Genomic DNA, 72,089 nt, shown 5'->3' on the forward strand with positions numbered 1-72,089 from the left:
CTTATTATGTACGCTTATATGATCGTTTGCACCATTATATTATTCCTTTAGGATCGAGAATACATAACTTCTTTAATATTTTGTGCAATTATTTAAAATGCCCTATTTTCTGTACTTTGATATGACCTCTTTCAATCCATGCTATTATATTACCAAGATCTTTTAATTAGAAAATCCATACATATGCTAGAGTCTCATGATTTTCATATATCCCTTTATCATCATAATTGTCCATTTTCTTGCATGATCTCTTCTTATATGATTTTTCTCTCGTGTATGTTTAAACAAACCTAATTGTAAATTAAACTGAGGAATGATCCTTCGGTAAGGGAAGGTGACCCCCAAAGACAAGATATCGAGATGATCCCTCGGTAAGGGAGGGTGATCGATTGAAATGATCTTTCGATAAAGGAAGGTGATCGCCAAGACATTCGAGATAAGAACCTTCGTTAAGGGAAGGGGACTCTCATTTTATACCGGTTTGAGCTCAATACCTTCCATAAAAATTATAAGTTAAGAAAGGATAAAGCATGAATGAGTTTGATTTTTTATGTTTTTTTAAGATTTATTTATGAATATGTTGATGTTACTTAAGATGTTATCCTTCTATTCTTTCTATGTTCTTTCCTTTTTACCTATATGTTTTACGCTTTACAAGAGGTACATATTACATGTCATATCGTACGACTTTCTTTTAAAATTCCGCACGTGGGATGGAGATAGATATGGAGGTGTTGCATAGCACTCCTACTGAGACGTTAGGTTCTCATCCCTTTTTCTTTTACCATACTGTCTCCAGAGGAACATGGCACAGCAGATAGAGACGACGCAATGCCCCCGAAGGTAACTTCTGAGTATGACCCCCTCAAAGCAGCGCGTGGGTAGTTACGACCACGACTACCGTTATCCAAACTATCTACTTAGGTCGAGAGTTCGTGTAAGGAGAACCCCAGCTGCCGTCAAGTCCTAGTTCATCCCACACAACGGAACCAGATCTTCACTGCGCGAAAAGATGTTGGAGGAAAACCACTGATACCTCGATTCGTGAATAACTGAAGGGTCCTGATCAAGGATAGGATATGACACAAGTATGGGAGCTTCTTCGACGAAATTAGTTAGGACATATTAGTTTCTTTTCTTTGTTTAATTACCTCTAAGCATTTTATTTTGAACCGTACTCATGGATAAGTTTATTATTTCATATTTATTATCGTTTTAGTACTACTTGTTTTCCTCTTCACGCGCACTTCCTCCCTTCCTTACATAACGATAAAGTTCAGTCTCTTTCTCTATCGAGTGTGGCACCTTATTTAAAGACCCTCAAAGATAGGATATAACTTAGGGTGTTACAATGATAACACCTAAGTAAGGGTAAATAACCCATAAAATTACCATAAATTTTAAAAAAATCATCTTTTATTTATTGTCTATAATACTACCTAGTATTATTTTGGCCAATAATATTCCTAATATGTCCAATAATCTCTAATTTATTAGATGATTTGTGTTTTTAAAAATATTTTTTTTTATTAATGTAATATTATGTAATTAAATACATATAAAATTGGGTAAAAAACAAAAATAAGTCAAGGGAGAAAATAATTTACATGAATAAGCCAAAACGAAAATTGCTTCATGAATCCACCAATGTACGTTTATATGTAGTTCAAACCAGCTTGGTTCGAACTCTATTTCTACATAATTCGAACCAGCTTGGTTCGAATTATACACAAACACATGCACACACATAATTCGAACTAGCTTGGTTCGAATTACACACACAATAATTCATGGTATAATTTGAATTATGCTGTTAAAAAATTAATAATTTATTAAAAAAAATTTATTAAAAAATTTATTAAAAAAATTAATAATTTAAAAATTAAAAAAATATATTTTATTTCATACGTTAAAAAAAAGCTAACAAAATATTTAATTACGAGACTTCTTTAAAATATTAATGAGCTATCAATTCGAATTCCATACAATACTTTTCTGTCCATTTTTAATAGTTCATGAATATTTTTTAATTAATTTTTTTAATAAATTTTTTTAAATTATACTACAAAAAATATTTTATCCTATGAAAAACAATTTAAAAAAAATGGCTTAAAAAATATTAGGAGTACTATAAAAATTTGTAATGTTATAATAACTTAGGTAAATACATGCATGTACTCAAATTTTAAATAAAATATTCTACATAGTCAATAATAATTTAGAAATGAAAGAAAATATTTTATTCCATACAAAATAATTAAAAAATATATTTTATTCTATACAAAATAATTTTAAAAAATGGCTTAAAAGATGTTATGAGTACTATAAAAGTTTGTAATATTCTAGTGATTTAGGTAAATACATGATAAAAATATTTTTTCTTTAATTTCTAAATTATTAGTGACTATGTGGAGTATTTCTTTAATGTCCTAAGTCATTAGGACATTACAAATTTTTATAGTACTTCTAACATCTTTTAAGCCAATTTTTAAATTATTTTGCATAGAATAAAATATTTTTTGTGGTATAATTTAAATAAATTTATTAAAAAATATTCATGAGCTATCAAGAATGGGCAGAAGAGTATTGTATAGAATTCGAATTGTTCATCATATAATTTGAATCAGAGTAATTCGAACTTCCCTATGCGTAATTCGAATCATGTAATATCTCACCATATAATTTAAATAATTTTATTAAAAAATTATTTTATTAAATAATTTAGTCCCTATCGTCATAAAACCGTTTGAAATAACAGAATATTCCATCAAAAAATCGAATATTCTCATAATTTGGTTAAAAAACCTAATTAAAAACATCTCTATTTTTTTGAAATACCAAAAATACCCTTTCAATTTTGTCCCCCCAGAATATGAGAACTCTAACTACCCCTAAGTTATTCTCCTAAGTTCCCGATTGGATTTCTCCTCCATCGCACTCTGCTGCCGTCTTCCATGGCGTCGTCGTCGTTCGTCGCTAGGTGGTCGTCGTCCCTCTGCGTCGCCCACGGGTGCTCTGTTCTGCTCCGCTCGTCCGCCTTGCCTATTGCATTCCCTCGTCCTGCCTTGTCTCACCGCGCCTCGGGTGCCTTGTCTCGAATTGCCACTCCTCGACTCCGTTTTACTGTCTGGACTGGTTCTGCAACAACAGGTGATAATTGAATTTTGTTTTAGTTTTTCAACTGTTGGATCGGAGGAGATGAAGGGACCAGGTGGCATGTGGGAAGGAAATCAGTCAGATGGTTTTCATTTGTTTGAATTGCAAAGATCGGGAGTAAAATGAACATGTGGGTTTCTGTCTGTGTTGGGTAATAATTCTTCTCAATAATGTCTTCCTCCCACTACACTAAGAACGGGAGAAATGTTATGCTTAAAACAACTAGTAGTCAAACGGCATCCTCTCCTGATTCTAATGCTTCTGGTACAATGTTGAGAAATATTGATTGTTAAATACCTCTAATTTTACTTATGCTTATTTTTGGTTGCTGGTTGTATGTAATTTGACTTTATTTGATTAGGTAACCAGCATCCTGAATGACAAGGAGAACCAATTGATCTAGTTGTGAAGCTTAGTTTGCTAAAATTAGTTTTGATTGGGTTAAAAAATTTTGATAATGAATTCTGATTATGTATTTTATCTGTAATTAATTGATTATGTTAGAAATAAGAAAAGAGGTGAGATTGGAGATAAGGTGTTTGATTAAATGCCTTTGAGAGAGTTGAATTGATTATGAGTTCTGATTATGTATTTTATCTATTATTAATTGATTATGAGTTTAATTGATCATTGTCATAGAGGCATACAGAACTCTCAGAGATCGTGGTCCCTATCCTGCTGCCCAGGTCGTGAGAGATTTTCAAGACAAATTTACGGTTTATTCCGTTTGACAGTGGTTCTAAAATCGCGTTTATTGCTGCAGTGAGTAATCCTTGGTCTATCTATTTCCAAGGCAAACTTGTGGCTGCAGTTGCTTGTTCCAATTGACTTGTTGGAGTTGAAGGGAATTTTAGATTCGGATTTAGAGCCATTAAAGTTGAGGTATATACTGTTGAACCATGCTTATGTTTATCTATTTAATTGCCCTCCATTGTGTTATGTGGATTGATGTCCTTATCTTTAGTTATATTTTTATCATCATATAATAGAATGGTAAAGTAATGAAAAATAGGTGGAACTTGTGGATTTGATATATAGACAGAGAGTTTCATGTGCCTTTGTGAGAATGAAAATTTCACTACTCATTGCAAATGTATCTTACAACCTCAATAATATAATTCTGCCCTTTTAGTAAAGTAATGATCATGAATTGGATTTTGTATGTTATTTTACAGATTATAATGTTGTACAGTACAATACGAGGCACGTGTAATTACAGGTTGTTACTGCCAATTGAAGTGGTGTATTGATTATTGTTCATAGCAAACTTTTTCAAGTTGAAAATGAGGGTAATGTGTTGTATCTGCAAGAACAATAACTGGCATTTCGATTGCTGGGACATTTGGAATTGGAGCAGGTATCTGGTACTTGAAGAAAGTGAGAACTAAAGCATCAATAACATGTGGAGTCCAAAGCAATGAGAACATACTCTTCTGTCTGATATATAATTCTTTCTTTAGAAAAAGTTACGTTAATAAATTCTTTATCTTGTTGTATTGTATAAAATTTAATTTGTTATATTTTTGGGGATAATTTTGACAATTCATTTTATATATTTATTACTATTATTTCTGTTTTATTTTATCCAATTTCTTTTTTTTAGTATGTTCTTAAGATAAGATATTTTGAAAGTTAAAAAAAAAGAGAAAGTATTTTTGGTATAATTTATATATAAATAAACAAAAGAATGATAGTGACAAAATAAAAAGGATTATAGGAATGTCTTTTTTGTTGTAGAATCATTGAATAGGGATTATAGGAATATCTTTTATTGAATATTTATAATTTTATCGAATTTTCAATTAGGTCTCTATACTTTTTTTCTTTTTAATTGGGTCCCTAAGGGCATACAAATAATTTCACAATTCACTAACATTTTTTTGACGTTTAACGTTAATAAGGACTAAATTAAAAAAAAAATTAATGTATAAGAACCCAATTGAAATGAAAAAAATATAGGGACCTAATTAAAAATTTCGCAAAATTATAAGGACAACAGAGTAATTAAACCTAATATAAACTCCATAATGGAAGCAAAAAACTAAAAATCTTTTCATATTTGCTTTGTTTTTTGGCAGAATGGATAGATTTTTATTCATAACAAATATGATGATTTATTATTTGTTACAAATTGCATTATTTTGCAAAATGTTACAAACCATTTAATACAATTATTTATTGCATCATTTTAATTATTTAATATCTTTTTTTATTTCATTGGCCATGCTATCATTTTTTATTCGAGGTTTGTTTTTCCCAATTAACTCCAATAGCCCATGTGACAATAATTATTTTCTGGAAGTAAGTTTTCATATTTGCCATTACATTTAAATTTTTCCATTTATCATATAAAAAAAAGACTAAAAAACCAACACTTTTATTAAAATTTTATCAGCACTTAAACAAAAAAAAAAATTTATATCATTAAAAACACTAATAATAACTAATTATTAACTACAAATTATAAACTATAAAATCTGCTGTGCCTTAGCACCTTCTTATCACATTTTCATTTAGTATCCTTGATCTGAACTCTGAAGTATTCTATTAAGCTCTTGCTCAAACCTTTTGATGGCTTCTTCTGGGAGGCAAATTAAAAGCACCCTACCATGTTCTCCTTTAGAGTTAGTATGTGGAACAAAGTAGCTGACACCGGGAATGTCCTCTGGACCACCAGTGTCGGCTAGCCCGGAATACAAAGCCTTACCCCATCCGAAATCCACTTCTCTAAATCCACATTTTGTGATATCTGACACTAACAAAGACCCTTCTACAATAACGTCAGGTCTTCCTTTAATGGCCATTAGATCCGCAACAGAGTGCACATATTCCTCTGTTGCTTTTTTCTTTGACTCCTTCACCAACTCCAACGCATAGCTCAAGGGCTGCTGGCATAGCATCCCAACACTGCAAACTGCTGCAGGAAACACAAAAGCGTTCCCATAATAACCTTGAGGAAGTGGAGGATTAAACCTATCATACAAATTGCATTAGCAAAATACAACAGAGTCAATTAAAAAAGTAACCTTCATTTAATAAAAAGGAGTGTGCAGAGACTTAGTTATTTTAACCTGCAAGATTCAAAACGGGCGTTGATAGCGTACATCAATCGAACCTTCTTATTAGGGTTCCATTGTAGTGCAGCTGTACGACAACGCCACAAGCATGCAGTGAGGATATCGAATGTAGTCGACGATTGAGCAAGGTGACGAGGGAGGAGGCACCGCAATGCATCAATCTCTTTGGGACCAAAGAAGAAGGAAACTTGGGAGGGTTTTAAGAAGACAGTTTTATCATCATTGTCAATTGGTACTTGTTTGTATTCATGGTGGATGAATGTGACTCTTGGTGGGTCTCTGGCACAAAGAAGCTCCCTACACCACACTGGGAGAATTGAAGGGTTTGATGCACCTTGGGAGATTTCTGCTATGGCCTTTATGAATTGACCAATTCCACATCCATCACACAGTGTGTGGTTCACACGTATAGCAAAGATGAAACCACCGCATTTGAGACGTGTTACCTGAATAAGCAGCAGCGGAGAGTTTATCATTCCATCATCAGAAAATGGAACATCCAAGAGGAGCTCATCAAAGCAAGGAAATGGAGGCAGAGGGTCAACACCAAAATGGTCAAGTGTAACATCGGCATCAGCTTGGATGAACAGTACACCTTCGGAAGTGCAATCCACCACAAGTTTTCCCCTAGGGCCTTCCCTAAGCCTTCCGGCAAGTGGATAATAGAACACAAGTGCTTTGGACAACGCTTCCCTGATGACATGGACAGGGTCTTTCCCTGCCATTGAAGGTTGATAAGGAAAGAACTGAACCACTGAATAGTGGGCGCGTAGATTTTGTTGGTCATCAATGTCGGAGAGAAGCTTAAGCTCATTGGGGGTGGGTCCAGCAGGTGCCACTAGTTCCGCTGGGTTCCTCCTCACTTTAAACACCATTGATGATGACGATGATGAGGATGATTTTTGGAGAACCATTATGTGTTCTTATTGGAATTATAGTAAGAATTCAAATATTCGTGTTTGATGAACAAACTGAGATGTTGATATTAAGACAATTAACAAGGTAGAGAAAGAAAAATGAAAAAAATATGTAGAAGGAGAAAAACTATTTATACCTAAAAATAATCAAAGTTATTCTTTTATATATATATATTAATTTTAATTTTGATGTATTTATAATATAAAAAATTTTATATAATTTTATTCTTTTTGAATAATTATTTATGTATAATTAATATAAAAAATAGTGACGTCTATTAAAATTAAATTTATATATAAGACAAAATAATCTTGAGACACAATTATTATATTTGTGATAAAGTCAATGGCTGAGTTGGTGGCGGCTGGCGCTTAGATTTTTTTAAAAGAAAGTTGAAGCTAATCCTATGGTATTATTATAATACTAAAATTAAAAATTAATTTGGATTGGTTGAGCCATTACCTTATTCGTTTATTTAAGTGAGTGTTGAGAGTTTGAATATGTAGTAATTTATTGGCTAACGTCAAATTTTTAAATAGAATTTTGATCCACGACGGATTAATCTTTAAGACCATCTCCAGTAGGGAACTCATTTCAGTCCCTATTTATGGCTCATCTGTCATAAAAAGTGACTCCACATCAGATTTTGCGTCATAACCAATAAATATGAATTCAATGAATCTCTCTTCTCCATTAAAAAGAACTAACTTTAATCCCTATTGTGGTCCTACCTAATTAATTAATTAAGTAATTAAAATTAATATAATTATTATTTTTTTTATAATAATATTATTTAAATTTATAAATTCAAAATAATTCAATATTATAAAATATTAAAATAAATAATTTAAATTTGATTAGTATTTTAAATTTTATAAATAAAAATAAATAATCCAACTAAAAGTTATTTTATAATATATAAAAATTAAATTTATTTTTTATGTAAAATAAATTTAATTAATTATAATTTAATATAACAATATAAATAATATTTGATATTTGATGTTGATTTAACATAATTATTTATATTAATTATAATTTAATATAATTAATTATTAAATAATTAATATAAATAATTAATTAAATAGATATATAAGTATTTAATATATATATTTAATATATTTTTTATTTTTTTATTAACTTACCACATGGCATGATTTTATTGGTTGTTGCAAGTTTTTATTTAGAGGGACTCTTAATTTTGATTCCCGTGAAGAATTTTCTTTCTCTTTTCATTTCAATGGTAATTGAGTCCCTATATATCAGAAGAAGAACTCTATTTTTTAGTATTGAAGTTGTTCTAACCTGTTGAACTGAGAAATAGCGTGGACAACTAAAAAAAATAATAATAATATTAAAAATAATTCATGCCTTGAGATGCGTTCTTATCTTTAGTTTTCTCTTCCACTTGACATGTGTGTCATGCCCTTTGACTAATTATTTTATGAAAAATTTTAAGATATGGAGGATGAAAGAAAATATCCATGTGTGTATGGATCCAACGTGTCATGATTTTTGTATGCGACATGTGTGCAGAATGTAAAATGTGCAGAATTCAGTTGCGTAAAGAAGATGTTAGCAATAGCTGAGGAGTGGATCCTCTCCAGTGAAAAAAATTAGATGGTATCTAGTGTTTAATCTAATTATTTATTATTTTTTTTTATTTATTTTTGGTTCCACTCATAGAATCAAAGGTGATAAATCACACTTTATTCTATCAATTATTAAAAATATTGGAAAGAATCCTTTTCCCAATAGCTGATATCAAAAGATGTTCAGTGATAGCAGTGAGTTAATGCAAGTAATAAAAGTTGTTTAGGAGTTGATGTTGATTAAGATTTTTAGGGTTACGGGCTGAAAAGGGATAATGGGTTATTTTGTAAAGGAATGGATATTTATTTTATTAGGTGGGTTAGATACTAGTCAGGGCTGGAAGTGAGCTAAGCTGAGTCGAGTTAGACTAAGCTCAAGCTCAGCTCACAAAAATTGAGTTTGGCTCACGGCTCCGCTCATTAATAATCAAGCTTATTTCTTAAGCTCAAGCTCGACTCACTAAAAGCTCACGAGCTGGCTCAAATAAGAGCTATAATTTTATATCAATGAATTATAACTTATATATTTTTAAAAATATTTGAAAAGATCAATTTTATATATTATTTATCTATCAATAAATTATAAATTTTTTATTTATGTCCTATATTAAAATTATATAGAAAAAATAAATATAAATATTAAATAATTAAGATATATATATATATATATATATATATATATATATATATATATATATATATATATATATATATATGATCGAGCCAGCTCACGAGTTAATGAGCTGAGCTTATCCAAGCTCAAGCTCGACTCATTTAATTTATGAACTCAATTTCAGACTCAAGTTTGGCTCACCAGCTCACGAGCTTAACGAGTCGAACTCGAACTGGCTCATGAATTAGCTTGACTCACTTCCAGCCCTAATACTAGCTAAGGATGAATTTGGAAGCCTATTAACGCATGAGGCATGAGGATGCAAGGCAATTTTGTACGAAATATTGTATTTCGGCAAAACATAATATAGTAATGTCATTAATCATTCTCTTATTCTAATTATTTTTATGATTATTTTTAATTAAAAAAATTGATTCATTTTACTCTTTCCAACATGAGTTCATTCATCTTTTTAGTTTCTAGTACAAGTTTAACTTTTTATTTTCTATTTTTCACAGAAAGACATTACATATGATATATATATATATATATATATATATATATATATATATATATATATATATATATATATATATATATATATATGAGTAACAATTACCATAAAAAATACAAATAATAACCATAATCTTAATGTAACTAATGGCAATTAGGCAACACCACCAAGCACTAAGGTAAAATAAATTTGTTCAAGAAAAAACTATTGCTAAACTCTCCAAACTAGGCCATTATAGCATAAGTTCAATTTGATGACTAGTGATCTTTCTTTCTATTTTTCAATTAAATTCCTTCGATTTTCTATGTTCAACTATTGATGGCTAAGCTATACAATTAAAAATTATCGAAATATGTCTCCTTAAAGAAAAAAAATAAATAAATGTATGTAGATCGATATTATCAATAATGGTGTTAGAGGGGTAATACTCAAGATATATATTACCATTTGATAAAGCAATATTAAGAAATTTAGGGTTATTGAGTTTAGGGATTTAGAATTTAAAATTTTTTGGATTATGGTTCTTATTTATTTATTTATTTTAACATTTTTATTGTCAAAGACGATTCATCAAAGATATTATTGTCTATTTAAAATCTCTTTGGACTTTTTTCTTAAATTTTATTTAAATATGTCTTTTATAATAATTTTAATATAATTAGCTCTTGTTAGTAGTCCTTAAGATTAATTTTTTCAATAGTTTATTTGAATCATCTTAATAATAAAATTGTTTGGGATGTTCAATAGATTGATAGTGTGATGTTTTTGTAACTAATAATTCTGTGATGTTCAATAGAGGAAGAAACACATAATGCTGTAAAATTACTTGAAAGATGATAAACTTATATTCATTTAACTAAAAGAAAGAAAGGAACAAGAAAAAAAAGAAGAAAAAAAAATACAGCATTAGAGGAAATACTTTTTTTATATTTGCAGCAATTTTGGGTGTCGTAACACGAAAATATTTAGGTGTAACACGAAAATATTTGGGTGTATTTTTATTCTAATAAGTTCTGCATAATTCAAAACTCTTCATCTTCCTCCTTCTCATCTTCTGCTGCTTTTTCTTCATTATCTTCTTATTTTATATTCTCATAATTCTTTTTGGGAGGAAAAAAAAAAAAAATACATAATGTTGTAAAATCAATAGAAAGAAAATGAGGAAAAAATGCAACAACAACAATAGTAAACAAACGACGACGAAAATAAAACACGTAAAAAAAAAAGGAAAAACACAAAGAAGAAGGAGAAGAAGAAGGAAGAGTAGGAGGAGAAATGCGAAGCGCACTATAGAAACCATTAAACAGCGCACGTGTTGACACGCTCTTATGGGTAAGCATTTTTTTGTTGGATTTAATCCAACTTGTATAACTTGTAAACTAAAATGACTTTTATATATAATACTTCTCATATTTTTTATATTAATCACATAAATACTCATCTAAAAACGAATATAATTACACAATTGTTTAAAATGGTGTAAATAGTTTTTTTTCTTTGTACATAATGCTGTATTGAATTCAATTAAGTTTAATTTATTTTTTTCATTTCTGTTTCTCCACCTTATCATTCTCTTAATATCAACAATTCAACATCTCAGGTTGTTCATCAAACACGAATATTTGAATTCTTACTATAATTCCAATAAAAACACATAATGGTTCTCCAAAAATCATCATCATCATCATCATCATCAATGGTGTTTAAAGTGAGGAGGAACCCAGCGGAACTAGTGGCACCTGCTGGACCCACCCCCAATGAGCTTAAGCTTCTCTCCGATATTGATGACCAACAAGGTCTACGCATCCACTATACAGTGGTTCAGTTCTTTCCTTATCAACCTTCAATGGCAGGGAAAGACCCTGTCCATGAAAAGGTTTGAGAAAGAGCTTCATAGAATACTTCAGATCAAGGATGAAATATCATCTGTATTGGATGCTTGATATCTGAATATTAATGCATGTCAAGGTGGATTCAGTTATTCCTATTTCCCGAGAATCTAGTTTGTTCATGCAAGAGTGAAAAAGAACACGCCTTTATACATATACCTGTCTTTGTTGAGAGACATAATGAACTAACAGTAACAGAAGGTGGTTAGGATAGTTCTAAGGGTAATCAAGATTAGTTGCAAGGTTTCTTTATACCACATCTATTTGATAATATCAACTCACACTAGTTTCAAATCTCTCAGCTCACATCTTCTTCTGTTTCTTGTATCACAAGCTTTGTTACTCTGCTGGTCTTCTTCAGAACTAAGAAAGAAAAGAAAGAGATTGATCAGAAAGTTGGCTTAATAATGCATATGTTGCGAAAATAAAGTTGGTTCACTAAGCTCATTTCTATTGGGCTTGGAATCTTGGATCATTTACATGCTTCCATATTTATGTATATATATGTTCTTCTAACTAGGCCCTACTTGACTCACCAAACATATCGTATATTTGTGTAGCAAATGTAACTGCTCATAAATTCTATCTACTCCAACCGCGTTGTTTATTATATCAGCACGTAAAAGAAAGAGCTACCTTTGTACGAAAAGAAACAACCATTAACACACCGTACGCTATATATATATATATATATATATATATATATATATATATGCTTATAATACAGTTATACATATGGGAGCATTTACTTCTTCAGTGTCCACTATAATGAATAAGTCCATTTATTTTAATTTTCTCCTGCTTTTCTAAAGGCTAACACAGTAACACTAAAGATACTCTCTTCCCTTTCTACTTTTGGTTATGGCTCATTAATTATCATTTGCTATATTTTATAGTTATTATAAGGAAAAATGTTTGAGGTGAAGAGATGTCAGAGGAGCACGGTCATGGTCTCATGGATATTAACTTCTAGCAACAGGCACTTAGGTAGCATTCTTAACTCTCCCTTTAATTATCACAGCCGTGAAAGTTGAACTACCACCACCTACTTTTATTGCCAAGGACAATAAAACATCATCACTAGTCAGATCATTTGCCTTCTTAATTCTGTTTTCATTAATCTAGTGCTTACTTATTAGTATTAAGTGAAACAAAATATAGCTAGCTAGTAGTTAATGATAAATTCTTGTAAATGTTGCAATTATCATGGACTGATAGATAATAACAATGTTAACCAAATAAAACCAACAATATTTAATATTTCAAACTTATGAACCAGACTACTAAATAAGCCATTTACACCTCTATTAAATTCTCTTACACCCTTCTTCTCCCTTTTAACCCAGCATCATTCTTCAAAAATATTGCAGCAACTCCTCCTCCTTCCTAGCATGTAAACATGGCTAAGACTCCAATGAAAAACATGAGCTGCATTATTCCAATAATAACCTATCTTCTCTTTATTACACTCTTCTCAGCAAATGCTCAATTTGTTAAGAAGACTTACCTAGTTCAAATGGATAAGGCAGCAATGCCAAAAGCCTTCTCCAATCACCTTGATTGGTACTCATCAACAGTGAAATCAGCACTTCTCACCACTTCTCTGGAATCTTCTGATATGAAAAATGAAGAAGAGAGAATAATCTACAGTTACCAAAATGCTTTTCATGGAGTTGCAGCAAAGCTGAGCAAGGAAGAAGCTGAGAGGCTAGAGGATCAAGAAGGTGTTGTGGCCATTTTCCCTGAAAGAAAGTACCAACTACACACCACAAGAAGCCCTGAGTTCCTTGGTCTTGAACCATTATCAAAGGGAACTGATAGCATCTTTTCAGAAAATCTTGATAATGATGTTATAGTTGGAGTGTTAGACACTGGAATTTGGCCAGAAAGTGAAAGCTTCAATGACACAGGAATGAAACCAGTACCTTCTTATTGGAAAGGTGCCTGTGAAATTGGTCGTGGCTTCACCAAACAACACTGCAACAAGAAGATTATTGGTGCCAGAGTGTTCTATCACGGATATGAGGCAGCAATTGGAAAGATCAATGAGTCAAGAGAGCACAAATCACCAAGGGATCAAGATGGCCATGGAACTCACACTGCAGCAACTGTTGCAGGCTCTGTAGTCCATGGTGCTAACCTTCTAGGCTATGCTTACGGCACTGCAAGAGGAATGGCACCAGGAGCAAGAATTGCAGCTTACAAAGTTTGCTGGATTGGAGGGTGCTTCAGCTCAGATATTCTCTCTGCCATTGATAAAGCTGTATCTGATGGAGTGCATGTCTTGTCCATTTCATTAGGTGGAGGAGTCTCATCTTATTCCCATGATAGTATTTCAACTGCTGCATTCGGAGCAATGGAGCGCGGTGTGTTCATTTCGTGTTCTGCCGGAAATGCTGGTCCTAGCCCTGCAAGTCTTGCCAATGTGTCACCATGGATCACCACTGTGGGAGCTAGCACAATGGATAGAGATTTCCCTGCACAAGTTAAGCTTGGAAATGGCAAGAATTTGAGTGGTGCTTCACTCTATAAAGGGCCAAACACAGTATCAACTGAAAAACAATACTCTTTGGTTTACTTGGGTGGTAACTCATCAGGTACTCTTAATCCAAAAGCAATGTGCTTGGAAGGGACTTTGGATCCTCAAGTGGTTAAAGGGAAGATAGTGATTTGTGAGAGAGGGATTAGTCCAAGAGTGCAAAAGGGTCATGTGGTGAAAAATGCAGGTGGGGTTGGAATGATTCTCACCAACACTGAAACAAACGGAGAAGAGCTTGTTGCAGATTGCCACCTCCTTCCAGCAGTTGCAATAGGAGAGAAAGATGGTAAAGATCTCAAAAACTATGTCTTAACAAACAAAAATGCCACTGCAACTCTTTCATTTCTTGGAACAAGGTTAGGAATTAGGCCTTCACCTGTGGTAGCAGCATTTTCGTCAAGAGGGCCTAATTTCCTCTCACTTGAAGTTCTGAAGCCAGATTTGGTTGCTCCTGGTGTGAACATTCTTGCTGCTTGGAGTGAAGATGTTGGTCCATCAGGGTTGGCAATAGATCAAAGGAGGGTGAAGTTCAGCATAGTTTCTGGAACCTCAATGTCATGCCCTCATGTGAGTGGTGTAGCTGCATTGATCAAGGCTAAGCATCCTCAATGGAGTCCAGCAGCTATAAAATCTGCACTGATGACAACAGCTTATGTTGTTGACAACACCATGAAGCCTCTGAAAGATGCATCAAATGCTGAAAAGCCTTCAAATCCTTATGATCATGGTGCCGGTCACATTAACCCCACAAAAGCACTAGACCCAGGTTTAGTCTATGATATCAAGCCACAAGATTACTTTGATTTTCTGTGCACTCAGAATCTAACTCCAAACCAGTTAGGTGTCTTTGGCAAATATGCAAACAGGTCATGTGCACATTCTCTGGCTAGCCCTGGTGACTTGAACTACCCTGCTATTTCATTGGTGTTTGCTGAGAATAAATCTATTTCAGTTATGACAGTTCATAGAACTGTGACCAATGTCGGACCTGATGTTTCCAAATACCATGTTTTGGTCTCAGTGTTCAAAGGTGCTTCTGTGAAAGTTGAGCCAGAAACCTTGAATTTCACAAGGAAGTATCAAAAGCTGTCATATAAAGTTACCTTCACAACAAAAACAAGGCAAACACAACCTGAATTTGGAGACCTTGTTTGGAAGGATGGTGTTCACAGTGTTAGAAGCCCAGTTGTGATAACTTGGTTGACACCAATAGTATGAATTTTCAAGCACTGTTTTCTTTTTTGCAATGAGCAAATTTTCTTTACTATGCAGTATTAGTATTAGTATTAGTAATGCTCTTTCTTTCATGCCTATTTCTCTACCTTAGAAGAATTTTCAACAAAATAGATTATGTTCTTGACTATGAAATGAAATGAAATGAAATGAAATATTATTGTTATGGTAATATGGTTACATATTAATCGTTTTCCAATTTCTCTCCACTATTATATTTATGAGATCATGCAATCATAATATATATACTCAGGACACTATTCAGTTATTACCATACTGTGACACAATAAATAATATGGAGTAAGAATTTCATATGAGAGAAAAAGGTGTAATTAAAACAGCTATAAATTTCTTTGTTTCTTCTCTTGAATCTGTTCCTTGTATAGCAGCATGATGCATATGAGTTGCAGAATAGCTGGCCTCATCAAAGAGATTGGGGAGCCAGCGTACTATACTGAAGAACCAGAGTCCCCACAAGCCATTAATATATGGTGAGTTCTATGCTGCCTTTGTTATGGTGTCTAAATTGCTTAACTTTCATTTTAAAGTAAAAAATAAAATGTTTAAAATAAAAAATAAATCATAGAAAATTTATTAAATATTATTTATTTACCTTTTTTAGTAATTTAGGTAGAAAGTGATAGGCACCATAGCTTTCACCTTAATATATTGGATATGTTATTTATTTGAGGAGTGCAAATATTTGTAGCCATCAATTAATTATTATAGGTGTTTTTAATGGTGTAAGATTTCATTCAATGGTCACTTTTCTTTTGTTAGTTAAATGCTGGCTAAAGTTTAATAAAAATGCTGCCCCTAGATTTTTTCTATTTATTTTTATTTAGGTGTTGCTAAATGCTAATAATTAAAGTATATTTTAAAATATTATAAAAAATATTTAATTTAAAAATTTTAAAAATTTATTTTTTCATATTTTTAATATATTAAATATATAATTTTTTTATTATTATACTCTTAATATGTATCTTTAGACACATTTTAACAAAATTTTATGTATATTCATTTTTTAATGTCAAAATTATATATGTATATATAGAAATTATCTTATATGAATTTTAAATTTTATTTAATAATTAAAAATACTTATTAATTTAAAATGTTAAATAAAATGATTAATGTGTCATAGGGGAGCTCGCGGTACAGTTTGGACTGATTTTGAGTTAAAAATTCATCCAATTCAAACATTAATTTTATTTGCGATGCGGTTTGGATTGGATAACTTTTTTAAAAAAATCCGATCCGATCTGATCTAATTTCAAGCGGTTTGGATTGAATTAAATTTGTGGTTTTGTAAATTAAAAAAATTAAATACATATAATAAGTCTCAACATTAAATTTTAAATAATAAAAAATGATATAACAAATCTCAACAATATCTTAAAAAGTCAACGATAACATAACAATAGAAATAAAAGTATAGGTTAGTTAAAATAAATAAATAATATTTTGAACATAAAATATTTATTAAATAATAATAATACATGAATAATATAAAAATGTATAACAAATTAAATATATTATAAGTATAATTGTAAATTAATAATAAAATAATATTATTATAGCACGTTGTGTGATTTGGATTGAATTGAATCGATTATGAAAAATAAATCTAAAATTCGATCCGATTTAACGGTTTACAAAAAAATAAAATCCAATCAAATTTAAATTAGTGCAATTTTAATTAATTTTCGATTTAAATGAGATTGAATGAACAGTATTTAAATTAAACACCCTAGTGTGTCATGCTAGTTGTGAATTGTGATATGATGCATTAAAGAGTTCATCTAATCATCTGCAAGAACAGCTCTTGTAATAAAACCATTCTAAATTTTTGTTCCTTTTTCTTGAACGTATGAGCATGGTTTAGGGCACGGACAATATTTGACAACTATGAGTTGCAATTTAATGCCAATCCCATGGGGCAATATTTAAGGGTAAATTAAAAAGAAAAAGAAAAAGAAAAAGAGATAGAAACTTGGATTCTTACAAAAAATTATCTCAAAATGTCTCTGTTTGTAGTAATACTTATTGAAGATTTAATGAGGTGAATTGTTTCCTCCACCAGTTGTTTTTGGAAAAATATGTTTTGAGTTTGTTCTCATTTTAAAATTCAGTTTAATTTTAATGTATTAAAAAGTATAAAATATTTTATATAATTATATCTGTTTTTTTTTTAAATGAAAAAGCTCAATATAAAAGTGGAATTCAACATCAAAGTAGAGCACAAACAATAAACCAACACTAAAATTGTAACCACCTAGCAACTTAACAATGTAATAGCCTATCTCATTGTCATATCTCAATGTTAACATCAATAATAAAAGGGATTTTTACATCTCTATTCTTTATAAATTATAACAAAAAACTGAAAAAGAGACATGTTGATAATTTTTTTTTACACATTTTTTTATTTTGTCTTTTTTTATCATTACGTTCTAAACTATTGGAAAAAATAATATATCAACTATTTTTTGCGATCATCCTTTTTAATTGTTGTACCTGTCTAATTTTAAAAATGTCTTTTTTTAAATATCAAAAAAGGACTATTGTCTGCTAAAATTAGATAACCGTGCGCTCCATATTTGCTAAGTAAATTCATAGCCAAAAAATAAATGATAAATAATTGAATATATTTAACATTTTTATTACATAATACACCCATTATCTTTTTGGTTAACATATCAATTTTTTTTTTATAATTATTTACGCGATTAGGGTAAAAATAATTATTTTTACTAATATAGCATTACGTAATTAAATACACGTATAAAATTAATTTATTAATATATTAAAATTAAATTCTTTTAAAATTCACCGTGTTCTTTCATCCAAATAATTGAAAAGGAAGAGAAATCACAAAATTTAACCAGAGTTTCAAAAGGTTACTACAATAATTATCATATATTTATTTTAGATTAAGGTAGAAAATTTATTTTTAATTAGTAAATATTAACCAATTTTTTAATATAAAATTATTTTTTAATCTTTATGTTTTTGAGAATTTAGAATTAAAATTTAAAACAATAGAAAGTTTCAAAAGAATATCTATTATTGACGATAAAATTTTTACCGAAAAACGTTAACTCTTTAATTTAACTCTTCGCTAGGGGTGGCAATGGGGCGGGCTTTTGCTCTACCCGACTCCGCCCCGCCCTACAAAAAATCTGCATGAAACCCGCCCCGTCCTATCCGCGAATAGTAGAATGTTAAACCCTAACTCGTCCTGCGGGTACCCGCCACTATAATTATTAAATCCAACAAATAAAATAAAATTTTAAAAATTATATAACCACCATTTACATACATAACATAAATTAAAATAAAAATTTATATATAATATATTATTAATTATTTTATTAATTATTTTATATATGTTACATATATTATATATTAAAAATATATATATATATATATTATATGGATTTGGATCCTTTAAAGTTTGAATTTCACTTTAGAGAGTAAAGTGTAATCTCTCATCATTGATTTCATAGGTGGGACCAATAATAAATATGAAAGAGAAACTATTCAATGGGAAAAGATCACACTTTACTCTCTAAAGTGAAATTCAAACTTTAGAGGATCTAAATCCATATTATATATACCGGGACGAGTAGGATGGATTTAGCCTAAACCCGACCCCGTCCCGCCCTCGCCCAAGAACCCGCCCCGTTAAAACCCACGCCGGTGCGGGGGCAAGTAATTACCTACCCCGAACAGATAGAGGCGAAGTGGATAACCGCAGGTTCAGATAGTGTTGTCACCCCTACTCTTTGCATTAAAGCAGATAACATCTTTTCTTAATACTCATTTTTACCCATTACTTTAAAATAAAAGAAATTATAAAAATAAAATGTTATGAGTATATGACCATACTCAAAAGTCAAAACATAACCCGAAAATAGCAAAACGTATGTCGTTTTGAAGTTCGACGAGGTAATAAACGGTGTCGTTTTGAATCAGGGACCGTTTTCCGCAGTAACAAACACTTGGAAGTTGAAACCGCAGAGCACGGCGATGCGAATCACCATGACGCAATCCCTTTGGACCTTCTTCCCCTGAATCTGAATGTGCTCTAAGCCATGTCCTCCGTCCACGTCGACATTGCCGGCGATGCTGCCGCCGCAGCCACCGACGGTTTTTATTCTCCGGCCAAGCAGAAGGCCGCGAACCGCCGCCCCACCGTCCTCACCATCCAGCGAGCGAGGCAGACCCTCTGCGCCGCCAAGGTGAAGCTCATCCTTGCGGTTCTCACCTTCTCCTTCATCATTTACGTCTCCTCCAAGCTCAGCTCCTTCATGGGTTGGAACCCTCACTATCCTTCATTCGTTTCTTCTCCCTCAAGGTTTACAAAAATGGATCTTTTTTTTTTCTTTCTCGATTTTCAGTTTACGGTTGTTTTGCTTTGCAATTGATTGTTGATTGTTTCTTTTTTTTAATGTATAATTCAATGGAAGATCATCTTATTTACTATTTTAGTTTTTGGAAGCATTGGTTTTTTTTCCCCTTTGCGTATTTATTTATTATGTTTATATGGGAAAAATTCTAAGTGACATGAAATTTCATTGGATCTCATGTTCTAGGAGTTAGATTATGGTGATGAATCAGGACTTTACAAAGTGTAGTGCCAACCTCAACATTTTCATCATTTAGAAAAATTATCAGAATGAAAAATGCATCATGATTGCTAAGAACTAGAAAATTATTATATTTTATGATAATTATCATGGATTTATGATGATGAAGATTACCTTGAAAAAAAATTTGTTGTGTAAACCGGATCTAATGGTAGTAGTATGAATGATTTAATCCATGGTTCAGGGGTGGCTATACTGTGCTGATAAACAGTTGGAAGCAGAGCTCTGTCCTTAAACAATCTGTTGCTCATTATGCATCATGTCGTAGTGTTGAGAGAATACATGTGTCATGGAGTGGAAGTGAACCACCATCGGAGAAGCTGATAGCCCGTCTAAATGAGATTGTGGTTCTGAAGTCCGAGGGAGCTCAGAAAACAGACTTTATATTTGAGGTCATTTCGGGAGATCAATTAGCCAGCAGGTTTAGGCCAAAAAGCTACCCCAACACTGATGCGATTTTCTCAGTTGATGACAATGTGATTGTTCCGTGCCCTTCTCTGGATTTTGCTTTCTCTGTCTGGCAAACTGCTCCATTGTCAATGGTGGGATTCGTTCCTCGAACACACTCAGTAAATAAGGAGGTTTGTACTAAGATTTTATCATAAGCTGTGCTTGCATTTTACTCTCTTTGATTTCTTATAAGCAGAATAATACATTCTTGCAATACACACACAAAGGTAAACAAAGATAATGCTTTCAAATTTCAAAGGCATGTTTTAGGAGAAGTTATATGGTTGTATTGGTAGTGTCTCCTTAAATTCAAAGGTTGGCATTGAAAAAGAAGAAAAAGGGAGAGGAGGGAGGTGAAAATATAGAGGGCAACATGTGGGAAAAACATGGTGTTACAAGCAAAAATAACAAAAAGATGCCCTAACCTAATAGTAAGATAACTGAAATGTGATTGACACTTTTTGCATACCTCTATGTTATTAGTTTTGCATACTGTATCTGACAAATTTGTCTTTTTATATCACAGCAAAATAATGTTGCATATTATATATATGAAGGATGGTGGTCAGTTTGGTGGACGGGAACTTATACCATGGTTCTCTCAAAGGCTGCATTCTTTCACAGGAAATACTTGGACTTTTATGCTCATATGTCTCCGTCGATTCAGAACTATGTTGCTAACGAGAGGTTTGATATATCATTAATTTCCTTTTAGTGGTTTTCACCCTCTCTTATATAATCTTCATGTATGCTTATTAATATTTTCTTTTCTTTTTTTGGTTTTGGTGGGTGTTCAATTTCGTGTCCTTGATTGATGTATGGACTTGTGTAACTGTTATCTTCAACAGGAGTTGTGAAGACATCGCAATGTCCCTCCTCGTCGCTAATGTTACAGGTGCTCCTCCGGTATGGGTCAAAGGTAGCTTTTCTCTCTTTCTCCTTTAAGCAACTTCAAATCTTCAATCACAGGTAGAGAAACATGAATATAGCAATTAGGTCTGTTTGACACACTTGATAGTATAAGGCCTGTGAAGAGATTCTACGAGCAATTATATATTGCTCTAGTAAGTTGTAGTGTTTCTTTTGGCATGGAGCTCTTTTTTCCCAATCACTTATTTGTTTTATTGCTTTAATATCTATCAACCGGCTAGTACTTCATCTATCACTCAGCTTGAAGCTAATAAAAGGTCAACATCTTCAATGAAATTTGCAGGCAAAATCTATGAGATTGGGGCATCTTCCATTGGCAGTCTGAGAGGGAGAAGCCGACTGAGAAACAAATGTCTCAACGATTTAATATCACATTTCGGTAGTATGCCTCTTGTTCCGACTAATTTCAAAGCGGTTAGCGCTAAGAATGAATGGCTATGGTAGTCATTTTGTTTTATTAATCAAGGCAAAGCCATTTCACCTAGAAGGAAAGATTTTGTGTGATTTATGAAGGAATTTGTCAATAATGTGAGGTGTATATAGATGTATGTTCTAGGGTCTCAATAGTTTTTTTATTCATTAATGTTTGGTACAAAACAAGCCTGGTCTACTGCCAAGAGTGGTGATCTTGTGAAGGCCCTTTACTCTATGTAACTATGTATGACTCTAAAATTAAATTACCACAAACTAGAATGGACTCATTGAAAATCTCTACTGATTAATCAACTATCTTTACAGTGAATGTTTGTTCTGTGTCTGTACCTACCTAATGGAGGATGACTCTGGCCTTTGGTCATGTAGATAAAGTGATAAACAGAAAAAGTTAAAGATGAAACTTGATGAACTAAGGATGGTAAGTGCATGATTTAAATTGCTGTGGTTTGTTGATTCGTGTTAAAATAAAGGAAAGTTGAGTTGAATTTTATTAAACTTTAGGAGAAGTGTGTTAACTTGTTCTTAAAAGAAAAAGGTATAAAAATGATGTAACTTTGTTTTGCCCCCCAAAATGAAAAAAACAAAGAAAAGTTGGATTTAATTTAATCAAATTCAAGAGAAATGACAAATGAGTATAATTTATCTTAAAAGATGGTTGTAAAAATGATATATCTTTGATTCTTTGTTCTATTCTCCAAGATGGAAAAATATATGAAGGTTTGTACAAATGGAGTTGTGTATCCAATGAAAAGAAATTCAGTGTTTATTTGATGAATAAATAAATAAATATGAATAAAAATGGTTCGATGTTCAGAAAATATATGTATAAATGTTAGCAGGTGTCTAATGAAGAGAAATAGAAATGGATGCTTGCAAATTTGAATCTTAGAAACTTGGTGTATGCAACATGAAATCATGTATGCATCTTCATCATATTAAAACAAGAGCATCACTCTAGAAATCAAGAATATTATAAGTGGTTGAGCCAGCTCTTCTCTCTCATCCATTTAGTAAAAAAGGTTAAAGAAAAAAAATTAAAAAAAAAAGGAAAAAGAAAAAGAATGGTTGTTCAATCTTGAAAATCAGCTCATTATTAACTCGCTTTGCCAAATTAATCAAATCTCCAATGCTATAAGGGTAAGCACACATGGTTCTTCAAATGATTCATTCAAGTTCTACGTCTTTGACCAAAGGAATTGATTCCTTTATACTTATTTCCTTTTTATTTTTTATGCAACTTTCTTAAGCACAATTTGCACCAAGTATATATATTTAAGAAAAAGAAAAGAATTTACTCATGTTGAATTGTTTTCCCACCAAATAAAAAAGGCTGAATTGTTTTTTCTTTCATCAAAGGTTCCTTTCATATTTTACCGACGAGTTGTATTAGTCATGATAAAGCGTATTGTTGAATATTTCAAATCATGATGTAAACTTGTTTGTGTTGAAAATCTTCAATTATAAGATTACAAATTTCCATCACTAAGTTAAGCATGGAACAATTCCACGTTTGGACGCATTATATTAATGACCTTAATTCTAACTAAAATTCGTGTAGTTTACTATATTTTGTTATTGAGAATTGATTTGAAAAGGGTTGGACGACTCATCAATTTGTGTGGCACAAATTTCGGAAAAGTTTTTGCACTATTGGCTTGGTAGGTGTCTCCAATTGAATCAAATTAAAGTAGCACTTTCCAAATAAACAGAGTGCTAGCTAGATTAATCAAGGTTGGATAATGTCTCCTAAACTGCGTTTGATTTAGAGAGTAATATACTGAGATATAGACATAAAGATATAAAATTATATTTGATAAATAAAATATAAATAAAAATATTATATTTTATATATTTTTTTAAAAAATATAAAATATTGAATAAAAATATAATATATTTAATTATTATTAAATTTTATAATTATATTTTTTAATATTTTATTTTTTTAAATTTTATATAAAAAAATAAATTTAATTATTTAATTTTGTTCTATTTTATATTCAATTCACTATAAAAATATTATACCTTATATCATTATCCTTTATATCTTATTCTTAACGTATTGTTTTGTTCTGTATCCAAAATTAAAAATAGTCCTATGGACCACAAATTAAAGTCCTACACTCCTACTTCCTTAATTTTCTCATGAATTCATGATACATGAGATATGTATGTTCATGAACTAGGGTGCCCTACATCTACAACCACCATCCTCCTAATCCTATGTATCAATCGCTTTCTACTCTCTTTTTTTTTCATCCGTAAATTATTAGGATATAAAGTTTTATTTGATTCTACATAGAAATAGTATAGATAATTAATTTTTAATTAAATTTTATTATAAAATTAACTTTTCAATTCTTATTTCTTAGAGGATTATTCAGAGTTTAAAAAATTAAAATTTAGAATTTAAGAATAATACGCTTTGAAATATGTTAATTTGTATTTATTGTCATTGTCTAAATCGGACAATGAACTTTTTTACTTATAAGTGATAACTAATTTAAATAGTTTGTTATTTAAGAGAAGATGAGTGTTAGGGGTTAGTAATTTTTGTGTTTTGTAGTCATCAAATAGTTATCAATGATATTTTTAATGATGTGAAATTTCATCTAATGAAGTGGGATTACTCACTTTTTTTTGCTAGTTACATGCTGACTAGAATTTAATAAAAGTACTGGTCCCTACACTTTTTCATAAAAAAAAATTATTAATGATGAGTCTTTCTTTGAATTTCGAGTAAAACGTACAACTAAATAAGAAAAAAAAAAGCTCTAGAAGAATAAATGTAAGAATTTATAGGAGAAAATTGTACGCAAACAAAAAAATAAACAAATATTTTTTGAGTTGCTTTATATACAACGAAATTAAAATGGATAAGCTTAAGAGTCTAAAATAATTGAAGCTGACTTAGCTTAAGGGAAAACGAGTTTCCTTTATTCAGAAAATAAATACTATATATAATAATATAATAAAGAATCTATAGATAGATATTTTTTAAATAAATAACGTGTATTATTAAAATAAAATTCTATATATACATTATATTATTTCATATTAGAAGAGATAATGTATGTTTAATAATTGATATATATGATGATGACTTTCTAGCTATTGAGCAACATCACTCTCCTACGAAACAAATTAAATAGAAAAATGCAAACTACCTATAATCTACGAAAAAAGCTTTGCTCTAAAAGCTGCAAATTCGTATAATAGATTGGGTGGAAAATTAAATAGTTGTGACTAACTCACTTAATTAGCTTCAATAATTTCAAATTTTATGAGAAAGATCGATAAGGATATAATGAATTACCATGAAAGAAAATCAAACAATAATACATTTAACTTTTGTATGTGATTATATATGAGTAAATATCCATAGTCGTCCTTGAGATTCACGCAAATACCTATAGTAATCCCTAAGATCTCGATTTTTTTATTGTAGTCCTCCAGATAGAGTTCCGAGCACTCAAAGTGGTCCCTGGGTATATTTCTGGTGATGAGTCATTACCGGAGCGCTGATGTGGACTTGGTTTGCCACGTTGGAGGGCTCCCAACGGTTAGCTGAGCTGGCGAATTTCCAATTTGTATCCAAATTGGTCCTTCATATTATATGTAACCCTAAATCCCCAAATTCTCACACACTTCATCTCTTCTTCTTTCATACTCTTCTTCCTGTTCATACACTTCCATCTTGGGCTGTAACAGAGGAGGATGTAACAGAGGAGCATGTGGCCTGTAAAATGGGAAGATTGACTTCTAACAATAATAATATCGAAGTAGGAAAACATAGTGATGGGAGCATTACTTGTACAGAGGCAGCAAATGCAACATATAATTCTTTTGTTCAACAGAATTGCAGTTCCCCAAATTTTGAAAGAGAATCGGATGCATCACATTATGAGATTGACAGTTGTTTTGATTTTCTTCCTTTACCTGTCACTAATCTGTTTGAAAAGAGTGGTAAAGATGAATGGTCAGGCATTAAGCATGGGGACAAATTTTCTGCACAACATAAATTAAGTTTTGAAGGTGGAGAATGCATAGTTTTCAAATAAGCAACAATGAAGACTTAGTTATTGAATCAAATGGTCAACAACCACTTTCTACCTTGCACGCTGTGGACTCTGAAATTAAGATTGTTTCACTTGATGATGATGAACCAGAATTTCTGTCCTCCAATCCAGTTTATGAATCGGGAATCATTAATCAACTAAAAATATCAGATGTACTACAGCCAGCAATTATAAACACCTCAATTGCTCAGGGATGGTCTGCCAATAAAGACAAGGTATCAGAGTGGCTTTGGACCTTGCACAGAATAGGTATCTATCTTTTATTCTTGCTGTTTATGCCTGGGTTGATCCTGCAACAGGTATTGTCAAGGTTGTGTTTTTTTCTTGGGAATTTTTTCATGATTATGAATCTATTCTCACTAAGTTACACTGACCTTGGAAACCAAAACTTACATTATTTTTACTGACACAAGATTTTAGGTATGAGTGATTTGCTGTCGCCTTTTGTCGTTATCTTTGAGGATAATGCAGATGCATTTTGGTGTTTTGAGATACTTTTAAGGAGAATGGTATTATCAATTTTAGCTTAGATTCAACAAAGTTATCATCGTTTTATTTTCAGTGGCTAACTTGCTTTCTTTCACATAAATCCAGAGAGAAAATTTTCAAATGGAAGGGCCAACTAGGGTGATGAAGCAGTTACGTGCAATATGGCATATCCTTGAAATGACAGACAAGGAAATGTTTGCACACCTGGGGCTATAACAAAGGAGGATGTAACAGAGGGGCATGTAGCCTGTTACAGTCCTAGATGGAAGTGTATGAACAGGAAGAAGTGTATGAAAGAAGAAGAAGAAATGAAGAAGAAGAAGAGATGAAGTGTCTGAGAATTTGGGAATTTAGGGTTACATATAATAGGAGAGACCAATTTGGGTACAACTTGGAAATTCGCCAGCTCAGCTAACCGTTGGGAGCCTTCCAGCGTGGCAAACCAAGTCCACATACATCAGCGCTCCAGTGATGACTCATCACCAGAAATATACCCAGGGACCACTTTGAGTGCTCGGAGCTCTATATGGAGGACTACAATAGAAAAATCGGGATTTCAGGAATTACTATGAGTATTTGCGTGAATATCAGGACAACTATGGGTATTTATTCGATTATATATATATAGAACTTCTTAAACAATAATAAACGGAATATTAAATATCGACATTATTCAAAGGAAGTGAATATTTGGGTTGAGGCTTCCATTTGACTAAAACATTCTCATTTAGTTTACTAACCTTTTCTTTTTTAAAAAATAATATTAAATTTCGAACATTTAAATTATCTTAATTTAAAAAATAATATTATGCTGACTGAGCCCGAGTTAGTAGTAAAAGTCAAATTTGTTGGCCATAAATTAAAGTCATTAGCAAGATAGCTACTTATTATATAAAAAAATGTTTTTCAACCGAAGGCTCAACAAATCAATTTAACAGTGACAGAGACTCATTAATTTAAATTATTACTGTATTAAAAAAACCAAAAAAAAAATTCTCGTCTGATAGATACTGATGATTATTAAATTTTTTCATGTTTTCTTAGGCATAATGTGGTAGCACACAATGCAAGTGGCAAAAATGAAAACAACTCTAGAACTGCATATCGTTGTATATAGTATATTTATTTTATTATAAATAAAAAATCCAGTTAAATTAATATTTGACTATGTTCAAAATAATTTAATGTTTTCTTTTCTGAAAGTTTAACTAAGATATGTATTCTAAAGACATATTAGCTAAGAGTATAAAAGTAACAAAACTTTCTGTTGTCAATGCATTTATTATGTAGAAAACTTTAAATGTTTAAATTTGATTTATATATTTTATATAAACTTTCTAATTTGTAGTATCCTTAAAGCGTGTCCTAACGAAAATTTCTTTTTTTCCGAGTAATAAGGGACAATATATATTATATATGTGTGTGTGTGAAATAAAAAAAAGACTTATATATTTATTTTAATAATACATTTTCTTATCATATCTGTCCAAACAAGAATTTTAAACTACATAATCAAAACAGTGAAAGATATTATTGCTTTGAAGAAGAAAAAAAAACTCAACGACATGATGATACCGAAATCATAAAATATTAATTAGATTTGATTTGGCATTTCATCACTATGCCCTTATCTATCCATCTCATACATAAAATAATGAAGTAGTGCAACTGTGTGTAAATTGACCTAAATTAAGAAAGACAATTTATTTAAGCATAAATTAAACGTGATACAGATAAAAATATTGAGATAGAGGAATAGCTACACATATATAGACAAAATAAAAAATAAAGATATAAAAAAAATTGAATAATATTTATTAAAAAATGATAAAATTTTATTTTAAATGGTTTGGACATAGAAAACGAATATTAATAAGACATCCAATTAAAATAGTAGATAAGATAAAAAGTAAATAGATGACAATAATAAAAAAAAAACTTAAAAAGAGTAAAAAATCAAATCATACATAAAATGATAAAAAAAAAAATTTACATGTTAACAATTTTATTATAGATATAATATATAATAGAACACAATAATATCGTTTGATTCATATAGTTGACTCCACCTAATAAGATAAGACTTTGTCTTTATTGGATATTATTATAACCGTCATTATCATAATACGGCATATTAGCAATTAGAGGATCACAAAGTCAAATGAAGCAAAAGAAACCAGCTAATGCGTGTTGATCTTCTTCAACGTAACCCTTGAAACACCAAGGTCAAGTGGGGTTTCATGGCCTCAAGAGTCGTATGATAGGTGAAACAAAGCACTAGTAGTAGTAGTAGTAGTTGGTGCCAATTAAATTTGAAGAAGCATGCAAATAACTAGAAAAAGGGAAATTACCTACTCCACTTTAATTTGCCACGCCATTTTACTTGATAACATTTCCCATCCACTGCCACCTCTCTTATTGCTTGCTCCATTTAAACATCCATCTCCCACATCATTCTTAAAAGCCATGGAACCTCTCATACACTTTCTATTAACATCTCTTTTTTTCGTAAATTAATTAAACAACTATTAGCTCAAATTATCTTATTTATTACTTTAGTTATTTACATAGTTTAAGAAATCTAAAATTAAGAGTCAAAACCCAAATTTCACAACCGTTTATTGCTATAATAAAGATTTAATTATTCTATTAATTTTTATAATTTTACTAAATTTTCAATTAGGTAATTGTGAAGGATAACAAAGATAAAGATTGTAAATCTTTATTAAATACAGAGTGTTAGTTTGGTTAATTAGTGGTTTGTTATTAATTTTTTCTCTCTCTCTCTTGTGCTAGTATATATATTAGTAGCTGACCCTTTAGGAAGGTGAAAGCATTGTATTTATTTCATACATCTCTAGGTATTCATAAATCAAAGAATTCATTTTCTGCTTCGTTTTGCTTTCTTTTCTTTTCTCCATTTTTTATTTCTTACTAAACTAGTTAGTATTCCAAAACTTCTTTATGATATCAAGAGCTTAGGTCTTTTGATGAAGATCCATGACTTTTCCATCAGATGATTCTATTATCTCTGCTAATAAAGATTTAAGTGCTGCAAATACAAATTTTTCTCAGATTCCACTTCAATTCTTCAACTAAAGGTCCTTTAATCCGATTCAAGATAAGTGGGGGGAAAATAACCACAAGACATGGGAGCAACAAGCTTTGGCAGCCATTCGAGGACAAGCATTGAAAAATCACCTTTATCAAAAAAAGATCCCTGCACTTTTTGAAAATTCAGAAAATCAATCTGCTGATATTGAATCTTCTCAATACAAACAATGGATTCAAGATGATCAAAACCTAATTTCAGGGTTGCTGACCTCTATGGATTCTGCTATCAAACCTAAAATAGTTGGATGTACTTATAGCTACCTGATGTGGAATAGGATTGAGGCATATTTTGCTGAGTTTACAAAACTTCGAATCAAATAATTAAAGGCACAGCTCAAGCTTATCAAAAAACACAACCTCACTGCTTCAAAATATATTTCAAAGATCAAAGTTATTGCAGATTCATTAGCAACCTTGAGAAATCCTCTCAAACCAGAAAAACAGGTTAAAGCTATTCTTGAAGGTCTAAATGAAAATTATCAAATGCTTATGACTACCATCAATTCAAAACCAGATATCTTTACCCTATGTGAAGTTAAAACTATGTTGTTAATTCATGATGAAATGTTGGACAAGTATAAAAAATCAGAAAATCTAGTGATGCAAGCTAACCTCACACAGACCTCCTTTTCATCCATTCCAAACTTCAATCGTGGGACTGGAGGAAGAAGAGAGAGAAGAGGTGGAAAATTCACAAGAGAAGGAGGAAGATCTTTCTATAATTTTCTTAGACCTCAGTGCCAAATTTGTGGGCGTTTTGGCCAGATTGCTTGGCACTGCTTCCATCGATTTAATCAAGAAATTCCACCCCTTCCCAGTCTCAATCCTTTAGGCCTAATAATTCTGGATACAACATTGCATTACCAACTTCCTTTTCACAAAATAATACCTCAACTTCTACTCCACCACCACCAACTTTATCTTTTCATAATCCACAAGCTTTTCTAGCTGCACCATCTACTATTTTTGATCCAGCATGGTATTCAGATACAGAAGTCTCACATCATGTGACTACATATCAATCAAACATGCTATCTTTCTCCGAATACTCTGGTCCTGAACAGGTTCAAGTTGGCAATGGTTTAGGTATCTCTATCTCTCATATTGGTAGTTCCTTTTTGTATTCTTTGGATTCTAAACGCTGGTTTTCATTACAAAAGTTAATTCACACACCTCACATTACTAAGAACCTAATTAGTGTATCTAAGTTTGCTCAAGATAATTTTGTTTACTTTGAATTTCATGCAACTTACTGTGTTGTTCGTTGTCAGTTCACCCAAAAAATTCTACTGCAAGATTTTAGAAGAGGAAGTCTTTATCAGTTTGTGAATGTGGCTGTGCCTCAAACTACATCAGTTTCTAATCCTCCTCGTGTCTTTACTATTTCTTGTTCTATTTTTTATTTGTGGCACAAACGTTTAGGACATTCAGCCACTAAAGCAGTTCAATTAGTTCTCAATCAATGTAATATAGCTCACAATACTCTCAATTCTAATTTAGTTTCTAAGACTTGTAATAATTGTGCTGAAGCAAAAATGCATAAATTTTCTTTTTCAGGTTCTACTACATCTTATACTTCTCCTTTACAATTAGTTTACAGTGATGTATGGGCCCTGCCCCCATTGTGTCTCATCTTGGTTATCGATATTATGTTACTTTTATAGATGCTTTTAGTAGATACACTTGTACTTATTTGTTTGTTAACAATCACAAGTTTTACATGCCTTTAAACAATACAAAAATCTAATGAAAAATCTTACTAATTACAAAATTAAGGAGTTTCAATATGATAATGGCGGTGAATATAAATCTCTTGCTTTTGCTAATTTTATAGCACAAGAAGGCATCTTACATAGATTTTCATGTCCTTATGTTCCTGAACAGAATGGCTGTGCAGAGAGGAAGCATAAACACCTCATTGAAATGAGTTTGTCTATATTATCTACTGCCTTTATGCCCTTAACTTATTGGGATGAAGCTGTTATTACATCCACTTATTTAATCAATCGTTTACCTACTGTTATTTTAGCTAATAAATCACCACATGAAGTCTTATTCAATCGTAAACCAGATTATAGTTTTTTAAAAAATTTTTGCTGTTCTTGCTATCCATTATTGAGACCTTACGCTAATAACAAACTTGAATCTAGATCTAAGAAATGCTTGTTTTTAGGTTATGCTACAAATTACAAGGGTTATAAATGTCTTGACTCCACTGGTAGAATCTATATATCTCGACATGTATACTTTAATGAGTCTGAATTTTTCTATCTTGAATTATTTCATCAATCTTCTTCTGCGAATTCATCACAGGTTCCTCTCAATACTGATAAGGTAATAAGTTCTAATTTTCCTACTTTGGTGTCACATAATAAGCTTTGCACTACTCTTAATACTCCTTTTATCAGTACAGATTCTTTTATGCCAAGTAACACTAGCACTACTACTAATATTAATGATTGTCCTTCTCGTACTACTAGAAATGATGATATAGTTACTACTAATAATAATTTAAATCATTCTAACACTCAAACTCACCAAGATACTCTTAATACTAGAAATGATGATATAGTTACTGCTAATACTGATTCTATAATACCCATATCAGATAACTACATAAAGCCTTCTTCTGTTGAGAGACAAAATGATTCTTTATCTGAGTCACAACAATCTAAACTTTCTCTAAATGTACACCCTATAGAAATCAGGTCTAAAACTGGTTCTTCTAGACCAAAAATTTTTACTGCTATGGTTAATACTATCACCAATAGTCTAGATTATATCCCTAAAATACCAACTATTGTTCTTGGTATTTCACATTGGCATAGAGCTATGATTGAAGAGTATGATGCTCTTTTAAGAACTAAAACCTGGGATTTAGTCCCTATACCTCAAAATGCCAAAATTATTGGGTGCAAATGGGTGTACACAATCAAGAAGCTACCTGATGGATCAATTCAAAAATACAAAGTTAGGTTAGTGTCACAAGAATTTCATCAACAAGAGGGCTTTGATTTTGAGCAAGTTTTTAGTCCCATTATAAGGCCAACTACCATTAGATTAGTTTTAAGTATAGCATTATCTAGAAATTGGATCATTAGACAATTTGATTTTAATAATGCTTTTTTGAATGGTAATTTACAACACACTATTTACATGTCTCAACCAATTGGATTTGAACAAAAAAGTGATACTCATGTTTGTAAATTGAACAAGTCTCTTTATGACTTAAAACAAGCCCCAAAAGAATGATTTTTAAAACTCAGTAAGACTTTGAATCTATTTGGCTTTAAAAGTGCTAATTGTAACACATCTCTCTTTATTAGAAGGACTTCAAATTCATTAATCTACATCTTATGTTATATTGATGATATAATTATAACTGGGAATAACTCTAATCAAATAACATCTATGATTCAACAACTTGATCAAATATTTTCATTGAAGGATTTGGGACCATTAAGTTATTTTTTGGTCATTGAAGTTCAAAACACCAAGATGGTATCTTGCATCTGTCACAAACTAAATACATAACAGATTTATTGTCTAAAGTTGTCATGGGAGAGGCATCTCCAATACCAACACCAATGATTTCTTCTCTGCGACTATTGTCTTCAGGAGCTGAAGTTTTTGAAAATCCTAAGCTATTCCGAACAGTGGTGGGTTCCTTGCAATATCTAACCATCACCCGTCCAGATCTCTCTTTTGTAGTCAACAAATTAAGTCAGTTTATGCATGCACCCCTTCTTCCTCATTAGAAAGCAGCAAAGAGGATATTAAGATACTTGTAAGGGACAAAGGAGTTTGGATTGACATTTCACAGATGCAATGATACAAGGCTCTATGCTTTTTCAGATTCGGATTGGGCTGCTGATATTGAGGATCGAAGGTCAATATCTGGATTTTGTGTGTATTTTGGCACTAATTTAGTGTCCTGGTCTTGTAGGAAGCAATCTACTGTTAGTAGGAGTTCTACTGAGACAGAATTCAGAAGTTTGGCATCCTGTGAAGCTGAGTTAGTCTGGCTTAAAAATCTTCTTCAAGAGTTAGATGTTTCCCTTCCAACTCCTCCCACTATTTACTGTGATAACCTTAGCACAGTTCTGCTTATGCACAACCCAATCTTGCATGACAAGACCAAGCATTTTCAGCTTGAAGTCCAGCTGATTCGAGACAAATTGAGGGACAACTCCCTGCATATTGTGCATATCCAAGGGATTGAACAAATTACAGACATCCTCACCAAGCCATCATCAGCTGCTGCTTCTGAGAGATTACGGGTCAAACTGCGAGTAGCTCTTCGATCATACTCCAGTTTGAGGGGAGAGGGGTGAAAGATAACAAAGATAAAGATTGTAAATCTTTATTAGAAACAGAGTGTTAGTTTGGTTAATTAGTGGTTTGTTATTAACTCTCTCTCTCTCTTGTGCTAGTATATATATTAGTAGTTGACCTTTTAGGAAGGTGAGAGCATTGTATTCATTTCATACATCTCTAGGTATTCATAAATCAAAGAATTCCTTTTATGCTTTGTTTTGCTTTCCTTTCTTTTCTCCATTTTTGATTTCTTACTAAACTAGTTAGTGTTCCAAAGCTTCTTTAGTACTTATACTTTTTTTTTTTGATTGAGTTCCTCTACCATATCAGATTTTGTAATTAAGTTTATATTATGACAAAGCGCTCAAATTAACAGAATATTCTGTTAAACAAAACAAATATGCCTAACATTTGACTGAATATTCTGTACAATTTAACAGAATATTTTGTTAATTTCAATATTTTATCACAGCAGAAACTTAATTACAAAATCTGATATGGTATAAGAATCTAATTGAAAAGAAAAAAAAATATCGGGACCTAATTGAAAATTCGGTAAAATTAATTATATAAAGACCAATAGAATAATTAAATCTATGATAAAAAATAATTCTAGTTAACAATAAATAAGTATTATTATTTATTATGCTTGGAATTGTATAGAAGCTAAGTAATATATATTTTTTTTCAAAAAAAAGTCTTTGATAAATACTTAAATAGTATATTAAAATATGAAAATAATAAATTTATTGTTTTGTTTTAAAAGTGATTAATATTAGGAAAAGTATGAGGAGCCAATATAATTGCTCTACAATGTGTACAATGAGGATAATTTTGTAATTAAAATCAAATGATAATTAAAATAATTAATTATTATTTATTTATTTCAAATTTTAAATTTGAATGAAATTAGGATTCTCCCTTTATTGTTACCTCATTCATCTAATCCTCCCTCTCCTGTTGACCTAGCAGAAACCCCCTCCCCCAATTTGACCAAGCAGCCACTGAAGAGAGTCCCACCGCCGACGCTGGAGAACCAACCCCCATGAAATCCGCTGTAACTTGAGCAGTCGGCGCTACCCAACCGGTCTTCCCGCACGATTGGAGTGTTTCCTTCAAGCTTGGTGTTCGCTGCTGCCATCGTCCCGCGCGCCTCCCTCGTGCTACCGTCGAGCGTTAGTCGTCGACTAGGAGCTTCCCGTCGCCGTCGCCTGCCCGCCGGACATCCGCACGCCCATGTGGACCTGTGTCGCACCATACTCATCTCTGAACGCCGCGTCTTCTTTGCGTTGTCTGTGGTCTGCCGTCAACGAATCTAACGCCACCGTTCCCTCTGCCTGATCGCGACGCTTCTCTTCGTCCCCTTCTTGGACTACAAAAGGTCAATATAAAAGTTATCGTTCTACTCTATAGTGTATGTTTGTTTGACACCTAGGCTTCAGATGTTCTTTGATTAGGTGTATGCTGATTTTGAAGTTTATGGTGGTGCAATGGGATTGAGTTCTTGCTGTTTATATATGGTGGGGCTCCATACCAGACTCAGGAGAGTAAGCTTAGAAGAGGCGTTGATATTGTTGTTGGCACTCCAGGTCGCGTGAAGGTATTGCCTTTATAATATTTGTTGGTTTCATATAATTGTTTTTCATTTTTGCAATATAATTCATACCTATTGCCAATGTTGATAATGGAAGCTTCAGTCTATTTAATGGCTATTGTTGATTTTATATAGGATCATATAGAGAGGAAAAATATTGACTTGAGCCAGCTAAAGTTCCATGTCCTTGATGAGGCTAATGAGATGCTCAGAATGGATTTTGTTGAAGATGTGGAACTAATTCTAAGTATTTAGTTTGGTTTTTGCCTCTTTGGCTAAATTTCATTTTTTTAAATCTATAATTTATAAATTATTTGAGGTCACTGATGTTCCATGCCAGTATTTGATTTTTTACTTTGTAGCTTCATTTTTTTCAGTATAACAATGGTCCTTGATTTTTATAGGCAAGGTACAAGATGTTAGTAAAGTTTAGACACTTCTTTTCAGTGCTACTTTGCCAGACTGGGTTAAGCATGTATGTATTGTCATCATCCTATGTTTCAGTGCTACTTTGCTAGCCATTTCTTGGGTAAAAAACATAGCAATGATACAAAAAAAGTGCAGCCAAAGAATTTAATACCAAACCAGCAGAATGGAGAGCCACCTCAAGAGAAGGTATTTGACAAAACAATGGATCCAAGATGAAAGAGGGAACATGATCATGCTAATTTGTTACATTTTATTTTTTTGTTGTTTAGTTTAGGTGTGATTGTAACAATCTTTTTTGTCTTTGTTAACCTCGTTTGACAAAAGTTAGAATATGTTGGACATGGGTGTGCTTGCATTTATTTTTCATCTCAATGTATATATGGTTTTGATTCGTATTCATTTATTATCAAGCGTAGATGAAAAGGGTGGGATTATGTTATAAAGATATAGTTTTCAAGTTTGTATGCAGTTGTTGCAAGAATCTATACTTGGTTTATTTCAATGAACCATTTTATTTTGGCCGGAATGAACCATTTTACTTGATTAATTTCAATGAATTATATATATATGATTAGACATGATAGTTATTCTTTATCTTACAAGTAAGGTTAGTAAATTTGTTGTAAATTACTTTATGCTATACTAACTAGTCATTCAGTACGTAGCGAGTCATTTTAGATAGTGAATACATAGTTATCATTATTTGAGATACATTAGATGTTCATTTTTGTATGTGATCGGATGTTCACTAACGTAGATGGTTATTCTTGGATTCTTAATTTTATTTGATGCTTGATGGTAATGCTGGATCTGATTATCATGGTTATCCAATTTGTTACAAGTTTCAGATTATTATTTAATATAGTCTTTTGGTATATAGCTCATAGTTTTAGAAAATAATTACATTGTTATTTTTACACATTTATGTTGGATGTTCATTTCTATATGATATTGGATGTTCACTTTTATAGTATTCGTGAATGGTTATTCTTCCTGTTATTCAACTCATACTACCTGTAGCATGCATTCCAAAGGAATCATTGGATCTTGTGTCATGAACACTGATCATGTTGTCCAAAATCATAACAGATTCAAGTCATATCTGAAAATATGAAAGAGATATCTCTATTCTAAGACATAACAAACCGGGTATTTGGTTCAGTATGTAACTGGATGGTTACTTTCATAAACAAAATAGATGGTCATTTTGACTCACTCGGAGGTGTGTCATGCCTGAACAACTGTACACCAACAGATTCACAGAAGTTTAAAAAAAAAAGGTATCCACTTGAAACAAGTCCTCCAAAAGTATCATAAATAAATTCTCAAGACTCTAAGCGGTAAGTAATTTATATAACTTAAGGTAATTAAATTCACAGTTGTTAAACCCTATTACGCTACTTCTTCCTCCCTTTGTTCTTCCTCCCATTTAGTAAATTTTCGGCATGTTGTATCAATGTCCTCATGCTAAGTGCCGTGAATGGTGATCTAACTTCCTCGTGCTAGTTCCTCAGAAATCCAATGCAATTTTCTATTCAGTTTGTAACCAACAAAGGAAGATTATAAGAACATGAGCAAAAAACCTTATAACCATTACAGATGCTAATACAAAAAATAATCATAAGAGCCATTAAGAGAAAGGACTTCCACAGCAAGAATTTAAGTGGTCTGAGAGACCGACTCCTCCAATTATAAACATAACAACCATAAAGGTAAATTAGATTCACACAAAGCAATAACATGGCACACCTAAACAATAGAGTAATAAATGTAACTCAACCATCTAGGTATTTATTGAAGTAACCATCCGTACCACGTCGATCCAGGAATGAATATCTGAATTCGGAGTACGCTCTAGAGACCAAATGTTCTATAATTAAATAAATTTATTTAACACCAAATATAAAAAAATTAATCTCTTTTATGTGATATGTTCATAATAAAAATTAAAGTAAGTCGTATGTATGATAGTGAACTTCTAGCTTGGACTTCTTCAAACAAAATAAAAATGGAACATCAATTAAAAAATGGAACATCAATTACAACTTTTCAAAATCTAAGCATTAGTGTAGCAAGCAAGGAAAATAAAATAAAAAACAGGCCAAAAAACATAATAGTTAAAAAGGCTTTTTATAGTGCTATGGCAGTTTCTAACTCTTCTTTTCAGAGTTGGAAAAAAAGCCATACAGCAACTCAATAGTAAAAAGGAAAAAACCTTTTTTCCCCTTCCTCAAAAAGAAAGCTATCATATACAAGAAAAATGAACCGGGTGAACCCTATTCAGTGAATGATTTACTATCACAGTGATTAGAGCAAAAATAATAACAAAAAAAAGAGCATGCTTTTACTTTTTGAATGGAACAAGAAGAAGATTAAATTAGAGATATGTACATGGTTTTCCAACAAAAAAAAAATTGAAGCTGAACTTGATGTATATGATAGTCTTTATTTCTTTAATTCATTAGATAATTCTAAATACATTCTGCAAACTCAAAACCTGACAGCTTAAGAAAATCAACTGAAGAATTAATTCAAATGCTGTGTTGCATATCTTAAGTTTTGAACAAGTGTAGGACAAGCCACCAAGAAAAATTCTCTTACACATTTCTTAAAAATTACGTCTTGAACTAGGAGAAGAGGATGCATATTAAACACAAGTGATTTTCTTTTCTTTCCCAAAAAATCGTTTTTATGTCAGTCCAAGAAAAACTGATCATCACAAAAATCAATCACCACCATAATTGTTTCATCTAAATATCTCATTTCATTCATCATTTCCATCTTCATTATATTAAGGCCATGATACAAAATATGATCACAATTCATTATAAATAACATAAATCAACAAGCCCAGAAAATCAAACCAGTTTTTTAAAATTAAAATAACCGATCAAAAGGAAAGCTAAAATAATAAATAACAACAAAAGAGAGAGACCCTTACACCTAATTCAAAACTGGGCTAAATCACTAAATTATCCAACTTTACCAAATCAGCTTATATGAAAATAGCAAACAATTAAGTCAAGCAGTTGTTTCAATATCATGATCAAGAATACCAAAATTTTAAAACCATTCCCGCTAAAGTTAAATCAATTGCAACAATCTCAACCAATTTCTCATCCCACATGCTCCAGGATACTAAAACTGCACTTATTGCATTTTCACCATGTAGAATCAACCATCCCAGCAACATAATCTATCTCTAGAACAAGATGCAACAGCAATAATGAATTACGGAACAAAGAAACTAACCCACTTACCGTGGATGGTCGGCGACGGTCTGGTTATGATGTTCGTGCTGGTCCTGGTGAATGGTCCACGGCAGGCGGCGACACAAGGCGTGGATCCTTAGCTGCGAACCGTGCCACGAGGATGCTTCCAGCCACGGCGTACAAGCGCGAAGACTGGGCGATGCTGGGTGGGTCGGCGGTGACGGATGTGCAAGGTTGGACAACAAGATACCGGTCTGGTGGTTCAGTGCCGACGGTGCGATGTGGATGCTGCCAGCAATGGTGTATGGCAGCAAATAGGGGTCGCCGACGCAGTTCTCGTCGGAGCTGATGCGGGTCGCGAGAATGGCGGGTGCACGAAGGAGGGGTTGGTGACCAGCGACAGTGACGCGGCAAAGGGGGCTGGTGAGCGACAGTGACGTGTTTGAGGGTTAGGGTAATGGATGGTCAACAATGGTAAATTGGGGGTAATTTGATTGAGGGATAGGAAGTAGAGTAAATGAGATTTATTGTTATTTTTAATTTAATTTAGACCGTATAAATAGCCCATTGTACATATTGTATAGATATGTCATTGTCTCCCTAGCGGAACTCTTAATATTATTTTATGTGCTAGTTATCTTTAGCATGTCATTGCAAAATTAGTAGGTTTCACAACCTATCTACCATAACAAACATACTCTCACTTTTCCAAAGAGATCCATTAATAATATATACAACTCCATATTAATTAATTAATTAATCAGGTTTAGATATGTTGGAGATGTACTATATATATAGAGAATCCCTTAATAATATGAATAAGACTAGTAGTGTAAACATTCCAGTAAAAGGCAGACTGAAAGAGAGAGGTGATGATAAGTACAAATGCCTTGGAATAAAAAGAAAAGAGGCTATGAAACTTTATGAATGTGTGAAGATATAAAGAAGGTATTATGAATTTTAGGCAATGATTTAATTGTCAATAACAACCACATGAAAAGAATGAACCATAACAACTGGAAAAGTGGTGCACTTGCGGGTAAGTTAGGGATAAGACGTGGTCAATCAACGTGAAATGAGGCAAAAAGAGTAACAACAAAGTCCCAGCATGTGCTTCATTTGTAGTTATATACCACAAAACCATGACTTATATTCATATATGCAAACAAACTAGAAAAAAAAAAAAAAGCATAAGAGACCATTATTTTTATTAAAAAAAAAAAAGAGTAATATTATACCATTATATACAATTTTATATTATTAAAAATACTAATAATAACTAATTAATAATTATAAATTACAAAATTTACTGACGTCTAGCGCTCTTCAACTAGAAAATTGCATTGCTGAGAGAGGCGTATTTGCAACAATTCACGTAGAAATTGAAGACTTAAAACACATATTAACAACATCTTAAGCATAATTATAAGCAACAAAAGGTAGCTGTCATGTGTATGGCATGGGTGATGGGTCCCAGTCCCAATCCCAGTGCAGACAAACAACCTCAGTTAAAAGTCCAACAACTAAACTGGGTTTCTACCTCACATACACACAAACTGAAAAACACAAGCTTCCCTCTCTCTCTTCTTCTCAAAGTTTCAAACTTTGATAATCAAAGTCCCCAATTCCATCATCAATTCTCAAACTCACTATGACTAAACATTTTTCCTTAACTTAGTACTCAGAACCTTCTCCGTTGCCATGCCCTCCCGCCAACTCCTCCCACCGCCGCCTTCCCCCGTGGACTTCCAGAAACTAACACCCAAGCTCCCTCACCGCCGCCACCACCACCACCGCAGTATCCTTCTTCCGCTTATCACTGCCACCGCCGCCTCCCTCCTCCTCCTCGTTCTCTTCCTCCTCTTCCTCCGCCGTCGCAAGCGCACCTCCCCGTCCACCACCTCCACCGCCGGAGACGACTCCAAGCCCCCCCACCGCCTCTCCTACACCCTCCTTCGCCGTGCCACCAACTCCTTTTCTTCCCCACTGGGCCATGGTGGCTTCGGCACCGTCTTCTCCGGCACCCTCCCTCCTCCGGCGAGAACCCCCGTCGCAGTGAAGCTCATGGACCCCACAACAACCTCGCAGCAAGGCGAGCGCGAGTTTCACAACGAGCTCTTCTTCGCCTCCGTGCTCCGCCAATCCCCCCACGTCGTCGCCGCCGTGGGATTCTCATCGGACCCAAAACGGCGCCGTTTCCTCCTCGTGTACGACCTCATGGTAAACGGAAACCTCCAAGACGCTCTATTGCATAGAAAGTGCCCTGAACTCATGCAGTGGAACAAGCGCTTCTCTGTTGCATTGGACATAGCAAAAGGTGTTCTTTTCCTTCATAGTTGTGACCCCCCTGTGATTCATAGTGATATTAAGCCCAGTAATATTCTCCTCGATGCTGAATTCAATGCCAGAATTGGGGATTTTGGACTTGCCCGTTTGAAATCGGATCCCAATTTGGATGTTTTGGATGGTGGGGGTGATTTTGAGAAGAAAAAGGAGGGGTTTTTGGATTGTGATGGTGGTGGGGTTGTTGTTGCCGTGGATGATTGTGAAACGGAAAGTGTGAACACTGGTTGTTACTTTGAGGAGGGTAGTTTGGGTGTGGATCAATCTCCTGAGTGTTTTGTTAAGGTGCCCAACTTGGAGACCTCGCCAGAGACTAATGGGGCTGGTGTGTCGGCCTCACCGGAGATGGCAGTAACATTGGCGGGGGCGGCGTCTCTATCGCCGGGGTTTGACAAGGCTAGCAGTGCTCAGAGTGAGAAGGGTGTTAAGAAGAATGGGAAAGGGATGAGGAGTAATTCAGTGAGGGATTGGTGGTGGAAGCAGGACAATGAGGAGGTTGCAGCCTCAGGATCAGGATCAAATCCTGTTGGGGAGGGTAAGACGGTGAAGGATTATGTGATGGAGTGGATTGGGAGGGATGTTGATAAGGAAAGGCCAAAGGGCGAATGGGTTGGAGGAGAAGGTGGGCAATCGGGGAAGCAAGAGAAGAAGAAAATGAAGAAGAAGAGTAGGAAGCACCAATTGGAATGGTGGGAATCAATGGAGGAGGAGAAGTTTGATGATGTTTTAAAGAAGGAGAAGAGGAGGCCGGCGAGAGAGTGGTGGAAGGAGGAGTACGGTGAAGAGCTCGAAAAGAAGAAGAAGAAGAAGAAAAAGAGGAAGGGATTGAATAGCGATGATGATGATGGCAATGGGAGTGAGTGGTGGGTGAGCGACGATGTTTTGTATGGGGATAGGAATTTGAAGAAGGCCAAGAGTAAGAGCAGGAATAACCGTGGAGGCACAGATTGGTGGTTGGAGGGCCTAAGTGGCGACTTATGGAGAACTCGCCGGAACAGCTTCGATTCGGCTAGTGGAGAAATTCCAAAGAGTGGTGGTGTGAGTAGTACTCCAAGCATGAGGGGAACCGTTTGTTATGTTGCTCCGGAGTATGGCTACAGCGGAGATGTCTCTGAGAAGTGTGATGTATATAGTTTTGGTGTCTTGTTGCTAGTTATCATTTCAGGAAGGCGACCCCTTCAGGTGAACGGTTCGCCATTGTCCGAGTTTCACCGTGCAAATCTGTTGTCTTGGGCGCGACATTGCGCTAGAAATGGGAAGCTCGTCGAGCTGGTTGATCAGTCTATTCAGTCATTAGATAAGGATCAGGCTCTTCTATGTATCAAGGTGGCTTTGCTTTGTGTTCTTAAGTCCCCTGCTCGCCGCCCTTCGATGAAAGAGGTTGTGGGAATGCTTTCCGGGGAGTTGGAGCCACCCCAATTGCCCATTGAATACTCGCCTTCGACCCCTTCTCGATTCCCATTCAAGACCCGGAAGAAAGGCCGGTGAGTTTCTAGTAGCAGCTAACCCTTTTACATGAGCAATTATAGTAATATACTTGGTACTTCATAGCTCAATTTACCAATGACCCATAATTGTATAGGAAAATTAGGAGGGAAAAGCTCTGTTCTTAGTTCTTACAATTGGTTTTCAAGTTCTCTCTATATTTCTTTTATCTCCTTTTAGTTTTTATTGTAGCCTTTTGATCTTATTGTTTTCAATTATCCTTGATTTCATAGTAATACCATTGTGGCCTACTAGTTGGAGATTGATATGTGTATATATAGATACACCTCACATATTCTTTCACACTAACTTATAGTCTTTGCCTTGTGATTGTTGTTTATCTTTTGGGAGTTATAAGTTATGACTTATGAGTTATGACCCATTCTTTAGTGATTAGGATTCAAGAATGAGGCCATCTTTGTAGTTTACATTTGGAGATTAATTAATGTTATCAATATACATCACATTTAGCTAAACTTGCAAAGGAAGTTACTCCTTTATGGTGTGGTCCATTTTATGCAGCTTTTGTAAATTTGAGTTGTATAGGATTTTATTTCACAGTTTGCATCATTTGATTTTATGCATAGAAGGAAGAGCCTTGTTATTTATTCATTCATATGGTAGCTGTTGTAATAAAAACAGAACATTGGAGTTCGAAATGGTGAAAAAAATCAATGGAAGTAGAATCTTTCTACAAGCTTTTTCCATGTGATCCATTGTTTGAATTCATGATTGTGGTATAGTAGCAAAATAAGGCCAAAATTGTGGTCCTTTCTTTGTATGCAAAGGGTACAAAGGGTTATGCTAAATAACTAATGACTTTTTTGAACAATATGAACAACGGATTTTAAAATTAGCCAAATTTAAGTAAAACACATTACATCCCCAAATTATTCACCTAAATCTTAATATTAGAATAACCATCTACACACCTAATAAATTGGATATCTGATATATCAATTGTTCACATTGTTTAATATTTTTATTGTTTATCTATAGTTTTTCTTATGGAAATCATGGTGCTATACATTAACCCTAACATTAGTTAGCACATTAATTAATTCACTAACCCTAGTTATTATACTATTCCATTGTTCCCTTGTAGTGTAAGACAATTAGACAACCATTTCAAAAAGAAATTTAAAAAAAACAATTTAAATTCTGATTGGGTACAGATCTATGATAGAAGTTTGACCAAAGTAACATGAAGTTTGACCAAACTTAATTGGATGGATATGTCTCTTCAGTTTAAGCCACCAAGGTCAATATCATAATTCATATTCTTAATTTGGTTGGAACTTGCTGCAACAAAAATATATCTTCCTATTTTTGAATTTTACTCACATATATTAAAATGTACTTGAATATTAATGTAAATGAATCATGTTCTTTACTATTACAAATTTATGTCATGTATTTGTAAATAAAATTGTATATAGCTCAATTACAAGCTTACTTGCATTTGAAGTTAGATGCATTATTGCATTCATAACTATTAATAAAGGTACCTAGTGTAATGGCATGTTACATTACCACATGGTATAATAATACAACTAATTAATTGGCAACTGTCCTCAATTAATTGTATGGTCCTAACTAACCAACTCCTAGTTATTGACTAGCTAAAAGCTAAATAATGGATCTTCAATTCTTTATAAGAAAAGTTTAGACATTGTGATTATTATGTTGATTTTTATTATTGATAGGGCCAAAAATGGGACCCATAAAAAACCTAATATGAAATAGTTTTATATATGTATTTTATTATGTAACCTCACCTCAGTGAAAATAATTGTTTTTAATATCAAACATGTGAATAGTTATTTAAAAAAATAGATTTAATTGAACAATTATGTAAAATTTATACTTTTAATGCATTAAAAATAAACACATAATTAAATAATGATGTATCTTAAAAGTTTAGGTGAGAGAAACAATTATTCATAAATAAAGTAAGCAATTTCATAAAATTTTTAATTTTATTGTGATTCAAATATAAAAAAATAATTAAGAGCAAAATATATACACACCTAAAGAAAATTATAAATTTTAGTGGTGGCATAAGCCCTCCTTGTTTCACAATAAAAAATATTTGGTAATCAAATGTAACTAGTTATTTTTTTTTTTACTGAAAATAAAGAGACTCAAACTCCCAACTTCTTACATGAATATGGAAAGACTATGTTATTTGAACTATAACTATTTAGTATTTATTAATTATTATAATAATTAATAAATACTAAATAAAATAAGTTCTGATTTTTTTTTAATCTCCTTAGCATTAATGTTTCAAAATGCATATATGATTTCATGAAAAATGAGAACATAGATTTTCATGATTTATGAATTGCACCTAAAGTTATGACATCTTTTATTATTATTATTATCTTCAACTTTATTTACATGAAATGTTGCATCACTTGATTAGCGGCTTTACCCATGGAAATGTGCCTTATATATATATATATATATATATATATATATATATATATATATATATATAGGAAGTTCTCTGGTGACCAAGGTAGTAGTGGCTAAGGGTGACTAAAGATTGACCCACAGATAAGAAGTTAACATGTGGAATTGTTGATTACAATGAGAATCATTTTTAAAATATGTTTTTGTGAATTACATTAAAATAAGGAGTCATAATTTTCACAAATTTTAAAAAAAAAAATTTGTGGGCCTTAACAATATAGACAAAAAATTGGAAAAGCTAAATTATAAAAAAAAAACAAGAAAAATATAAATACACCAAAAAAAAAGGGATAAACAAAAAAATTGTGTGGTTAATAAAAATAAAAAACCAAATAAAAAAAATAAAAAATAAGAAACTATGATATTAATTTAAAGTTTATAAAAAAATATTATTTTTTTTATTTTTAAATTTACGTAATTGAATTCCAAACCAACAAATTGAGTAAAATCTCATTTAATTAAAATATAAAAAATTACGTAAATATAAAAATAATAAACAAAAAATTTTATAAACTTTAAATTAATGTCGTAGTTTTTTATTTTTTATTTTTTTTACTTAGTTTCTCATTTTTATTAACTGCACAATTTTTTGTTTATCTTTTTTTCGGTGTATTTATATTTTTCTTGTTTTTTTCTTATAATTTAGCTTTTCCCATTTTTTGTTTACATTGTCGAAGGCCTACAAATTTTTTTTTTGAAAATTTGTGAAAATTATGGCTCCTTGTTTTAATGTAATTCACAAAAATATATTTTTAAAATAATTCTCATTATAATTAACCATTCCACATGTCAACCTCTTATTTGTGGGTCAATTTTTTGTCACCCTTAGCCACTACTACCTTGGTCACCAGAGAACTTCCCTATATATATATATATATATATATATATATATATATATATATATATATATATATATATATATATATATATATATATATATATATATATATATATCTTTTCTTTGATTATTCAATAATGAAAGTGTTAAATTTAAGAGTGCAACAGAAGTTTACCTAAGACCAAATCTTTTCATGTGTACCTTGTCACCTCCGAAAGTGGCTATAAATTTGCTCTGAGCCGCGCCATTTTGTTTATAGCCATGGGTCATGACCATATTTCTTTCATACAAATATGTAAATGCCCAATTGCCCATTTAGGTTAAGGATAATACTGAATGAAGAGGTTTTGTGTGAAGAGAATGAAGATGAACGTATATATTTATTTTTAAAAATTAATAAAAATAAAATGACATATTGTCTTAGATAGATATCTAATTATTTATGAGAGTAAATCTTTATCTTTTCATCATTTTACTTCTTCACCATAGTATGCACTTTAACATATGCCCTAGTATATTTTTAAGGCAGATTTTAGCTAATTCCGTATTCCATTGACAATTCATCAAAAAAAAATTTGGACATGAAAATTCATCAATTAATATGTGCAATGAGGATAAATAATTAAACAAAAATGCTATTTATATATTAATATTAATATCAATCACGAAAATTAGTCACTATGTATTTATATATGAATATATATACTGTTTAATTTATTTTCAGTATGCATTTTATATTTTAATATATTTTTTATATTAGTAACTAATTTTAATAGCTAATATTCGTGTATGTGTACCTAACATAGTTGATAATTAAATATTTTTTTAGCTCCATTGGATTTTTAAAATACATTTCCAATAAAGGTTTTTTTTTTTTTTTGTCGGTGGATTGGACAACTTCCAATCCTAGGTACCCCAATGGATTGGACAACCCCCAATCCTAGGTACACAATACATACTCACACACTCCTCACATACTTACTAATTTTTTTTTCTCAGTTGCAGCTGGTAGGACTCGAACCCAGACCTTTAAGATAAGGAGGGAGCGGAATGCCGTGTGAGCTATGACTCATTAGAAAAATTCAGTTTGTGGGTTTCGAAATCTGTTTTTTTTTTGGACGTGTTCGGTTTTAAAAACCAACCGAACGGTTTCGAAATCTAAATCCTTTCCCTTTATATATGGCCTGTTATTCTGTACCCAAAAATTTTGTTTCTCTTGGACTTGTAAAAAATTTAGTTTAAATTGGGTTTGGAGTAATCCTAAACTTTAGTCACTGAACCTTAATGGGCTCTATATACTACACTAGTGGAATTAAGGCCCAATACTGTTTACTAAGTTGGATCAGAAGTTCAGTTTACTAAGCTTCTTGACGTTTGGTAAAAAAATGAGAAAAAAAACGCAACGTTAAGTTATTCCAAATATCCATGACCAAAAAGAAAATGATTCCAAATATGATATTATTTATTATCTGCTGGTAATTCCCGCCATGGGAAGGTAACATATGTGCAAACGAAAGTGATTCCAAATATGATATTATTTATTTTTTTGGACAGTTTTTTTCTCTATTTATACGATGACCTTAATTAAAATCTAATTGTTCTCAATATAATGTAATTTTTTTTCTCTATGATATAATTCCATTTGCGATCCTATTCAGCTATATGCTTCATTATTAATAAAGTTGTTGTGATCAGGCAACTTAATTATAATTAATCCTTTAAATCACAATTTGGAACATGTGTAAAAGCATATGCAAGGCTACAAATTTGCATTGATCAGAGAAGAGGAAACCCATTTAACCATTTTTGAAGATATATACATGCATAGCAAAATACATAAAGATAAGTCATTGGCATCAAAAACCTCATTGGATGCTTAAATGTGTGTGCTCTCCTATAAGTCCTAGACCTAGTCCTTTGAAAATTAAATTCCATGTTGCCGAATTTCGAAGGCCTTTAATATAATAATGGACATCATTAAATTTATTGCTTGCTGAAACGTATTGCAGACAACTTATATTGTTAATTAATTTACAATGAATTAGCTGTAATAAAACTGAATAAGATGCTAAAGAGGATGGCAATTAAGTTCAATTGCTAATTAGTTTAACGATAACAAAAAAAATTAATAAAAAAATAGTTAAACTTTGTTTTATTTAATATTTGTTAATTATTATAATAATTAATAAATATTAAATAAGATATGGCGAATTTTTTTACATCTATAGTATTATCGTTATCTTAATTAGTTATTAGCTTACAATGAAAAGATATATAGAGATTTTGTTATGATTAACATATGTAAGAATTTATAGATGCATTCCATTTGTATATACTTCTTATTGTTGGGCATATTGATATAAGAAAAAGTATATTTTTGTACTTTATATTACTGAATGAGTTTATAATGCATCAAATCAATCCAAGTCCAATGGATTAGTAAAAGGTTAAAAGAAACTGAAGAATATATTGTTAAAAGAAAAAAGTACAAAGAAGAATCCAAAGCATACACAATTAGGAGTGGCAAGCGGGGAAGCCGTCCTGTTCCGTCCCGTCCCATTCCGTCAGAAGTCTGTTTTTTGGTGGGCTGGCCCGTCTCGTTCCGTTTAGTGAGGCGGTCTTAGAATCTCAGTCCGTCCCGCCTAATGGTGGGCTGGCGGGTCGGCAGGCTAAGTCTGCCAAATATCCTCTTTTTTTTTTTACTTTTAACTATTAAATAATATATATAAAGGCATAAAAAAATCTCTTCTGTTTTTTACTTTTAACTAGTATAATTTCTAAAAGTATAAACAAATTATAATTTTTATATTCACAAACATTAAAGTCTTTGTAATTATAAATATCTAATAAATATAATTATAAATAAAGTTTTCATCCAAAAATAATTATAAATATTGTCCCAAAACAAAATAAACATAATCCAAAACATAATTATAAATATTGTTTCTAAAATAAAATAAATATAATTCAAAACACTCAATTTTCATCTTCATTCTCTTATAAGTTGGATTGGGAAAGTTGGGTTTTGGCAAAAAAAATTGTAAAAATACCCCTTACAAAAAAAAACTAAGCCCGGTGGGGAAGCCCGCCCCGCCCCGCTAAAGCTCGCGGTTTAAGCGGTGCGGGTTAGACGGACTTTTGCTATTTGGCGGTCCCAATTTTTCAGCCCAGTCCTCCTTTTTTGACGGATTACGCAGGCCAGCCCAACAAATTTAGGCTCCTTTGCTACTCCTATACACAATCCTTAAACACTATAGTTCACATAGCATATTATTAGGATGTCTTTTAAATACTGCAGGGTTGAATTTTCAGGTAAATTAAAACTGGATGTAGTTTAAGAATCATATAATGTGTGTGATTGCGTGTATGAATAGTATATAATGACAAAAAAAATCTTGAATTAATTTAGGTTGGTGTAATAATTAGTTTACTAATTTATTTAAATAAATATTAAAAATTAATTTTTATTTTATGTATATAACAATTTATCAATCAATATTAAATTTTTAAATAAAATTTAAATTTACAGTGAATTAATCTTACTCATAGGGAATATCATGGGAAGCAATATATATACCTTGAATTTGCAACAATAAGCTAGCTAATGCATAATATAAGGTAAGTGGCATTTTTTTTGAACCTTGAAAGGCTGTTTTGAATTAATACCGGTTAACGAAATCAATCAGTTACAAACTGAATGAGAGATGTTTGATTGCTATTATGCCACCTATGATTTATATCGTATTTTATTTGTGCTCAAGACTTTATATATATAACACCACCATTAAATAGCTTATTATGAGAATTAATATGGTTAGAAGTATAATTATTTATACTTTTTTTAACAATAATTTAAGTTTTTTTTTTAAATAATTTTATTACATAACGTTAGAGTTTCTATGATTAAAAAATTTTAAATTTGATATTTATTATTTTAATAGAAAAAAATCAATATAAAATAAACTAAAAATAAAAGAAAAATATCTATTCACAGAATTCAAAAAAAAAATATACTTTAAGAAAAATAATTTTATGACAATAATAATGGAATCTATTTTTTTTTTACTATATCAAATTTAATGATGCTCTGATAGTTTCAATCAATTCTTCTCTTTGCTCCTTATATTATTTCTAGGGTAGCATCTTACCTGGAAATATTTCAAATATATTAAGCTTCAATTAATAAATATTAACATAATTATTAGCAATAATATTGGAGGTAGTTGTTTTGACTCATTATTGCTTGTCCAATCTTAAGCATGTCCATGTATACCATTCATTAAATATATAACTATAATAGCCATTTTATAAAGTGATTGGACAACTAACTTTGGTGTTGAGATTCTAAATTAGTTTTATATGTTAATAGTTTGGAAATGGCCTTCCAAACATGACAAATTTATAGGATGACAAATTTAGCCATGAAGAGTCTATTAGATAATGTAGTCATGGAGTATATATTTAATACGTGCTCTAATTTATAACTACAAATTTTCATTTATAATCATTAAAATTTATATACAAAATTAAAAATAAATAACTGGTTGATCCTGAATTAATCATCAAATCAAAAGTGATGAATACCCATGCAAGAATAATTCTATTATAGACATGTGTCATCATCACAAACAATTTTATTAGGTTGTGTTTGGAATGAAGAATGAGTATGGGAGATAAAAAGTAGGAGATAGAGATTAAGAAATTGAGATTAAATTAAGTTTTTGTATTGTTTTTTTTATAAAATATATTAAATTGAGTTATGTCTAAGTATTATATATATTTAAACATATATTTGGTTTAAGATAAATATGAGGATTGAAGAGATAGATATCTACAAGAAACACGGAAGATATAGGCGACAAATTGTTTGCGGTTTTTCATGAGCTACAAATTGGTAAGATAGCTGCGATTGGCATCCGATCTCTTCAATGAAAATATTTTTGAAAAAAAATATTAAAATTTCAGTCTCCAGCTTTAAAATTTTCAATTCCTAGTTTCTATCTCCACTTTTTAAAAGAAATGAAGAGATTGAAATTTTATATCACAAAACTAAAATTTTAGTTTTAATTTCTAACTACCAAATACAATACTGAGTCTCAATCTTTCAATGTCAGTTCTACTATTTGAAAATAAATACTATCTTAGATAAAACTAGCATAAAGGATGGTTTTGGGTACAGAATTCAAATTGTTAAATTCATATATATATATATATAATTAACATCAAATGCTAAATCAAATCAAATTTCATAATTCTTTGTTTGGTTTTTTGGAATTTATATCGATATTTTATAAATATAACAATTTATTATGTATGTTCTTTTATTAATTTAAGTTTTTTTAAAAAAATAATTTTATAATATGATATCAAATATTTGTATGATTAAAAGATCTAAAATTTAATTATTAATTTGTCAATCCAAAAAAAAATAAATAAATAAAAAATATAAATTTATATATATATTTTCTCCTATCAATTTAATTTTTTGTGAAAAATAATTGTATGAATTACATCTACAAATAAACTTTATTGATGTCTTAAACAAGTACAACATAGAAAATCAAATTTGGAACCTCCTTTAATTTAAATATATGTCCGTCCTGATAATACCAACAATCTAACATATATGTACCTTGTTATACTGGACCTTGTGTTTAGCCAAATTTCTTCAATTTTTTACATTTAACTTTATCTAAAATCAGCAAAAAATACACAAATATAGATAATAGTTTAACTTACAAGTTTATACTACTTAACAATAATATCTCAAGTAATTAACTTTTAATTTCTTACTATATCTCATAGCTAAGTCAATACCATTCCACAGGCGTAACTAAATAATGAAATCCAAATTGATAATCAGGCCACCTAAAAACTCTTAACCCCATAAACATATACAATATGCACACTAATAGTGGTTAAATTAGCTGTATACATTTTTACATGCAGTCACTGATTGAATTCTTTTGATTAAAAAAAAAAACGGAAATGTTTGGTAACCAAAGAAAATCAGTCAAAAACAGTCATAACTTGTCTTATTTAGCATTCATTAATTGTTGCGACAATTAGTAAATGCTAAATAAGGCAAGTTCTGGCCTTTTTTTTGTCTACTTAGCATTATCCTAAAAAAAACTGTATATGTATATAAAAAGGCGGAAATGAAAATCAGCCTAAAACAGCCATAACTCCTTATTTAGCATTCATTAATTGTTGCGACAATTAATTAATGATAAATAAGGTAAATTCTTGCTGTTTTTTTTTTGTCACTTAACATTATAATGATTAGAAAAAGAAATGAAATTTCTCATTTCCATATATGTGTCTCCAAAATTTTTCTTCAATATCCGTACAACTTTAATTTCTTCTATAAAAAAGAATGATTAGAAAAAGAAGTTTTAAGTTGAAAGTTCGAAATCAAAAGACGCAGCCAGTGGCAATATAAAAGAAATCATTTACCAAACAAAATCCTAATCATGATGCAGTTAGAAATTAAGAGCCACAATGCAAGAATGTTAATTATATGTCATCAATCTCATTCCTAACATTAGCCAAATTAAACTGTGAGCCTAGCTAGCTAGCTCCAATAATGCAACCACAAATTAAAGTTAATTAATCAGAGAACATAATCCAAATGATGATGATCATGGAAACAATCATTGAATTAAACTTGCAAGTTTCCTTCTCAGCTCAAATAGATCTACACTGTTGGAATTGACTACCTGTGAATCAATAAGTACAATAATTCAAGGGTAAAAAAAAAAAAAGTAAAAATAATATTAACATAACAAATTAAATTTAACATAAAAATGTGTTGAATAATAATAATAATTAAATTAAAAAAAGAGAGTATAAAACCAAAGAGATAGTACCTCACACTGAACACTGTGGACCAATCTTCCATTGACTTTGCTAGAAAGGTAACCAATAACTTCAAGTCCTTCTTCTTCAACCAGTAGCCCCAGAATCTCTGATAGTGTGACACCTTCTTCTTCTCCGGCGGCGGCGGCGCCACCGGTGATTTCAATTCCGAGAACACCACTATCACTCTCATGGAGAGTGAAGTATCTGTTAGTGCTAGATGTAGGTTTATCATTGTTATCATGGTGGTGGTAATAATTTGAGAGATTCTTCTTCTTCTTCAGTTCATCTCTTTTAGCACCAAGTTCCTTGATGTTATTTTGCATGTACTTTATGTAATTCACTGCCTCGTTCATGTGGTCAGATATTGAACGCTTTCCCTAAACACACAAATTAAAACCCATCACAAATTCAGATATATATATAACCCTAAAAAAAAATAACCCATGAAATTTTTAAACAAAAAGTGCACAACTTTATGGTAAAAATTAGCCTAATTTCAAAAGGGTATCTTCTAATTGAAGTGTTTTTCTCAGTTAGTGAAATATAAACAAAATTAAGGAGATAGGAACAATAAAAATGATTTATTCACCTTGATGAACTGAAGAGGGAGAAGGGATCTAAGAGAGGAATAAAGGGTAGCCATTTCTTTCCTCCTTTGCCTCTCAATCTCTCTATGAACCATCTTCTTCTTATTATTATCATCATCGTTGTTAGAATCATTGTTGTTGTTGTTGTTGTTGTTGTTGTTGTTGTTATCCTCATCAGCAGCAGCAGCACCATCATAAAATAGTTTATTTGATGATTGGCTTTTTGTGAACAATATTTTATCAGAATCATTGACATCAAGAGAAGCATAATCTTCAAGGATCAGATCTTGGGAGATTTTGTGTTGGTGGGAGCTATTAGAAAACTGAATCACCAGCTCATTGCCTCGTTGTAAAGGAAACATGGTAATATCAATAATGCTCTCAATTTAATTAAGGCTATGGAGGAAAAGAAGAATGAATGAATGAATGAAGCAGATTAGAATAGAAGATGTGGTTTAATCTATTTTTTGGGGTATGGTTTTAATTTCATGGGACCTTATATTTGCTCTAGATTAGGGAAAGGAATAGTATATACTTTGGAAATGACCTCATTGCCCACATTATTTCAGTTATATATATTATATAATGTAATTATTGTTTAGGGTCACTGTTCATATATACAACTCCAACCCCACCCCTTTGTGTTCACATTATGTGGATCAGCACTTGCTTAGCTTCAACCATTTTCTTTTGGAAAAGCATAGTTAACCAACAATATTTTTGAACAATGTATAAATAATGTGAATTAATAGAATTAAAAGAGTAAATTTAATTAGTAGCATTAAATTAGGATGTAATATATTTTTATTTGATTGGTGGTTGTTCGTGTTATTCAAAATAGTCATTATTTACCTAACACTTCCATTTTCTTTTTTACTTGTTCTTTAGTTTCTTTATATATAAATTAGACTAAATTTCATTTCATAAATGTGGTTTTCTTTGTATTTCATAATTTCCAATGAATTGTTGTGCGAAAATCATTTAGGTGATATTTAGCTTCAAATTTTGAGTAATTCAAACACACACGTATTATTAAAATTAAATTGATTATTTTTTGAGTCTGATGTTATTTATAACTATACTTATATATAATGGGAATATGAAAAAGGTTAGTAATTTTTTTTTTGGTTAGAATATTCTCTATTGTATATAACTCATGATTTTTTTTTACTATTTTCGAAACTTGAATTAAAAAATTATTTATTAAGTTATAAATAATATGTTGTCTCAGCTAATTTTATTTTTATTATTTTTATACAATTTAATAAATAAATAAGTGAATTAATAGGAATATTAATTAGTCCCTGGTGATGCACTAATAAATATAAAACGTATTTTAAATTCTTTTATTATAAATAAAAATTTAATGTTTTGAATCTTAATTAGCTTTTTAACTTTAAAACTGTTTTTATGATATAAAAATTATTTTATATATTATTTATAATTTATTTATAATTTATTATATAAGAAACTATATTTCTGCACACTCTAACTAAATATAACTACAAGATTGAGAGCTACCCTTCATCCCCAAAGTCACATATATTAGGGCATAGATAATTCTTACTAATTGATCCTATTATTCTCATGTTTCATGATTTGATTTTATTCCAACTTAATCTAAACCTTGTGCTAAGAGAGGGTGTTACTTATCCATAGGGTAAAACTACTTATAATCTCTTAATTACCTGCCGCACTTGCCTTATATTTATATGATTAAAAATATTATTTTTATGCTAAAATCAATCACTAAAATCAGTTATTATATATTTATATATAAATATATATAATTTAATTTATTATTAATATATATTTTTATATTTTAATATGTATATGTACTTATTAATTTTAATATATATTTAATATGTCCATATACTTTTTAAAATTTGAATGTCATTACAAGAAAAATAATTTATTCTCATACTTTCAAATCGCGTCAAAAATGAAAAAAAAAAAAAAAAAACAACGTAACATCAACATAATTAATTCTTGACTCAACATGATAATTTTTAATTAATTATAATAAGAAATTATCAATTTATTTTTGTTATCACAAGATATTTAATTAATTCTTGACTCAACATAAACTTTTTAAGATAGAATGCAGATATGTCATCTAATCGACAATTTTGAAGTTATACATTCAAATACAAATTAAAATCAAAATTAACCTTCATGTAATTGATTACATATAAAAATAAAATATTATTTTTATAATTTTTTATTTATTAGAACTTTTAAATTTTTTTAAAATAGAATAACCAGGTGCATTTCGAAACTACTATATATATGAATTCTAATACGTTCGCTTGATAAAAATAATGATGTATTAATTATATTAAATGCTTATAAAACAATGAAAGATTAAAATTATTTTATTTATAAGAAGAAAAAAAAAAAAAAGAAAGTGGTTCTGTGAAATCAGCGAGAGAGAGCATCTCGTCTTATTTGGATTCTTCTCCCTGTCACATACTCATAATTTTTCTCTTTAATTAAACAAAAATAACTTTGAGTTGAAAACCCCTATATATACCCTAACCAAGATGCTTTTTCTATATAAATATGTTGGTCACTTTAATAAACTTGATGCTTATCATATAATCATTAATTATTATAAACTAACTAAGGTTGGACTACAAATTTAGAAGCGGTAAACAAGTATTGTTAGATATCAAAATAAAACATTGATTAGCCTTTTATTATTATTACTTTTTCTAATACGTTTTGTGCAATATAAAATATTTCATATTTACAATTGAGGTTATCATCTACAAATTATCTTTTATATATTTAAGGTTTTTAAAATTTCTATCTCTTCTTATATTCGAATTACGTCTTTTTTTACATAATTAAAAGTAATTAATTTTTAAATATATTAATTAAATAATCATATATTTATATAAATTTGATTGATTGATTGTGTAAATTTTTTATGTTGACATATATTAAAATTAAACTTTTTAAAAAATTAACTGGTTAATTAGAGAGCCAACTTTTTAATTAATATTAATTAATTTTTTAAAATTAAAGTTTTATTTTAAATTTTTAATTATAAATTTTATCTTTTAAATTATAAATTTTAAATTTTATAAAAAAATTAACAATTTAAAAAATATTAATATTGATTAATTAAAACTTGCCTCCGTATCTTTATTCTAAAAAAAATCATACTTATCCCCAAGATTCGATTAAAAAAAAATTTTCTCTTTTAACTCTTTAACAAGTATTGAGGATTCAATAATGTGCAACACCTACTATTGTTGGGAAATAAAGGGCACTTGGAGAATAATGGGAGAGAATGTATATACGGCTATTAGGGTGTTCGCGGTGCGGTTTGGTTCGATTTTTGAGAGAAAAGTCATCCGATCCAATCGTTTAATTAAAGTGCGGTTCGGTTTGGTTCGATTTTTTTCTCAAAGCCATCCGAACCAAACCAAACCAATTAAATTCGGTTTGGTTTGGTTCGGTTTTTTCGGTTTTTTCAATAATTCAAAAAAAATATTACCATACTATTTTACAAAGTCATAACATTGAAATTGATAAACACAAATACACAATAATAATAATAATAATAATAATAATAATAATAATAATAATATAGCACTAGTAGAAAATCATTCTAATCTAATTATACATTCTAATAATAAAGAGACATTGAATTTGAGATGAATGGATTAATAGCAGGGTAACAATGTATCAGAATTGAATATATAGACATTGAGATGAATGGATTAATATGTTGCTGACTTTCCTGCAATTTATTGAGCTCTCAGAATGTTGTTGCACCTTCTCCACCAGCAAACTGACCCCCCCCCCCAAAACAAGTGCCACCGCCATGAAATTAACACCTAATCCAATGCCTGCTCTATCACCCCCAGAGACACCACGTCCACAGCTAGGTAAACCAGGAATACCACACAGTCCTCTGTTATCCGTAAAACTGCGTGCACCCAAAACAATATCAACATTATATTGCGTTATTCTGAACATTAATCATTTATTCATAATAACATAACATACTTGAAGCTAGCTCTGTGCAATAGTCTTCCTCCTAGACTTGCTGGAACACTTCCAGACAGCCTATTCCCATTTAGGTTCCTGCATCCACACAACTTTAGTACTGATTTCTCATTGTCTTATAAGTTTCATTTCTTCAACTTTAGACAATCTTACAGTCTCTGTAATGATGTCAACTCTCCAAGACTTTCTGGGATTGCTCCTTCCAAAAAGTTATAGGATAGATCACTGCATCATTGATTATTATGCCATTTAGAAACTGCATTACTATGATAATTAAACTTCTTTTCAATAACATAGATTATAAATTAACCGTTTATGTTTCTATCAATCCAGCATTCTAGCTCCCCTCACTGAAATTGTAAGCCTTAAAATTCACTAACCTGGTCACCATCCTTGATGCCATAATCTCTAAGATAAGTTGTTTCAATGACAAGCTTATGTCCTTCATAACATAAGCAAAATTGCCCCCAAACATGAGCCCTACAATTCAAAAATCAATGGAAATAATAAATCAGCTAAAAATTCATCATGGTCATTGTCATATCAGAATTCATCATAAATCACATAATACTTCACATCAGAATAATATATTAACTCTCAAGTCTCAACAGATTTAAAAATTATAACACATGAAAGTAATTAATTCAGTAATTTAGTAATTCAACAGAACAGCAATAATACCAGAACAACAATTCAGTAATTCACTTCAAAAGTAATTCAATCAATCACAGAAACAAGCAGCTGAAGTTTAGATCATTAAGCAGCAATAAACAAGCACAGAACCAGCAATAAACAAGCACTTTTACCACCAATAAACAAGCACAGAACCAGCAATAAATCAAGCACAGAACCAGCAAAAAACAAGCACTTTTACCAGCATTAAACAAGCACAAAACCAGCAAAAAAACAAGCACTTTTACCAGCATTAAACAAGCACAAAACCAGCAAAAAAACAAGCACTTTTACCAGCATTAAACAAGCACAAAACCAGCAATAAACAAGCACTTTTACTAGCAATAAATCAAGCAGAGAACCAGCAATAAACAAGCAATAAATTGAACAAAACCAAATAATCTTAACAATAAATCAATCACAGAAACAAGCAGCTGAAGTTTAGATCATTAAGCAGCAATAAACAAGCACAGAACCAGCAATAAACAAGCACTTTTACCAGCAATAAACAAGCACAGAACCAGCAATAAATCAAGCACAGAACCAGCAAAAAACAAGCACTTTTACCAGCAATAAATCAAGCACAAAACCAGCAATAAACAAGCACAGAACCAGCAATAAACAAGCAGCTGAAGTTTAAATCATTAAGCACAGAACCAGCACTGAATAACCGATAAACTGAACAATAAACAATAAATAAGCAATAAACAATAAATCAGCAATAAACAATAAATCAATAAATTGATAAGTTATAACCCTAGGCCTAAACTGAACAACAAATCAGCAAAGTTTACCTGAATAGATGGCTCGGGCTCCATATGCACTTGAATCGGACAATCGGTGGCTGGGTGGGTGGGCTCAAGAAACGCTGCTGGGTGGACTGGAGGCGGCGAGGTCGGACGTGGCGAGGTCGTGGGTGGGCTCCAGAAACGCTGCTGGGTAGACTGGAGGCGGCGAGGTCGCAGGTGGCGTGGTCAGAGGTGGCTCCAGAAACGCTGCTGGGTGGAGGCTGGGTCGTGCACCGGCGGTGGAGGTTCTCCTCTGTTCGGCGGTGGGATTTGGAGGAATTGAGGAAGGCTTCGATCTAGGATTTGGAGAGGGAAGCTGTCGCGCATGTGGGGAAGGAGAAGTGGGGGTGTGGCCGTCTCACACTCTCACGAGTCACGTCTGGGTCTGGGTCTGGGGGGTGGGGTAGTTTTAATTTTAGGGTTTTGTTAAGAACCGATTCGGTTCGGTTCGGTTAGGGTTTTGGTGGCAAGAACCGAAAACCGAACCGAACCGCAAAAAAACCGCAAAACATCACTTTTTTTCGGTTTTTTCGGTTTTCGGTTAATTCAGTTTTCGATTTTTTCGGTTCGGTCCATCGGTTTAGTTCGGTCCGGATCGGTTTTGAACACCCCTAACGGCTCTCATTTTCTGTACGTAAATTTTAGTACGATGATGTTATGGTAATTATATAAATATTATTAAAATTAAATTTTTTTATTTTAATAATAATTTTTTAAATAATATTTTTTAAAAATATTGTTTAATAATAAAAAGTATTATTTTAATTTTAGTAATATTTTTTAAAATATTATAGTTATCATAATTATCGTAGTATAGTTGTATTAGATTTTCATTAATACATAAATACGAGAAGTAGAAAGAATATTAAAACATTTGTATTTTGTATGATTCGAGTCAAGTCTTATGTTCTAAAAATTTTGAAAGAATATTAAAATATTTGGATTTTGTATGATTTGAGTAAAGTTTTACTTTTTAAAAGCTTTGAAATTGCTAAAATTGTATTTTGAAAGTTTTGAAATTGTTAAAACGAGTGCAAGAGATTGAGGTTAAGTTGTGTTTATAGACTTTTTGAAATCAAAAAGTAACTGTTAAAGTTTATTAAAATACGAGATTATAAATAGATAAATTTTTTTTAAATTAGGAGTGAGATTCAAATAAAAAATTTTAGATAAAAATAAAAAGATTATATTATTTGAGTTATAATTTATTGATAAGTAAAAAAATATTTTTAAAAAAAGAGAATTATACTAAAATATGAGAAATTGAGAATGAAGTAATGAACACTTAAAATGGTTTCGTCGTTTTTAGCTTATTCTTTTATGAGCCTTATATTATGTAGAACAGAGAACGGTATCAATGAAAAGATTTCTGACAAAAAAGAATATTATGTTCCTAAACCTCATTATATAATTAAGTGCGCAAATGGATGGTTTATTTATTTTTCTTTTTTCGGTCAATGTCTATAATATATGCACATATGTCAAATGTTACAATATAATATATAATAAACATATAATGCTTAGGGAAACAACTTATTAGTTGCTTCTTCATCTTCCCTTGGTTTAGACATTATAGGAATATCTCTAAAAAAATTAGCAGTGGTTATATAGTAGTAGATTTATGAGAGTAGAACATTTCTTTTGATTGGGTTAGGGGTGTTCAAATTCAAACCGATTTAAATTAAATCGTTCATTTAATTCAATTTAAATTGAAAATCGATTAAAACCGTACTAATTCGGATTTGATTGGATTCTATTTTTTGCAAACCGCTGGATTGGATCGAATTTCGGATCTACTTTTCATAACCGATTCAATCCAATCCAATCCAAACCGCACAATGTGCTATAATATTATTATTTTATTATTATAATTACAATTATATTTTTAACATGTTCAATTTGTTATACATTTTTCTATTATTTATGTATTATTATTATTTAATAAATATTTTATGTTTAAAATATTATTTATTTATTTATTTTAACTAACCTATAATTTTATTTCTATTGTTATGTTATCGTTGGCTTTTTAAGATATGTTAAGTGTTAAGACTTGTTATGTCATTGTTGATTATTTAAAATTTGATGTTAAGACTTGTTATATGTATTTAATTTTTTTATTTAAAAAACTGCATATCCAAACCGATTCAAACCGCTTGTAATCGGATCGGATCGGATCGGATTAGATTTTCAAAAAAAGTTTATCCATCTAAACTGCACCGCACATAAATTAAGCGTTCGAATCGGATGACTTTTTCCCTTAAAACCGAATCAAACCGCACCACAAACACCCCTAAACTAGGGGTGTTTAGTTGGTCACATCATATTCAGGCCAAATTAAAAATTATATTTTGTGTTCATCATGTTGTTATAAATATAAGAATAGTTTAATAATTAACTCATAAAGAAATAATTAAAATACTTACAAAGAGCTAAGAAACTTTATAAATTTAAAATTAAAACTTAAAACATACTTTTAAAAGAGTACTAAAAATTAACTAGTCTTACATATCCTTCTTTAATTTATAAGTGGTTAATGTTTATTTACCTTCAAAACGAATAATATATATAGAGACACACACAAAATTAAAGGAAATATTTTGCAAATAAAGACTAAAAGAATAAGAAAAAATCACTATGATTACCACATACCTACTGACTTTTAATAAAAGCAAAGTCAATTTTATCTAGGTAGTACCTCACTAGACCAAAAATATTTATTAATAAAATTCCGTGAAAAAATCTAATTAAATAGAAGGAGTATACTTCCTGTATAAATTTAAGTGTATAAACTAAAAAAAAAAAAATTCGTATTATGAGTTTAATACAGATAAATGATATCCGTATCAATTTTTTAGTCCACCTTAAATATTATATATTTTCTTATTTATACCAAAAAAAATAATTCTTTTATTATTTATCTTCTTAGCTTTTATTAACCCACATAAAACTCTTCTTATATATATATATATATATATATATATATATATGTATATTAAAAAGAAAATATTTGACATACCCTTAAACTGAGTTCACACTAAATCCAATAATAATAAGTGTGACTTAGCTTGCTCTGATATATAATACAAAATTTTAATAATTTTCAGCAGTGATGAAATGGACTGGTTAGGTGTCATCATCATATTGATCCAATCTCAAATTTTAATAATGATTGATGTAAATGATTAGAAGTTCATCACGTGGTGTATTTCAGGAAGAAATAATAATAAAAAAAAAAAAGCATACATGTATACGAATATTTAATTTGGATTTCACTGTCATTGAGGTATATTAAATTACTAATACAGGCACAAGTGATCTTAATTTGACTTGAAAAAAAAAAATTAATGGTAAACTGAAATTGTGCTTTGAAAGTTGGAATCCCCTATTTGGGGCGCAATATATAGGGACATTGCATCAACGTACGACGAGTGTCTAAATAGAAAATTAAAAAAAAAAAAAAACTTTTAAAATCAAGGAATAACAATAATAATGAATGGTCCCAATAAAATGGCCACAACCACATACTAATTATTTATTCCATTCGACAACATGCTCGTGCCTTATATCATTAAATATTTTGTAGATTTATACCACATTCAATTCTTTATAATTAACGTTTTTCTTAACTTGTTTATAATTCTATTTTCTGAAACAAGCTAAGTAAATTAATTTTATTATTTGCCCAATGCAACAATATATTGTCCATGAAGAGAGAGTCAAAATTGAGACCATATACTTCTCTTGGGTCAAAAACAAAGTACACGATTTCGTAACAATAATAGAGGTCTCTATTTCATTCTTTTTAATTTCCCCCGAACAAAATTTAGCATATCTCTAGTTTCTTGGACAATATAATTGGGAGCCCGACCAAATCATTTTAGATGAGATTAACCAAGGATACAACACTAGCAGAATCTTGTACTTTATAGCTAGCCTGACAAGTATTGTGAAGATAAATTAAAGTATAAAGTAAAGACATCTTATTTATTAGTTAGGTGGTATATGCACGCAGAAATTATTTTTTATATGAAAAAGATGGTAGTGTATTTATAAAATATTAATGTTTAGAGTGTTTTATAGTATTATGAATATTCAAAGAAACTTAGTATTATTCACCATGTTTTGGAATAGTTCATGTTTCAATGAATTCTATTTTATACAAACTAATTAATTAGTTTATAATTATATATGATTGATCAAAGACAATGATTAATTATTGTTTTAATTAATTAGAAGAATGGACTAAAGTATAAATAAATTTTTATACGATGGATAAATGTATATTTTAATTAATTTTTTAATAAGTCATCTACATATATTAATATTAATTTTTGTTGTCATTTTTATCTTTCTATTATCTGAATAACTTTTTTGACAGTAGTAGCTGTCAAATGACTATTTATATTGTGTGATATGATCCTTTTAATGATATATAGTAAAAAATAAATGTTAAATTATTAAATTTATTAAATTAGAATAAAAAACAAAAAAATCTATAAGTGACAAATGTTTCTTCATTTTTTTTTCTCTCAAAAGTTACTTCGAACATAGTCCTAATAAAAAATAACAAGAATTGAAATGTGATTATTTTATTTGGGTTGAGAAAGTGTTGATGATGAAAAATGTTGGGGGATTAAAGAGCAAAATTGAAAAAGTAAATGGAAGTATGTAGAAGAAAATAAATAGAAGGTAGAAGAAAATAAATGAAAAGATTTCTTATTCACTCTGACTCTATTTGAAGTAAATTTTGGAGAAAGAAGATAATAAAGAGATGTTATCACTTGTAAATTTTTTTATTTTTTATTTTAATTTAACAAATTCAATAATTTAATATTTATTTTTTATTGGATTATCAAAACAACCACGTCACATAATGCACATAAAACACTTGGCAGTTACTATTGTCGGAAAAGTTACTCCAGCAACAAAAGAATAAAAATAACAACGAAACTTGATATTAATATATGTACAGATGACTCATTAAAAAAATTAAAATATAAATTTATTCACAATATAAAAATTCATGTGTTTTTTTTTGGTGAACTATTCATGTGTATTTTTGTCTATACTTTCTAATTAATTAATCAAAAAGCATATCCATGTGATACATACATAAAATTAAGGGTGTAATCCGTGTATTTGAGGCCCTCAAAGATCACAAACCCTAACAAACAAATCTATTTTCCTTCATTTGATTTTGATTTCATTGGCAAGCTTAAAGACACGATCAATATAAATGGCCTAAATCCAGCAAAGCAATGAGCTGTCTTTGAACCCACTAACCATACAAAATCCCACACCATATATATATGGAATGAACCGACCCAACAAACATGTGCTGCTGGTCAAAGATTATTGTTGTTCAATATCCTTTTGGATAATGTTCATGTTCTTAATTAAAAAAACAAATGAATCAAATAAAATCCATCATTGAGTACTTGTAATATCCCGAATTAAATTTTAATTAGGTGTAATTCGTTGTTTACATTCTTAATTTATTAATAGTAGGATTAATAAATACATACACGAGCGTCAACCAAATTAGAAAACGCATTGCAGCCAACAACTTAATAAAGTAATTAGGTCGATTGATATACTAATTTAATTTAGAGGTCAAAGTGATAAAAAAAAAATTTAGATTTTATTTCTCTTTTGAACTTTCACCTACTACATACACCACTATATTTCATAATAAGATGAAAATTAAATTAGATTCTTGTATTATCCCATGGTAGTTGTTGCTGGTTTTATATATATATATATATATGTGTGTGTGTGAAGGGATAAGAATAAGATGATGATATATATGGAAGAGAGAGGTTGCTGCTTCTAGATTGGTTATGAATATTTATATTTTGTTAGATATATGTCGAGTCACGGAGACAGAAAATTTTAGAAGCGAGGAGTTGAGGGCAAAAATATATATATTAAAATAAATTTTATTGAACATTATTAATTATATTAAAAATATAATAGAAATATAAAAATTAAAAAGAATCGATTAATATTTTTATTTTTAAAATATTATTTATTATATATAATTTATGGTAAAATATATTTTTTGTCTTTAAAATTTAATAAAAGTTTTAAAAATATTTTTAAGTTTTATTTTGTTTTAATTTTATTCTAGAAGTTTTTTATTTACATCAAATATATCTCTGACGGTTAATTTTTTAAAAAATTTAAGATTAATTCAACAACAATTTTATAAGAACAACCCTTAACACAAGTAAATCAATCATAATTTTCGTACATTATTGTTAGATTGGTCTTAAAGTTTTTGAAAATTTAGCCATCGAAGGTATATTTGATGCAAATAAAAAATTTCTAGGACAAAATTGAAACAAAATAAAACTTAGGGATATTTTTGAAACTTTTACCAACTTTTAGAGACAAAAAATATACTTTAGCTTAAAATTTATAAAAAAAATTATTTCTAAAATTTGAACTTAAAACATCTTAATTAAATTATAAATAACTTGTTATTCTAACTAATTTTACTTTGGATTATTTTTACACATTTAATAATAAAAAACTGAATCACTTGGCACGTTAGCGCCTAATAATACACTAGTATTTATAATTTAAAGCTAGAATTATATATAAATACCAAAAAAATTATACCTGTATATGGAAACTGCGTTTATATAAAATAATAAAAACTTAATTTATAATTTTTTCTTTCTTTTTAAAATAATTAATTTTTTTATATATTTTTTTAAATAATTTTCATATAATGTCAAACTAAAGATTTTATATATTTGTTTAATTATTTATTGTAATTAAAATATTTTTTATTATTATTTTTAAAAATAAAAAATATATTCTAAATTAATAAATTGATCCATTCACTTTAAAAATTTATATACAACATAATTACATATAATAGAATAAAAGATAAAAAAAAATAATGAAGATCAATAAATTGAGAATAAAATAAAATATATAAAATCATAAAGAGAATAAAAAAGTTAGATTAATACCTAAACTATAATTTATTGAATTAAAATTTACAATTAAAAATATCAAAAAGAGAAATAATGAAATTAAAAGATATATAGAATCATGAAAACTTTATAAAAAACTATATAAAAAAAAACATAGAAAATTTGTAATTTACCTTTTGATGAAGAGAAGATGATTATTAGATAGAGTATAGAAAAAGAAGGTTAAAAATATAAAATCAATAAATAATGAGAGATTTAGTGTCTTACTATTTTGTTTTCTCTTCATTTTAATATTGATAATAATTTAAAAAGAAACAAAGAATTTAAAGGAATAAAAATTTGACAGTTGTGACTTAAGAACGGGAGAAGGCTAAATTTAAATAAATTTATCAATAGTAAAAATACTTAAGAATGGGAGAAGGCTAATTAAGCTTAATTTATTTATAGTGTAGTCATTTAAAAATTAAAATAGAGACATATTATATATAGATATAATTTTTTTTAAAAAAATTAAAATTTTAGTGGAACAAGTGCACCCTCATCTCCTAGGTAGGTCGTACTTGAAGAGTAATGATGTACATCCAAGTCTTTTTATAAATTAAATCTAATAAAGTTAAACAATATGACTTAGAGTAATATTATTCATAATGGAATTTTGTTAATGTTAGACTAATTTAATTAGATTTTATTAACAAAAAAAACTTAAATATATAATATTATTTTGTGTCTAATGCTAAAAGTTATTCAATCAATTATTAAAAAAAATATATGCTAATAATTATTCATGGTATCAAAATTTAAGATATTTTTTGTTTTGTTTTGAGATAATATTTATTTTGACATCGACAGTTAAATAATAAATAAGTTAATTTGATTTTTACGTTCTAAATAAATAAATATATATATATATATATATATATATATATATATATATAAATTAAAAATTAACTTATATATAGTTATTCAACATTAATCAATTTTTTTATTTTAAAAATTTTTATTTTTTGAGAATTTAAAATTTATGATAAAAAATTATTTTAAAAAATTGACTGATTTTAACTGAAAAAAATTAACTCCTAACATTATTCTTTTCTACAACAGTCAATAGATTTTTTGTTTTTAAAAACGTATTCATGCCAATTTTTAATCAAATTTTTATCTTATAACTACTAATATATTATTGAAGTAAACAGCCAAATGTCATTCTATCACTTTAAGAGTCACTACAACAATATAGATTATTTTTGAGGGTTATAATGTGTAAAAAAAAATTAAAATTTGTCAAAAAAAATAAATTTTGACACTATTTTAACTATGAAAATATGTTAATAAAAGTTTTGTCAAAAATAGTATTTTTAACATATAAGTGATTGTGAAAAAAAAATAAATCTTATTTTGATAAATATTGACTGTCAAAAATAATTTGTTAGAAAATTTTGAGAACATATTTTCTGTGATACTTATTAATTGTCAAAAATACTATTTATTTTGACACTTATTGACTATAAAATATTCTCAACAAAAAATTTTAACAAAGAATGAGATGAGATCTTGAAACTAAAGAATAACTTGAGATTTTGAAAATAAAGAATGAGTAGTATAATCCTAAACTGAGAGCAGTGTGATGTCAAAATTAACAGAGCCAAAGAAGAAGAAAAATAGTGGAGTAAATTGAAAACAAACGAGTGTCAAAATTGATGAGTAATTTTCTACGGTCAAATTATTCATCAAGAAAACATAGAAAATTTGACATTTATGATATTTGTCAAAAATATATATTAATTTTGACATTTAATTATGGTGTTAAAAAATAAAGTGTTAAAATAACTCTATTTTCTTGTAGTGAGTTGTGCAAGTCAAACTAATATAAATATCTTTGATTTCTAAAATTATATTTGTGTCTTAATTTAGATTTCTAAAGTTTTAATTTATTTAATTAAATTTTTAAACCATAGTCCTAATTTTACTTAAGCGTTTTACAAGCTTCTTAGGAAGTAAATTGAGGTAAAAAATTTCAATTACTACATTAGATAGTTGTTAAGAAATTTAGTGTGACATTGTGGTCAATCTATTTCGGTATATTATTAACATTCTATAATAAAAATAAGAAGACTGACGTGAATTATGAATATTAAATTGGAGGATCAAATTAATGAATAAATTAAAATTTTGAAGAACAAATTACAGTAAATATAACTCTAAAGACTAATAAGATTATTAATTCTAAATCTCGTTTCTAAAAGTAAGGCATTTTGTTATTTATTTATTTAAAAAGCTAGAGATCAATTGATTCATCCATAAGGCCAAAATGGAAAACTCTTATGTGTAACTGTATATATATAATCAACAAAGTTTAGGGCATTAAATAGTATATTTATTAAGAAATTAAATTTTAGAGACTTAGTTTATATATAATCCAAATCGCAATACTATATAGATTATAAATTAATAGCCAGCATAAATTGAATATCGTGTAAAAAATGGAACGCTCTCCAGCAGAAGAAAACTTTTTTTAAGAAAAGGAGCAGAAGAAAACTTTTTTTAAGAAAAGGACCAAATACAGAGAAGTGTCAAGAAAGCTAAATCCAACGAGGATGAAATCCTGTCAGATGCAGAGGAGGTACCACACAACAAAGAAGGTGTCACTACGATGGTAATCGTCAAACTTCTGGGGAAAAATTTGGGGTTCTGCGCTATGGATGCCTAGATTCAACGGGTATGGGCCAAGAAGGGTGAAGTCAAAATCATTGACTTAACTGGGGATTTTTTCCTAGTTCAATTCCTAGACGAGGAAGATTATTAACATGCTCTGTTCGAAGGCCTTTGGCAGGCTGCTGACCATTATCTCTTGGTACAAAGATGGAGGCCATTTTTTAACCCTTGTGCTAATGATTTCAAAGAATTGCAATGTGGGTGCAGATTCTAGATTTATCCGTGGAATTATACACTCAACCATTTTTGTGGAGAGCATGAAGAAAGATAGGTTCTATGATCAAAATTGACCAAACCACGTCAATTCACTCAAGGGAAAAATTTGCGCGGCTATGCGTGAGATTGACTTACGGCGTAAACTTGTTCTGGCTATTGAAGTATTAGGCCGAGAGTTCAAGATAGAGTATGAGGGCTTGCATTTGATATGTTTTGGGTGTGGAAGGTATGGTCATAGAAGGGAGGAATGTCCTGATGGAGGAGTCACGAATGCCAAGATGCAGCCGCAAGCGGCAACGACGAAGACCATTCCGATGGTTAAAGCAAATGGTGAAGGTTTGGATGCAGCTAATCTGGCTCCAGATAATTTGGAAGTGTTTCCCGAAGAAAGTGGGATTGTGACAGAGGTGCAAGCGAAGTCCACGGGAAGGATTGATGATAATGTTGGAAATCAAACCACTTCTTTTGGGCCTTGGATGCTTGTGAGCAAGAATCAATGTAAAGGAGCTCGCCCTAAGCAAGGAAGTGGGCCAGGGCCCAAAGTGCAAGTTCAACTGGACTCACGTTTCAACTTGTTGGGCAATGAGGAACCCAAAGACCAAATAACTCCTGATTTGGGCAACATAGCCTCAACTCACACGCCCAAACATTTTGAAGGAAAGGAGGAGAAATTGAAACTTTCGTCTCAGGAGGGAAGAAGTAAGAAAACCCAAACTGGAAAGACTCCTTCCATTCTCAAGTCTAATGTGTTTGCTGTCCAAAGCAAAGAGGTGTCAAAAATGCAAATGGAAAGGAAGGAAGCAGGGAGACAAAGTTTTGAAGCAGTGGTGAATAAGGGGAAAGAAGTAGACTCCTCTCCTAGTCCTGCGACAAAAAATCGGAATGAGGATGATTAGTGGCACTCAATTAATTTGATTAAACAGGCACAATTTGACTCTCGAGGTGACAAGCTAGGCTTGGAAGGGCTTCCCTATGTTGAAACATATCTTCCTTCGAAAGAGGATATCAGGGCTACAAATAAAGTAAATCGCAATATGGGAGACATGGATACAGCATCAAATCCACCGAACCCCGGAGCAATGGTTGATGCACATTCTCCTGTGGTTTTTGTCTCGGTTTCTCCCATGGTGGAGCAAGCTTCAGCAGGTATGGGGATGGATGATCCCACTCCTCTGTAATAGCTGGTTTTAGTATTTTCTTAGTGTGTTTCCTGCCTTCTTTCATTGTTGTTGTTTATTATCAATATAATAACGTGAAACTGCAGAGGTGTAGGTTTTTCCAGGTTGGTTAAGGATTTATGTGGTCATTATCACTCTAGTATACTCTGTCTACTAGCTAGAGACTCATATCTCTGGAACAAAGGCAACAAACATTGCTCGGAAGTTTGGTTTCTCTTCTTGGCATCTTGTGGAAGGTGTTGGCTTCTCTGGAGGTATTTGGGTGTTGTGGAATGATACGTTTTGGTGTATTGAGGTTCTGGAATCGCATAGGCAATTTGTCCACTTGAGGGTAGCTTATCAAAACGAGCTTCCTTGGTTTCTAATTATTGTCTATGGATCTCCCCATATTGCTCCGCGAGCTGATCTTTGGTCTAATATTCGAAGATTGGCAGGTCTCATTCAGGGCGATTGGTGTGTGGGTGGCGACTTTAATTGTGTGCTTACGAGTGCAGACACGTGGGGGGAGTTTCCAACTTATCCAGAGATCATCACCGCTTTGCCGCCTGTCTTTTTGATTCTGGGTTGCACGATATTGGGTTCCAGGGGCAACCCTTTACTTGGCAGCGGGGACCATCCAGAGGAGACTGGATAAGTATGTGGCAAATAAGTCATGGTCTCTGCGGTTCTTTCAGGCTCTGGTGAAGCACCTATCGAAGCTGAAATCCAACCATGTGCCCATCCTACTTAACTTGGATTATCATAGTAATTACTTTGTTAGACCTTTCCATTTCTTATCTCCTTGGCTTGTTTATAGGGATTTTCATGCGCTATTGATTAATAATTGGCGTACTGATAACCTGCTGGAGGATAATATTTCATCTTTCATGTCCGCTGCAAAAATTTGGAACAATGAAGTATTTGGTAATATTGCAAAGAGAAAATCTCGCATTTTAGCCAGGCTTAATGGTATTTCTGCAAATTTTTCTTTTGAACCGAATCCTTTCCTTGAGAATCTTCAATCGTGTTTGTGGAAGGAATTAGAGGATTTGCTCATTCAAGAAGAAATATACTGGAAGCAATGTTCACGATGTAAGTGGTTAAATTATGGAGACAGGAACACCTCCTATTTTCATGGTGTAGCCACTTCAAGAAAGAGACGAAATAGAGTAAGTATGCTGAAAGACCAAGCAGGAGTCTGGATTGAGAAGGATCAGCAGTTGCAAGATCATAGCCTTAATTTTTTTCAGAACCTTTATACAGAAGATTCCGGGTATGAGAGATTGGAAGCTCCGGGTTTTTTGCCAACGATTTCTGAGGAGGATATAACAATGTTGACTAAGGAGGTGACAATTGATGAGATTAGAACTTCCCTCTTTGTAATGGGGCCTGGAAAGCTCCAGGTCCTGATGGGTTGCCTCTGATGTTTTACCAAAGTAATTGGTATTCTGTTAAAGATTCTCTAATCAGTTGGGTTAAAAGGGTCTTCCAAGATCATCAACAGATTGAAGTAGTGAATAATATTTATATTTTCCTTATCCCAAAGATTGATAATCCTGAGACCATAGGGCATTTCAGGTCAATTGGTTTGTGCAATGTATCATACAAACTCATTATCAAGATTGTGTCTCAACGAATGAAGAAAATCATGCCCAAGCTTATTAGCCCTGTTCAATGCAGTTTCGTTGCAGGCAGACAGAGTGCGGACAATATTTTCGTGGCACAAGAGGTCCTCCACACTATGAGAAAT

General features: G+C 30.8%; 7 protein-coding genes and 2 long non-coding RNA genes across 10 annotated transcripts; 5 read left to right on the forward strand and 4 right to left on the reverse strand.

Annotated features, from left to right (window-relative positions):
• Positions 1-5,517: 5,517 nt before the first annotated feature.
• Positions 5,518-7,289, reverse strand: LOC112751684 (13-hydroxylupanine O-tigloyltransferase). The gene is made up of 2 exons (XM_025800901.3): positions 6,228-7,289; positions 5,518-6,129 (listed from the first exon to the last, which is right to left on the reverse strand). Exons 1-2 carry the CDS (start codon positions 7,145-7,147, stop codon positions 5,670-5,672), a joined length of 1,380 nt encoding a protein of 459 aa, XP_025656686.1. The 5' UTR covers positions 7,148-7,289; the 3' UTR covers positions 5,518-5,669.
• Positions 7,290-13,034: 5,745 nt separating this feature from the next.
• LOC112751685 (subtilisin-like protease SBT1.3) lies at positions 13,035-15,715 on the forward strand. Its single transcript, XM_025800902.3, has one exon. The coding sequence runs from the start codon at positions 13,159-13,161 to the stop codon at positions 15,514-15,516; it is 2,358 nt and encodes a 785-aa protein (XP_025656687.1). The 5' UTR covers positions 13,035-13,158; the 3' UTR covers positions 15,517-15,715.
• A 3,729-nt stretch (positions 15,716-19,444) lies between these two features.
• Positions 19,445-22,308, forward strand: LOC112751686 (glycosylinositol phosphorylceramide mannosyl transferase 1). Of its 2 annotated transcripts, none has more exons than XM_025800903.2 (5): positions 19,445-19,894; positions 20,371-20,767; positions 21,163-21,323; positions 21,485-21,555; positions 21,850-22,308. In XM_025800903.2, the coding sequence occupies exons 1-5, from the start codon at positions 19,632-19,634 to the stop codon at positions 22,008-22,010; spliced, it is 1,053 nt and encodes a 350-aa protein (XP_025656688.1). In that variant the 5' UTR covers positions 19,445-19,631; the 3' UTR covers positions 22,011-22,308. The 2 variants fall into 2 exon arrangements, with proteins under 2 accessions (XP_025656688.1, XP_025656690.1); XM_025800905.3 differs by having other exon boundaries at positions 19,509-19,894; positions 21,194-21,323.
• Positions 22,309-25,205: 2,897 nt separating this feature from the next.
• Positions 25,206-26,681, reverse strand: LOC112751687 (uncharacterized). Its single transcript, XR_011872608.1, has 2 exons — positions 26,112-26,681; positions 25,206-25,948 (listed from the first exon to the last, which is right to left on the reverse strand). It is a non-coding gene; the product is annotated as an uncharacterized lncRNA (long non-coding RNA).
• Positions 26,197-27,244, forward strand: LOC112751688 (uncharacterized). The gene is made up of 2 exons (XR_011872609.1): positions 26,197-26,326; positions 26,672-27,244. It is a non-coding gene; the product is annotated as an uncharacterized lncRNA (long non-coding RNA).
• A 13,424-nt stretch (positions 27,245-40,668) lies between these two features.
• LOC112751689 (receptor-like serine/threonine-protein kinase At2g45590) lies at positions 40,669-43,536 on the forward strand. The gene has a single exon (XM_025800906.3). It carries the CDS (start codon positions 40,934-40,936, stop codon positions 43,061-43,063), a length of 2,130 nt encoding a protein of 709 aa, XP_025656691.1. The 5' UTR covers positions 40,669-40,933; the 3' UTR covers positions 43,064-43,536.
• Positions 43,537-52,865: 9,329 nt separating this feature from the next.
• LOC112751690 (transcription factor bHLH118) lies at positions 52,866-54,382 on the reverse strand. Its single transcript, XM_025800907.3, has 3 exons — positions 53,827-54,382; positions 53,246-53,614; positions 52,866-53,095 (listed from the first exon to the last, which is right to left on the reverse strand). The coding sequence occupies exons 1-3, from the start codon at positions 54,184-54,186 to the stop codon at positions 53,030-53,032; spliced, it is 795 nt and encodes a 264-aa protein (XP_025656692.1). The 5' UTR covers positions 54,187-54,382; the 3' UTR covers positions 52,866-53,029.
• A 2,997-nt stretch (positions 54,383-57,379) lies between these two features.
• Positions 57,380-59,680, reverse strand: LOC112751691 (uncharacterized). The gene is made up of 5 exons (XM_025800908.2): positions 59,311-59,680; positions 58,225-58,324; positions 57,998-58,069; positions 57,845-57,922; positions 57,380-57,764 (listed from the first exon to the last, which is right to left on the reverse strand). Exons 2-5 carry the CDS (start codon positions 58,317-58,319, stop codon positions 57,521-57,523), a joined length of 489 nt encoding a protein of 162 aa, XP_025656693.1. The 5' UTR covers positions 58,320-58,324; positions 59,311-59,680; the 3' UTR covers positions 57,380-57,520.
• Positions 59,681-70,216: 10,536 nt separating this feature from the next.
• Positions 70,217-71,763, forward strand: LOC140179453 (uncharacterized). The gene is made up of 4 exons (XM_072218350.1): positions 70,217-70,328; positions 70,385-70,464; positions 70,518-70,794; positions 70,946-71,763. Exons 1-4 carry the CDS (start codon positions 70,217-70,219, stop codon positions 71,761-71,763), a joined length of 1,287 nt encoding a protein of 428 aa, XP_072074451.1.
• The last annotated feature ends 326 nt before the right edge of the window (positions 71,764-72,089 follow it).

The sequence above is a fragment of the Arachis hypogaea genome, chromosome 15 (genome assembly GCF_003086295.3).
Source record: "Arachis hypogaea cultivar Tifrunner chromosome 15, arahy.Tifrunner.gnm2.J5K5, whole genome shotgun sequence".
In the NCBI taxonomy this organism is placed as follows: Eukaryota; Viridiplantae; Streptophyta; class Magnoliopsida; order Fabales; family Fabaceae; genus Arachis; species Arachis hypogaea.

What these genes read in the sequence shown, in the direction of transcription:
- LOC112751684 (XM_025800901.3), bottom strand. Translation starts at nt 7,147, where the DNA reads ATGGTTCTCCAAAAATCATCCTCATCATCGTCATCATCAATGGTGTTT. An exon ending in GCCCGTTTTGAATCTTGCAG is followed by an intron (nt 6,130 to 6,227) that starts GTTAAAATAACT and finishes TTTGTATGATAG; the next exon opens with GTTTAATCCTCCACTTCCTC.
- LOC112751685 (XM_025800902.3), top strand. Translation starts at nt 13,159, where the DNA reads ATGGCTAAGACTCCAATGAAAAACATGAGCTGCATTATTCCAATAATA.
- LOC112751686 (XM_025800903.2), top strand. Translation starts at nt 19,632, where the DNA reads ATGTCCTCCGTCCACGTCGACATTGCCGGCGATGCTGCCGCCGCAGCC. An exon ending in CACACTCAGTAAATAAGGAG is followed by an intron (nt 20,768 to 21,162) that starts GTTTGTACTAAG and finishes TTTATATCACAG; the next exon opens with CAAAATAATGTTGCATATTA. An exon ending in AACTATGTTGCTAACGAGAG is followed by an intron (nt 21,324 to 21,484) that starts GTTTGATATATC and finishes TATCTTCAACAG; the next exon opens with GAGTTGTGAAGACATCGCAA.
- LOC112751689 (XM_025800906.3), top strand. Translation starts at nt 40,934, where the DNA reads ATGCCCTCCCGCCAACTCCTCCCACCGCCGCCTTCCCCCGTGGACTTC.
- LOC112751690 (XM_025800907.3), bottom strand. Translation starts at nt 54,186, where the DNA reads ATGTTTCCTTTACAACGAGGCAATGAGCTGGTGATTCAGTTTTCTAAT. An exon ending in TCCCTCTTCAGTTCATCAAG is followed by an intron (nt 53,615 to 53,826) that starts GTGAATAAATCA and finishes TTGTGTGTTTAG; the next exon opens with GGAAAGCGTTCAATATCTGA. An exon ending in TCCACAGTGTTCAGTGTGAG is followed by an intron (nt 53,096 to 53,245) that starts GTACTATCTCTT and finishes ATTGATTCACAG; the next exon opens with GTAGTCAATTCCAACAGTGT.
- LOC112751691 (XM_025800908.2), bottom strand. Translation starts at nt 58,319, where the DNA reads ATGTTTGGGGGCAATTTTGCTTATGTTATGAAGGACATAAGCTTGTCA. An exon ending in GCATCAAGGATGGTGACCAG is followed by an intron (nt 58,070 to 58,224) that starts GTTAGTGAATTT and finishes TCAATGATGCAG; the next exon opens with TGATCTATCCTATAACTTTT. An exon ending in TTGACATCATTACAGAGACT is followed by an intron (nt 57,923 to 57,997) that starts GTAAGATTGTCT and finishes GTGTGGATGCAG; the next exon opens with GAACCTAAATGGGAATAGGC.
- LOC140179453 (XM_072218350.1), top strand. Translation starts at nt 70,217, where the DNA reads ATGGGAGACATGGATACAGCATCAAATCCACCGAACCCCGGAGCAATG. An exon ending in GGTGGAGCAAGCTTCAGCAG is followed by an intron (nt 70,329 to 70,384) that starts GTATGGGGATGG and finishes GTATTTTCTTAG; the next exon opens with TGTGTTTCCTGCCTTCTTTC. An exon ending in AGAGGTGTAGGTTTTTCCAG is followed by an intron (nt 70,465 to 70,517) that starts GTTGGTTAAGGA and finishes TCTGTCTACTAG; the next exon opens with CTAGAGACTCATATCTCTGG.